The sequence below is a fragment of the Adiantum capillus-veneris genome, chromosome 3 (assembly GCF_014529385.1).
Source record: "Adiantum capillus-veneris isolate H3 chromosome 3, ASM1452938v2, whole genome shotgun sequence".
NCBI lineage: Eukaryota > Viridiplantae > Streptophyta > Polypodiopsida > Polypodiales > Pteridaceae > Adiantum > Adiantum capillus-veneris.
Window position 1 is genome coordinate 117,011,685 of NC_140933.1, and position 61,631 is coordinate 117,073,315.

The following is a 61,631-nucleotide window of genomic DNA, read 5'->3' on the forward strand; positions in this document are numbered from 1 at the left end:
TGAGCAACCCATTTCTGAACCAAAGAAGATTGAACTGTCCTCAGACGACGAGGAAACGAACAGTCAAACGATTTCCAATGACCTGAAAAGGAATGCCACTGTAGAGGAAGCTGGCAGTTCAAAGAAACCAAGAATCACACTGACAAAAAGCAGTGAATTCTTGAAGAAAATGGAAAGCCAGGTTAAGGCAGCGAGCACTGAGAAAACTGTACCTGATGAGTCAGTTGTCAAACATACAGTTGCTACTGGATCTGGGAAAGATCAGGTAAAGCCAGTCACTGAGGCGAAGGTACCAGACCAGTCAGGAGACAAAGGCAAGAATCAACTGGATAAGGGGAAAGGTCCAGCGACCTCAACGTTGTCTGAAATAGTTCCTGCCACTTCTGGAAACCCTTTGCAACTGGTTAAAAAGGATAAGCTGCAGCAAATGCAAACTCAACAATTGAGAGGGCATCTCTTGCTCACCAAAACGGATTATGCAACTCTACCTTATGTGGCTCTTGTGGCAATATATGAACCTGTCAATTCTGATCCAACCACGGTCAAAGACAGATGTTCAGTACTGATACAGTCTTATTGGAATACCATTGTCAGCTGTATGGGACAATTGGTGGAGGCTGCTGGATCAGAAGACGAGATCAATAAGCTCAAGGCTGACTTTGCAGAAGCACAGCCTCAGATTGCAACACTCCAGAAAGCCCAAGAAATGCAGAACATAAAACACAGGGTATTGGAAGCTCAATCAGAAAGAGCTCAGGAGTTGTTGAACAAAAAGCTAGCCAAGGTTGAGTCTGAAATTATGATCATGAAGAGTCAAAGGAATGAGGCACTGAGAGCTGCCGAGCGAGCTGAAACAGGGCTCAGAATGAAGCGGGCAGAATTCAGGAAGCTGCTAGTGCACCATACAGCTCTGAAGCGTTCGCTGACTGACAGATACATCTACAATAGCTTGTTTGAAATTTTAAGCCCCGCAGGCAATGTTGTTTTTGACTTAGAAAATTTAAAGTCCTTAATGGAAAGTTTGCAGAGTGATTTGCAGGACAAGATGGGTGAGTTCAATAATGCTCTGATGAACCAAGCCATAATGGATTATATTGAGCAACAAACTTCCCCGGATGAGGAAGGAGAAGATAAAGAAGATGAAGCTGATCAGGAGGAGGATGATGAAGAGGCTGGGCATACAAAGGATGATGATGATGCCCCACCACCATCTCCACCCCCAGGACCTGGTACTGGTGGGACAGGGGCAGATGAAGGCGGCCAGTCTCACAGCCAGACCGACCAGACCAGACCGAGGGACAGCAAGAAGGACAGGGAACAGAACACCAGTCGGGTCATCAGCACGCTGAAGAGTAACAGCCCAGTAACACTGAGAATCAGCCCACGGATCAGTCCCATCACAACAGAGAGGCTAAAGGAAAAATGAAGGTTCAGGATGAAGGACCAGTGAATGATCACCAGCATTCACTACAGCTCATTACCTTGAATAAGCAACTGAGACATCAACATGCCTCCATCACCATGCAGTATCTAGAGGATGATGCTCTCTGGACTGATTTAGAAAGGTTCTTAAGACTATATGTGGGAGCCAGGGAAATGGTAGAACATTGGAAATCTGCTGCTTTCCATGATAAAGAAGCTTGTGGACTACCTGCGCATCTTAGTACAGTTCAGCTGTTGGAACGAGTTTCGGAATGGATACTCAATGCTGATGAGAAAGTGGTAAACCCGCACTGGCAAAGACAGTCTACTGCAGATTGGAATTTTGGACCAGAGAGTGAAAGCCATCCTGGAGGACCAGACAGTCACTAGCAGAGGACCTCCAACGCGAATGTCAGTGGGAGCACAGGCAACTTCTCTCCGAACTCTATTCCAACTAGTAAGAATTACTAGGAAGATGATGCAACAAGAAAACCAGGCAGTCCTGAATTTCCTGGAATTTGTGTCTGATTCTCCAATTCTCTTGTGTGTTGTTCCAGCAAGAGAAACTCAGTTGCCAAGATTCTTTCCAACGCTGTATCCCCAACATCAAGAACCAGTTGATCGACTCACATATTTCAAAATAACTGATGAGCTTCGGGATTGGTATGAGCGATCAACTGTGGAATGGAAGACTTGGCAGACATTGCTCAATGATGCTCTTCAAATCAATGACATCAAGGCAATGAAGGAAGAGCTACACAGGATTCAGCTGTGTATGGGCCAGTGGAAGATTCAGGTCAGAGGATTGGCTAGGATTACTAATCAGTTACTACAGCTCACGGTCGAATCTTCCAAACTGCCTGAGAAAGACATTGCAGCAAAGCCGGGTCTGGCACCGCAGTACAGGGAGATGGCTGAGATTCTTTTCGAAGCTCGCGTCAAAACAAATCAGCCTCTTCCAGAAGGATGGATCCATACTGCTTCGTATTGTCATAAACTGGCCAGAACCAGAGTGAGCAAGGGCAAGCGTACACTCTATGATCCTGACACCAAAACCTATCATTCTCTCACACCTTATGAGGTAGAGATGACCACAGACCGGCGGGATCAGCTTGAGCAGGAGACCATTTACCGACTGATTCAGAAGGAGAATGCTGATGCTGGAACTTCTCAGGCACCAACCCGGTCAAAGAGCAAAGGCAAAAGGAAGACGGTCCAATGGAAGGATACTGGGTAGTTCTATCTCAGAATTCAGGGGCGACTTTTCTTCTCAGCAGGCTGGGAGAGGTGACAGCTCCACCTTGGCCTTTTCAGCTACCTCTCGCAATCTGTGATCTTGCTAGAGCTCTGCATCCTTCACCATCTTCTCAATGTCAGACTCTGACAATACACCAGAAGATTGAATAGTTACCTGCATCCCAACATCAGAACCAGACAATGGATTTTTCAGTCTCACATCAGAATCAGACAGGAGAATTTTTCAAAAATTTTGGAATCTTGCCAAAATTCAAAAAAGAAGGGAAGGATGTAGACGGTTGGATAGTCACCATGTGGGAATGTGTTCTTAGAAGATGGGCAGCGAATCACTCAGTAATTACTACAGTAAATCCGAAGTATATAAATAGGGCCCATTACATTGATATCGGGTTGGCAATTGTAATCACTGGTATTAGCGCTTTGGACTATAATTGCACTTGAGCATCAGTGGCAATATTATTGGCTATCCTTTTTCTCTGTAATCATATTCACTGTAATCTCAAATCATGGTATATATTTCAGTGATACTTACTTCTCAATAGTCTTCTGAATCTGAACTTTATTCCAGTCTACAAGTCTGATTCTTATTTCAGTATCCACAATTCAGTTTAGTCTCTGATTTCTGTCTAGTCTGTTGTCTGAAATCTTTCCACACTAGTAGCTGAAATCCTTCAACACTGGAATTAGCTATCTCAAGAGATCAGCTCCAATTCCAGTTCTATGAGGTGCTTCTGAAAGCACCATCTGCAAATCAGCTGCACAATTTGTGGTAAGCGCAACAACATTTGATGAGTTTCCTTTTCCAAGACTGCTTTAATTGCAAGATATGCTGCTTGAGAGTGTGTTAGCTACTTTTTCTCCCTTGCATTTTAGTTTAGTTTTGTTGCATCTCTTTTAGTGCTTCCAAGAAAAATTTTAGTAGCCGATGTCTGAACAAGTGTGAAGAGTGAAAGTTCTTTAGCATACAATTCTATAAAGCTCTATTTGGTAGTCAAGAAACATAAGAGACACTATTTTATCTTTTACATTGAGCTAATTCCTTCACAATTTAAATAATCTCTTTTTATAAAAAATTGTAAAGTGTTTAGTTATTTTCTTGTTCATAGAACTTTAGGATTAACTTAAAATGTTGGTATGCACAAGATACTTCATAGTTAATAAAACTTTACCATAGCTTTCTACCCTTGCATCTTTTAGATATAAAGCATTATTGCTCTTATTTCATGGCCTAATGAAAATTAATTAGCATGTTTCACTTTTTTAAATTAGATACTGATAGGGCTTAAGCACAATGTACATTAACAACCATTGTCAACAACTAGTTCCAATTGCACTCAAATAGTGCATTCCAAAACACGGCCTACATTCACTGCCTATCATACATGATCAACTAGGTCTCCCAATCTTAGAAAATTAGAAATCCTTTCAAAACATCTTGAGTGCATAAGTGAAGGGTGAGTTTAGGGAATGAAAAGACCATGGAGCTAAAAAGTCAAAAGACTTTTTGTGTGCATATAAATAGAGAGGTGGCCTCAATAATACGATCAAATATATGCCATCTTTTCAATGATCAAATATTTAAATGGCATTAACAATACAAAAATGTATGGCATGTTTTGAATAAAAAGTATTGATCTAATAAGAAGCTTACACATGCTTATTCAATGTCTTTTTTAACTCCTATTGAACATAAAATGGTACTATTCCTACTATTAAGACTAAGAGGCTTTAGATAAATTTCTAAAACTTTGCCTTATTAGCACCTAATAAAAAAAACTAAAATGTCCAAAATATCCTATTTTTGAAGATAAGTCAAAGCAGGAGGGCATTTTCTACTTTTCCATTACTCGTGAGGGCACTTTGTGGTCTTGTTTGATCCAATTATTTCTCTTATTTGATGCAAATTAATACAATGCTATCAAGCATTACAAATTATCTAGAGAAATGCTAATGTTGTTTGTACATCCCTCTTTGTTCATTTATGCAAGGTCCAAGAAAGGTTCATTCTTTCACATTTTCACAAACTGTGTGTACGTTACCTTCCCCAAACAGACCCTAGTTTTCAAAAAATCAATTTCATAAATATAATGTCTAGTACAAATATAGGATAAAAAAATGAATACCTACCTGCATATAGTGAGTTTTTAGCTTAAACAAAGAAGTCATTACATAAAAAAGCGTTCTCTACTCAAGATTGTGATTTTCTTTCCGTCTAACGCATAAGCATATTCTTGCTACACACTTTTAAGCATCTGATAAATCTCAAAATTTACCATATGAGACTTAAAAAATTTTCTTTTTTTCTCTTGACATATTCTACCTTCTTGGTAACTTCATCAACCGCAACTGCAATACCGGAAATGTAGTTATATACGTTATTGCTTTCTCCACTTCATGACAAAAAAATCAAGCTGATCCATAGAAAGATCCTCCCAACACCAGGTTTAGCATATTTACGTGTTTCCTTAGTGAAACCGTCAGTCTTGGACATGTGAAATTGAAGATTTTAATGTTTTTGATAGCATTGTTTCAACTGTTTACTAGACTCAAAAGTGTAAGGGAAAGCATCCCATGTGTTTATGTTGTAGTGTTACCCCACTAAAGTTTGATCCCTTTTGATAGTTTGGAGATTTTTCATTATGATGCAAGTACAGCCTTTTAACACAATGAATGAGACACTTTTACTAATTAAAATTCATCATTTTTCTCTTATGCAAAGTTGTAGATTGGAAACTTGAATGTGAAAAATTGAGTTTATTGGAATTCAGATTGTTCCTTCATTATTCATAAACATTTCACAATTGCATTTTTCACATAGCACAATTACTCAACCAATTTTTGTAATGTGGTTGACTTTGTCTGTCTTCTTTGTAGGGGGTTTGTCAAACTTTCATGGACGTACTTGGCCAAATTCATGAGCGTAATCAAACTTTCATGAACATACTCGGCCTTGGTGATTTTTCTTTGAACCTCCTTCTCTGGATGAGGCCAATTATGGTTACCTAGAAGCCGGCAGTAAATTATTGGCCATCTCGAGTGCATGATAAGCAAGTTTGATAAAGGATTCACCTCCTCTGCAATACATTTGTTAGATCTTAGCACAATGACCTCATCCAGAGTTTTTGTGCATCCTTGACCTAGTGCTTTTGAGCCCTATAGTAGACAACAAAAAAGCACCATAAACCAACATGTGAGAGACAATTTGGTAGCCAATTTGAGAGCGCATGGAATGTCATCGGATCATCTAGCTCTAGGTTGTTCTTGTCAAATGCTAAGTGAGGGCATCTCTCTGAACCCAATTGGCTCTACTTGCCTATTGAAGGCATCACAAAACCATGTGCTAAGAAGAAGGATTTGTACCAACACTAGTGGCTCCATGCCTATATTTGTGAGAGCGGGTTACTTGAGAAGGACACATACAAAAGCAAGATGTTGGGCATTGTATTCAAAGTGTGGTGCACTTCCCTAGCCAGTGGCTTAAAACATCTAGTTCATCACATGCCTTTATTCTATGCTTTTTATTTCTTTGTATTTTACCATATGCTCTATTTGGCCAGTCCCTCAATCCTTGGCAATCAAGAATCAAAGAAAGATTGTGGTTTACACGTTCTATTATTACTAATACGCACATCATTATTTTACACCAAAATTAGTCAATTTAAGCTAGTACTTCTCAAGTACTCCAAGGCCATGGAAGGATGGACTATGTTTCTAGCGTAATGTCGTAATGTTAATCCTCGTAAGGCAAGCAAAGAGCCTCGCCATGGTTGAGCTATCCATCCTCAAGTCTCAACCAACAAATATTGAATTAACATAGGGGATTTTCACCCATGATGTGATTATGGACCTTGTCTAGAAATAGCTCCTCACCAATGTTTTCTCATTCGTAACCCATTCTCTATGACATCTAAGAATTGCTTTGCTTTATGCAAACAAGGTTTGCAAGCAGCTACATATAGGCAGGTTCAAACAACTCCATGGTAGAGTGCATGTGATCAGTAAAACACTTTATGCTTAAGCCAAAAGGAGAGAGTGCCAATTTTACCAAAACTTGTGCCTTTAATGTATTTTTCATTGGATAAAACTACAAAATTTTGATCTTTACTTCAAGAAAACTAGCAAAATTTTGCGAGTTCTTATATAAAAATTGGCAAATCCTTCAGATTTTGACCTAGAAATTGGCAGGCTTTTAAGTGTGCCATTTTCCTCTCGCTAGAAAAAGTGTTTTTGGTAAACCATGAGCTACAACCAACCAACCAACCAAGCCCCCCCCCCCCCGGGCGCCTTCGCCTCGCGCCAAAAAGTCTCCACTAGTGTGGCCTTTTCTAGCATGAAATGCTACCAATGCAATTTGATTTCAACTTAACTATAGCTAAATGACACGTGCTTTGGTATTTGACTAAGCTGATTTGTTGATGGCATATATGTCAAAAAAGAAATTCTAGCCCTATATCTTTTGAACAATAATAGTGGAGGAAGAAGAGCTCACTCTCCTTGCCAAAGGGCTCAACGATAGATAAGGTCTAGGTGGATGGCTGAGATCCTTGTATGCTTATTTTATAGGACTATCATCTTCAAATTTCTCTTGGCGAAAAAAAAAAAAAAGCCTTGTGCATACATATAAACACATAAAATTAAGCTTATGATCAAAGCATAGCCTCAAGATTGAGCCAAAAGACCAAAAAAAATCCTCAAGCATTCCTTTTTTTGTGCACAAAATTGCATAAGGTTGCACTTATTTTTGGCATTACAAAATACAAAACGTCACCTTTATACACAAATTTTCTCATAAGAAAGGTTTATATCCTTCCTTGAACTAGCTTTCCTCCATGGGAACTCGAAGAGTGACAAGGTGCTCAATGATGCTATGATGTTTTTGGAGACCCGCTTGTCCATATGCATTTTTTCCATTCTTTTTAGTCCATTCACTTATTTTCATTTCCATGAACATCCAAAAAACTTTGCGATAAGACATCTAACCATAATAGATACGTAGTTGTTTACATTGTTCAGAACTCCATCTTTATGTGAAGGAATGATCAAATTTGAACTCCAATTATGAGGCATGCCATGCTGAAGTGCAAGGTTAGACATATTATGTATCCAACAATGTATTTCCACATTTTTCCATTTCAATGGTGGACTTGATACCTAGAAGGTCTTTTGCCTTGGGAGTGGCCAATTTTTTAAGCACTCCACATGTATCTTTGAGGGTAAAGAAGGAAGGCATGCATGAAAGAGAACCATGGGATGACATCTCTCTTGTGTTTAGCTACACTCGCATAAATTCTTGCAATGCATATAATGTATATAAGAGTTGTCACAAAAAATCTCAACACGCTTGTCCTTTATAGTTCTTAGAATTTTTTCACATGCTTGTGCCTTCTTTTGAGATTGAAAAATTTGTCGATTGACTACCCACCATCTTCTCTTTTTAGAATTAATGCTTTGTATGCACATAGATACTTTTGATAGTTTTCTTGACCGTGTTTGCACCTAAAATTGTAAAGAACTTTTGTTCTTCTTTAGATTTTGTATCAAACTATTTCTTCTTTGAGAAACCTCTCTTGATGCTGTTGCGAAACATGTACTTCACTAGAAAGCATTCCTTCGCACAAGAGAAAATGATTTGCTTGAAATTTTTTGACTTGCATTATAGTGTTGAATCATTTGGGAGCTTTGTCTTCCATAACATCCGATCAACCATATCCATATACATAGGTGTTTGTTTGAAGCTTATGCACAAAGATGATTGCCCCACACTATGGTTGAAATTCACATGCTTGGGTCTATCCATACATTAAGTCATGTGATTCAAATGTAAATTCCATTAGTCAAAGTGAAATATTTTATATGCAATTTAAGATGTATTAAAAATATAATAGATAGTCAATCACACTACCACCATTGTGCTCTACATATAAATTCATTAGTGCCATTCCATAAAGATACACGATTTTCAAGTTAATGCTATGATGCCATGGGGACTTTGGGAACTAGACACTCCACCCATTCTGCCTTTGACCCTCTTTGTAGGCTCAAGCCTCCGTGCTTAGTTCCCACAAGGGCCATGCCTGGCTACCCTTGGCCTTACATTACTCCCCCTTGGAGAAGTGTTTTCATCCTCGAAAACAAAAGTGAGGTATTTCTTCGTTAAGGACATTAATGTTTTCCCAAGTGGCCTCTTCTTCAGGTCAATCTTTCCATAACTAATGCCTAGCGATGCACATGATGACGAGTCTGTAAATCATGATAGTTGAGAATACGCTTGGGTTCATGTGATGGGTTTGGAGGTTCAATAAAATCAACCAAAATTTGATGATCGGTTATATTGTTGTCCCTATGCAAGCATTTATGAAACGACTTACATGAAAAACTGGATGAATACTAGAATGAGCAAGTATAGAAAGTTTGTAGACCATATCACCAACTCGGTTGAGTATCTTAAATGGACTACAATATCTAGGAGATAGCTTAGGTGTACACCTAGTTTTTAGACTTTTTGAATGCTCTAGAAAATGTAAGAATATCTCTTCTCCTTTGATGAAGGTTATTTACTGATGTTTTTTGTCAGCATACTTCTTGTATCAGTCTTGTGCTTGTTAAACATTTTGACGAGGGAAATTTTTAGCATGTTCATTGGCTTGTTGAATTTTCTCATTAGCCAATCCCGCCGTAATTGATGATCTAGGGTGAAAACCATACATAAGCATGAAAGGACTAAAGCATGTTGTAACATGCTTATCACTATTATAAGCAAACTCCAAAATAGGGAGATAATCTTCCCAATCCGATTGCTTCTTACTAACGTATGCTCGTAGCATATCCTATAGCACTTGGTTAACTCGTTCAGTGTCCATCTATCCCTCGATGATCTCCTGATCGCAAATCTATTTTGGTAAAAATATGGGCATAGTTGAGCTTGTCAAACAAATCATCCACTCATGGTAATGGATACTTTTTCTTAATGGTAACCGTATTCAAACCACAATAATTGACACACATGCACATACTATCATCTTTTCTCTTCATTAGCAAATGGGAGATGCCCATGCTGAAGAACTAGGCTGAATAAACCCTCTACTAAGGTAGTTAGCATGCTGAAGTTCTGCCTCAATCTCCTCATAATGACTCATTTTCTAGGACGGCTTACTAATGATCTTACTACCTACAACCACATCTATGTCGTGCTGCATAGAATGCGTTCATGATAACCTAGGATGTAAATATTTGGGGAGTACATCTTTGTATTCCATTAAAACTTCCTATAATTTGTTAACGACATTTTCTTATTGTGGTGACAAAGAAGTATCAAGAGAAGGAAGAGACAGAAAAGCATGCGGCGTTCAGGAATTGTCTTCCATAATTGAAGTATAATCAACATTTGAAAAAAAATGACACAAAGCCTGTAACACAAAAAGAGTTCTTCTATTTCATTTTATCATAAGAGAGCTTCATAAGCTTGATTGTACAAATAAGTGGTGAGGAAGGCACATCCTCCCCCCCCCCCCCCCCCCCCCCCAACAAAATCACATCTACACCATTGGATTCAAACATTAGACTATTATGCTCATAGCTATGATGTATTCAGGAACCTAACCCATGCAGCCGCCCCCAACTTAACACCACATATTCATATTCATGGCTTAAAAATCCAAGGTTGTTTGATACCCCTGAATATCAAGTGGTTCCCCCTTTACCTATGTATCCCACACTTTAGCATCATGGCCATTTTTCATAGCTACTTTGTAGCGGTAGGCACTAGGGGTCTGTGGTGGATTCAAAGGTTTCACCAACTTATAGTTAATGAAATTGTGTGAGGAATCGCCATCTACTAGAATTCTCACCTTGTGACCTTTACTAGACCCATGCATTCTCACAAGTGTGGTCCAAAAGTCGGTTGTCACATTGAGGCCGCAATACAGCAATCATGCATTGCTTCGGTATGTGTCACTTCCACCTTGGAGTAGCAAGAAGAGGATTCTAGGGGAAGTAATGGCACCATGTGCACATCGTTCTCCTTGCCCTTGATAGTAGATTTCCCCTTGGGACAATCCCTTTTGCCATGACCACTCCCAAGTAGTTGAAATATAACTTATTCTTTTTTTCTTTTTCAAAATCCTTATTTGACTTATGCATGTGTGTGCTATGCAATGTTTTTTCATCTAGATCATCATGGATATAAGCCTCAAGCGTTTTGGGATCCTAGGTTTTAACGTACTTAACCCACAAATGAACCCTCTCACCTCTACTGGAAGGCATCTAGACACTCTAGCTTAAGGATAACATCTCTATAATGGGAGATGTACTCAAGCAGTGTCTTATGCTGATGCATAGAACATTTATCTCATGCAGTCTAGTTTTTGTGCTTCTCATTAGTGGGTAAATTCCTTTCTAAACACATCCTCGAAGGTTGTTTAAATTCTTTTTGGCAAAGCCTTTTTTTTCCTGGAGTGATTGTTGACGAGAAACTGCAACTAGAGACATTGATTGGCCATCCCAAATCAAATCCCCACACCAAGATGAGTTGCCACAATCAAAGCTAAATGTGATAACAAACATCACAAATTCTTTGAAGGGCCCTTCTACCAAATTACATTGTCAGATAACCCTTAGAAATTGGAGTAGTTTCAATCTTTTGAGTACACTCAAAACTGTGTCGAAAGTCGTGTTGTAAAAAAAAACCGTGTCTTGATTATTGCCAAGCCGAACTTTGATAGCTTGAAAAACTTGGTGTGACTATTTGGGTATAAACCCGAAAGACTTGAAGACTACCGCCAATATAAGCAACCTTCTTTGCTAGAAATTTTTGTATATGTTCTACTTTTGTTGAATTGGGCCCAAAGATTTCTAAATACAAGATCTAGCCTCCCTATGTAGTGCAAGGGAGGAGAAAGAACAAGCACCACATATGGTGGTTGGTTTACCACCATGTAGAAATAAGAAGTGAAGCTCTCCTCAACACGAATTCGCCGAGAACCAGAGATAGAGAAGTTTTATGCAGGTCAATCTGAGTAGGTGTGTGTGTTGGGGAGCCTTCCCACAGGTTTTACCCTGCTCGACCTTCCCTCTTCGCCATGGCCTCCTTCTCCTATTGCATGCATGCAGCAACCCCCCCCCCCCCCCCCCCCCCTACCACCGCCAAAAAAAAAAAGAGCCTACGCTCTAATACCAATATAATACCAAGGGGACTTTGGGAACTGGACACTCTAGCCATCCTGCCTTGAGTCTCTTTATAGGGTCGAGTCCCCCATGCTTAATTCCCACAAGGGCTCCACTCGGCTACCCTTGGCCTTAAAATTGCACATATGTAGAGGTGACTTTCCATATTGATGGGGCTCTTTTTTATCACTAGAGGTTTGGCTATATGTGTGAACATCCTCTAGTCTCCTTAAAACATGCGATATATCAAATTATTGTATGTCATGAATTGGAAAGTTTTTATGTTTACATTCAGATCACCAAAGACAATAACCTCACCATTTTCCATGGAGTGAACAATGTTTTCCTGTAGGTTGACAATCCAAGCAAGTATAAAGTTGGAGTCCGATGATGAACGTAACAACTTACTACAAAAGTAGGTGTGCTAGTTGGCATTAGCCATATATAACATTCATGCTTGTCATATTTGAACATAATCTTCTAATGCCTTCTTAATCATACGTACCATACCTCATTCTTCTCTTTGTAATCTTTGTCCATATCAAAGAATGTATGTTGTATTTGCCCAATCCAACTTTCAAAAGCACACACAACCATGAGTTGATCTAATAGGCCATGCAGTCCCTACTTGTTGGTCTTCCTCCTTGGGTGTCTTTCCTTCATGGGATTAATCCTTAACCTTCTTGCTTCTCTTTAATGGGGTAAAGGCCTTGTGGCCACCTAAACATCCCCTACCCTCACTAACTCACTAACCTTGTATTCTTACCATATACATAAAAATAAAGGACACACACACAACTCCTTCTAGACTATGTGTTCCCCCCAATAGGCTTGCTCTCTCTCCTTTCCTCTTCTCCTTCCCCCTTCTTGCATGCACACGCATGCGATTCTCTAGCCCCACAATGGGTATCAAAACCTTGCCGAGATCTCGAGATGGCTTCCCGCTCCCCACCCACGTGCAGGTCTTGCAAGTTGGAGCTTGGAGGTGAATCTCTACGATGAAGTGCAAAGTAGCCAATGAGTTTGCATGAGAATAGGCAACGATGTTGTGTGTGAGAAGTGGGATTTGCAAGATTGATTGAGTGAGCGTAGTTATGTGTGTATACAAACACACACACACACACAATGAGCATCTGCAGGTGAAGGACAAGTTTGATGCAGTAGGAAACTGGGTAGCCTAGAGTTGGTTGGGGACAATAGCACATCAACACACTTTTTCTCTAGTGTTGTGTGTGGTGGTGTGTGCACACACAACAAGCAGAGAAACCAAGCAGTTGAAGGGATTAACATAGCAAGGCCTTGAGAGAAATCGTGAGCGGAGAATCCGATTGCATCAACAGGTAATCAAGACACCCAAGCAAGCAAACACAACCAAATCGGGCATTGGAGCATTCTGGTTGTGTGTGGGCATCGAGCGGGAAACACTAAACATTGCAATTGAAGGTAGATCTTTTATGCATTTTATACGTCACTTGGGTTGATTTTTCACTCCCCCAACAAAAGAGACTCTACTAAATTATTTTTGCAAGTATGTCTATGCGTTTTATGAGTCTTTTTATTTTGGCTTGAGATTTTACCCTCGTTATTACAAAGAAGGTTTTGTCAAAATCTCGCCAGGCTTTCTCGCCATAACTTTTGGCCTTATTTCCATGGTGCTCAAGTCTTGTAAACATGGAATCTTTTACTGAGAAAGATATTTACAATATCAAAAAGCTCGACAACACAAATTTCTTCATGTGGAAACAAAAAATCCAGGATGTGATGACCCAAAAAGGTCAATTAGAGCCGATCTATGAGCATGCAGATGGAGATGGCTATAGAGAAGTGCATTGGAAGATGTTTGATGCAAAAGTTAGGTCCACTATTCGCTTACCCTTAGCCAAGTATATGTCTTCTACCATAGTGGGTGAAGCTACTGATAAATCCTTGTAGGACAAGCTATGCAACACATGTGAGACCAAAAGTGCAAGTAACAAAGTGTACTTGATGAAGAAGCTTTTTGAACTTTGCATGAAAGAAGGTGAAACAATTTTCGAGTGAATGCGTTCAATGTACTTTTTTGTCAATTGACATCATAGGGAATGGAATTTGATGACGAAGTGTCGTCCATATTCTTATTGTGCTCTTTACCCTCTTCATGGGACATATTTTGTACAATGATTAGCAACTCTGCCCTTGAGAGCAAGTTGGCCTATGATGTTGTGGTTTCCAGCCTACTCAATGAAGAGATATGCAGGAAGTCAATGGAGCTTGCAAATTAAGGTGATGCATATGTTGTTAGTAGCAAAGGTCAAAGAGGTCGCACTTATAATCGTGACAAAAATAAGGATTTCAATAATTCTTGAAGCAAATCAAGAGTTTCTTCCTGCAATGTCAAGTGCTACCATTGCCATAAGAAAGGACACTTGAAGAAGGATTGTCGCACAAGGCAGAGAGAGAAGAAAAAGGTCCAAGATAATAGGAAGTTTGACAATGATGGCAACAGCAAAGCTAATATTGAGGAGCTCAATGTGATAGAGTCTCCTAAGATTGCAAATGTGCAGGAGGTCCATAGTTCTTAAGATGTTCTCGTCTTTACATCAAATCTTAGTCCAGATGCTCTTATTGCATAAGATGGTAGCTTTGGTCAAAATTGGGTCATACATCTTGGAGTCAGTTTCCATGTGACAGATCATAGAGAATGGTTCTCTATGTATGCTACATATGCACTTACTCATGGCAAAGTCAAGCTAGTCATGCAAAATGGCACGGAATTCATAGTGAAGAATGTCAGACATGTTCCCAAGTTAGCAAAAAGTTTGATATCTACTAGTTAGTTTGACGACTTGGGTTACACCACCACCTTTGGGAATGGTTCATGGTCGATTCGGAAGGGAAATCTTGTGATTTTGAGGGGTCAAAAGCATGGAACGCTTTACTCTATGTTTGTTTTGTTTGTAAAAGAGGATTGTATACCCATAGTCAAGCTTCTGTCTACTGAGTTGTGGCATAGCTGGCTAGGCCATATGAGCCAAAAGGGAATGAAACCACTAGATTGTTTTGGTTACTTGCTCTGATTTTTCTATGTGTGAGTAGTGCATTTATATGGCAAACAAACTAGGACCACCTCATTGCTAGTTTAAATAGGACGTGTTTGCAGTCACTAGAGCTTGTCCATAGTGATGCTTGTGGTCCTATGATGACCAAGTCTTTAGGGGGAGCTAGCTATTTTGTGACTTTCATAGACGATTCCACTAAGAAGGTATGAGTTTATTTTACGATATAAGGATCAAGGCTTCTCTACTTTCCAAAAATTCTTAGCATTGGTAGAAAATCAATCTTGCAAGAAGATTAAAAGCTTGAGTACTGATATGGTGGTGAATACGTTCAAGAATTTTTGTAACAATAGAGTATTAAGAGTTAGCTTACTGCACCTTACACACCTAATTAAAATGGAATTACAGAAAGGATGAATCGTACAATTTAAGAGTGAGTCACAACCATGCTTATTAAGGTGAATCTAATCTAACTCAAGGCTTTTGGGCACAGGAAGTATTGATAGAAGTACATATCATCATTCGCTCACGTAGTACGCCATTGAATTACTAGATTCTAGAGAAGCTGTGGTTTGGAAAGAAACCACATTATGATCATTTGTGTGTCTGTGGATGCAAGGCATATGCACATGTGCCCAAGGAGCTTTGGAAAAAGCTAGACCCAAAGCCACACAAGTGCTTTTTCCTTGGTTATGGTGTAGATGGAGAATGGGATATCATCTCTGGCACCCGAAATCTCGGAAAGTAATTCGTAGTTCACATGTTATCTTCAATGAGTCAAAGATGCACAAGAAACCTATAAAAGAGGTTGAGTATAGAAAAGTCACATTCAAGGACATTCCCATAGAATTTGTGAAAACGCAAAAGCCTACAATACCTTTCACTAGCAATGCTCTAATTGACAAGATAGAGAGCAGTGATCAAGCTTTAAAATGATCTACTAGATCCTCACATCTACATGAGTGATTCAACTAGGGTTTGACTATGTCATGTTGACTGACTATGGTGAGCCACTTTGTTACAAGAAGCCATGCAAATGGATGACATGGTCAAGTGGGAGGAGGCCAAGCAATCGAAATACAACTTGATTGTCAATAATGAGACATGGGATGGTTGAATTTCGAGGAGGCCAACATGCCTTACCTTGCAAATTTATGGGTGTACAAGAAAAAGTTTACATCCAATGATCCACGACCTAAGTACAAGGCTAAGGAATTCAAGCGGTAGAAGGGAGTTGATCTTGATGAAATCTTCTCGCTCGTTGTCAAGATGACTACACTGTGTATATTTCTTGGTCTAGTATCCATTGAGGACATGGAACTTGTCCAAATGGATGTGAAGATAGCTTTTCTTCATGAGGATCTAGAAGAGGATGTTTTCATGAAGCAACCTGAAGGTTTTGAATAGCCTAGCAAGGAGGAGCTTGTATGCAAGCTCAAGAAAGCACTCTATGGCTTAAAGAAGGGTTCAAGGCAGTGGTATCAAAATTTTGAGGTTTTGATGTGGTCCATGGGTTTAGAAGGAGTCAAGAGGATCATTGCTTGTATACAAAGAAACTTAGTGATGGTTCTTTGCTCATTCTCATTCTATATGTAGATGACATGGTTACTGTAGGAAAGTCCATTGAGGAGATTGCCAAATTAAAGAAAATGTTGAGCAAAAACTTTGCTATGAAGGATTTGGGTGAAGCAAATAATTTTCTTGGTATGCATATCAAGAGACATAGGAAAAGAGGCATTCTTGAGTTATCTCAGGAATCCTATATCCACAAGGTCTTGCATCATTTCAATATGCAAGGGGAAAGGCAATGAGTATCCTGCTACCGTCATACTTGAAACTTAGCAAGGAAGATTTTCCCAAATCAGAAACTGAGAGAGCAGAAATGGCAACTGTGCCATATTCTTCAACTGGCGGGAAATCTTATGTATGCTATGGTATCTACGAGGCCAAACATTGCATTTGCAGTGGGTGTGGTTAGTCAGTATATGGCTAATCTTGGCAAGCAACAATGGATAGTGGTGAACCACATCCTCAAATACTTGAAGGGTACAACAAGTAGGTGTTTATGCTCTCTTTATGCTTCGATATTAGTGATGCATCTATTGTTGGTTACACGGATGCAGATTGTGGGGGGTTGCAGAGACAGCAACAGATCTACTTCTAATGGCTACATTTTTATATTTGCAAGAGAAGCCATTTTGTGGAGGTCATCTCTCCAAGATTGTACGTCTTCTTTCGCTATAGAAACTGAGTACATTGTAGCGTCCGATGCCAACAAGGAAGCTATATGGTAGGCACATTTAGTGGGAGATTTAGACATTTAGCATGTTACAATTTTGCACTATGATAGTCAGAGTAACATTGCTTTGGCAAGGAATCCCGTGGTTCACTCCAAATCGAAACACATTGAGGTGAGGTATCATCTCATTTGATATGCATTGACGGATAAGCACTTAGAGCTTGTCAAGGTCCACATTGATGACAACCCAGTAGATGCTCTTATGAAGAGCCTAGCTACGGAGCAGTTTGCACATTGCATCGAGTTATTGGGTGTCGGGTGAACAGAGTTGCACAAGGGTGAAGCTATCATGCTTCACGGTTGTACATACTAGCTTTAGTTTCCACTTACGACCACATTGGCCTTTAAGTGGGAGATTGTTGCAGTAAATGTTACCATATACATGTGGTAGTGATGTGTGTGAACACACTAGGACCACTAGGGCATTTTTTCCCTCTTTATGAAGTTTTTTCCCCCGTGCATTGTATATACGCCCATCACTCTAGGGCTATCTATCTTTCCATTGCACACTAAGTAATACACTCTCTATTGTGTGCCTTGAGCTTCCTTTGTCTTCTCCAAGTTGTGTGCATTTCCTTGCAACCCTATTTCCAACAATTGGTATCAGAGCAGGTTGCATCCTCCCGAGCTTAGTTGCCAGCAGCTCCAGCACACGCCTGCTCATTTTCTCCGAATTCAGTGAGCTTTGGCAAGCGTTCTTTGCAGGTCGACAAAAATTTTGGGATGCTCATAGAGCTTAGTCTGCTCAGAGTTTATTCGGGCTCATTTTGGCCTCCGTTTCCACTACAGGCACAGTACTGCACATGCTATTTTGTCATTTTGTGCAAAATTTTTTGTCAGTCCCATTTTTTGCATAACAGGCGCCTTACAATCTTCTACGGTTTGTGCTATATAGCACGTGTTATACCCACTTCATTTCTCCTCTTTTCGGGCAGTTTTCACATCAGGTGCAACATTTACCATGGCTAACAACAACACATATGTGTTCAAGATGTTTGTTGTCTGCTGAGGACAGATTGGATAGGGACATGTATCCTATGTGGGCTTACATGATGCAACATGTTTTTGTGTCAAAGGGCGTCTGGAATATTGTGCAAGGCATTGATGTATGTCCTGGTTCTGAGGATGTAGGTGATGTTGAGGATGTGGCAGGTCTTGTTGCAAGGATTGCTGCTATTAGAGTTGTTTTGCCTACGGCAGAACAATCTCATTGGGATATAAAGGATGCACAGGATCATGCATTGATTGTGTTGTCTGTGAAGCGCACCATTGTTCCCCACATTCGTCCAACAAAATCTGCAAAACAGGCTTGGGATATTTCGGCTGGTCTTTATGCAAGTCGCAATGAGGCTAAAATTGCTTTGCTGCGTAAAGAGATGGAGTCAAAGATTATGCATGAGGAAGATGATATGGACACTTTCCTTGCTGATGTCAAGGATATCAATGAGCAACTTCTTTCTGCAGGTGAAGTCATTTTCAGACAGTTCCCTTGTGCAGACTGTTCTTGATGCCTTATCAGATTCTTACCAGACTTTTGCTAGTACTTGGAGACTTATGACCCAAGGAAATCCTGAAGTTGTCAAATTTGATGAATTATGCACATTGCTGTTGCAAGAGTCATTTTCTAGAAAAAACACGACTAGACAACGTGCAGTTGAACAGGCTTTTATTGCTTCTCAAAGAACGGGTGGTAACAACAATGCAGCCACTTCTTATGGTTCTGCTGCGAGTATTAAAACTTCTATTCCCAATGCTTCTGTTGGCAGCACTTCGTCTGGCAATTCTGGTGATAAGGGCAAAATGTAAAGCTAATGATCACTTGATCAAGCAGCGTCCTAAGTTGAAGGCCAAAGAGGCTAAGAAGAAAGAGGGTGGTTCCACTGCAAATGCTGGTTCCACTACAAATGCAGCCATTGTTGAGTCTTCTATGAAAGGAGACTATGATGTTGATGTTGATGTAGAATGGGCTTTTAGTGCAGAGTGCACTTACAATCCTGTTGTCCATGATGCATGCATGTCAGTTGTTGCAGATTCACATGTGTGGTATTTTGACAGTGGTGCTACAAAGCACATTACCTCACATCGTGAATTGTTCACCTCTCTCTCGTCTGTCCCTCATGGGAATTCAGTCACTTATGCCAACAATGCCTCTTATCTGGTTTAGGGATTTGGAAAGATTGTGCTTACTGCTGCAAATGGCAGTTCTTTCATACTTATTGATTCACTTTATGTACCTGGGATCAAGAAGAATCTTTTGTCTGTATCTCCACTTGCTAGACTTGGACTTGTAGTCAAATTTGTGGATGACAGATGTACAGTTCATGATCTCAGTTTTGGTGATGAAATTGTTGCATCTCGGCTTTTCTGCCGTGGGGGGTATAAGCTCACTTTGTGTGACAAGTGTGGACAAAATTTTGCAAATGCAGTTGCAGATTCAAGGGCTATTTCATATGCAAAACTTTGGCATGCACGTTTTGGTCATCTCAATTTTGCCAGTTTGTTGCGTTTGCAGAAATCTGATATGGTTGCTTCTTTGCCGCTTCTTGAAGCACTTGTCAAACATGTTTGTGAAGGCTGTATTTTAAGTAAGATGCAACGTTCGAAGTTTCCAAAGGATGGTTTAGTTAGGGCCACATGCAAGTTGCAGCTTGTGCATATTGATGTTTGTGGGCCCATGCAAACCCCGTCCTTGGGCAATTACCTTTACTTCATGACTTTCATTGATGATTACTCCAAGCATGCATGGATATTTATGCTTAAAGTGAAGTTCGAAGTTTTTATGTGCTTCAAACAATTTCTGGCTATGGCTGAAAATGTCTCGAAATGTAATATGGGCACCCTCCGTTGTTCCGATCGAGGGAGGGAGTATATGTCTCATGAATTTAATGCATTTATGGCTAGTCGTGGGATAAAACACCAATGTACATTGCCTTATACACCTCAGAAAAATGGTGTTGCTGAGAGGAAAAACAGGTCACTTACGGAAATGGCACGATGTATGGTCAAAAGTCAAGCTTTGCCGCATTCTTTTTGGCTTGAGGCCATCATGTGTGCCACATATGTACTAGACACGTGTCCTATGAAAGCTTTGCAGTCTATTACTCCATATGAAGCATGGCATGATAGAAAGCCTTCTATTGAGCACATGCATGTTTTTGGCCGTTTGGCATATGCTTTGGTGCCAGAAACACAGCGCAGAAAATTGGATGATAAGGATGTCAAATGTATTTTTGTTGGTTATAGTGTTGAAAGCAAAGGTTATAGGTTGTATCATCCGCAAACAAAGCGTATTTTGGTTTCATGGGATGTAGTGTTTGTGGAAGATTCTATTCAACCCTTGTTGTCATGTACTAGAGACAATAGTGTAAACTCACATGACATTTATGACACTTTGTTGCCTCTTTTCAGTGGTGGAAATACGAATGTAAATTCCAATGAGGCAAATGTACAGCCTATGGGGGTTTCTGAAAATGTTACAGATCAGCCTATCACACTGATGCAGATGTGCATGATGTACTTGATGAGGAAAGGGATGAAAATGAGCAGGCTAGATGTATGCCAAAATGGCTGGTGCATACATTGCGTGTCAGTAAATTGGATACACCTTTGTCTAGTCGTACTCGTTCAGGCTCTCGCCATGCATCTTATGCATCAGATTGTTATGCTTTGGCTGTGTCTAGCTCACATGATGTTGAGGAACCTCTGTCTTTTGATGAAGCACAAAATTCAGAAAATTGGATGGCTACCATGCAATCAGAATATGATGCACTTATAGAAAATGACACATGGACTTTATGTGATTTGCCTCCTGGCAAAAAGGCCATTGGTATGAAGTGGGTTTACAAGCCGAATGGTGAGATCGATCGCCATAAGGCTCGACTTGTTGCAAAGGGTTATGCACAACAAAAAGGCATAGATTATGAAGAGACTTTTGCTCCCACTTGTCGTATGAATGCTGTGCGTTTTCTATGTGCATTGGCAACTCATTTTGGTTGGGATGTACATCAATCAGACATTGTTACTGCTTTCTTAAATGGTGACATATTTGATGAAGTTTATGTAACGCAACCTCACGGTTTTGTCAAGAAAGGACAAGAGGACAAAGTGTGCAGATGTAAGAAGGCTTTGTCTGGGTTGAAGTAATCTCCTTGTGCTTGGTATGAGAAAGCTAAGACTCATATGGTCAAACAAGGCTTTCTAACAGTCCAACAGAAAGCACATTGTATGTAAAGCGTGAGGGTGATGTACTTCTCATGGTGGTTCTTTATGTAGATGATTTGCTAATCACTAGACCAAATGAGAGACATATTGTTGAATTCAAGGCTGATTTGAATGCTACTTTCAAGATGAAAGATTTGGGATTGTTGCATCATTACTTGGGTATACAGTTTAAGTAGTGTGATGGTAGTATTGCATAGAGACATTGCTTTGTAAGTTTGGACTTGAGGATTGCAAACCTATTGCCACTCCTATGGAAACAGGTTTGAAGTCGAGTCTACATGATGCTGGCAATCTTGCTGATGTCACTCTTTACCAAACTACTGTTGGATGCCTCATTTATGTATGCAACACGAGGCCGGATATTCAGTTTGCAGTCTCACAGGTCAGCAGATTTATGCATAGCCCAGGATCTAAGCATTGGCAGGCTATCAATAGGATTTTTTGCTACCTTAGTGGCACTTTACATCTTGGCTTGTTTTATCCCAAGGGGGATCATTGCTGCCAGACTTACATGATTTTTTGAACTCATATTGGGCTGGTTGTTTTGACACGCGAGTGTCCACAAGTGGTTTTTGTTTCATGCTTGGCAGTTCATGTATATCATGATTGAGCAAGAAGCAACCTACTGTGGCCACTTTGAGTTGTGGGGCTGAGTACAGGGCAGTCTTCACAACTACAGTTGAGTGTGTACGGCTCAGATGCCTTATGGCTGATTTGGGTGTTGGACAGGACACTGCCAACACTATCTACACTGATAGTCAAAGAGCATTGGTAGTTGCAAGGAACCCAGTTTTTCATGCTCGCACAAAGCACATTGAGGTGCATTACCACTATGTCAGGGAGAGGCTCTGAGTAGGAGAGATCATCTTGGCTTATGTGCCAACACAGGACAACCTTGCAAATATTTTCACAAAGGCATTCTCTCGCGAGAAGCTCGAAGCTTTCCGCAAAGCTATTGGCTCACTCCCCTTTGTGTACTGATCATGTCCTCAGGGCATGACACTTCCCTTTACTCATGTTCCAGCTCTCGTTCATCGCATCACTGCAGGGGGGGATTCGTTACCAGTGGTAGTGATGCGTGTGAACACACTAGGACCGTCGGGGCATTTTTTCCCTCTTAGGAGGTTTTTTCCCCCGTGCATTGTATATACGCCCATCACTCTAGTGCTATCTATCTTCCATTGCACACTAAGTAATACACTCTCTATTGTGTACCTTGAGCTTCCTTTGTCTTCTCGAAGCTGTGTATGTTTCCTTGCAACCCTAATTCCAACAGTAAAGGCCTTGTGGCCTCTGAGACATCACCTACCCTCATTAACTCACTAACCTTTGTATCCTTTCCATATACATAAAAATAAAGGACACACACAACTCCTTCTAGACTTTGTGTTTCCCCCAAAAGGATTGCTTTCTCTCTCCTCTCCTCTATTCCTTCCCCCTTCCTGCACGCACATGCACGGGCTTCTCCAAACCCACACTCTTTTCATATAATTTGTGATGAGTGTCTTGTTGCATAAAGGTGCGATCTTCATGCCCAAAACATCCAGTCCCCTTGAGGTATATCCAACTATTGTCAAGGATAATCTTTTGATTCGTTTCACCAACCATAGTGCATACAATAGGTCTTTCTCTCAAGCAACATTCTCCTTATTTGCTAACTCTATGTGCAACATAATTATGATTCCAAACATGCCAACTAGGTGCTTATATATATATATATATATATATATATATAGATAGATAGAGAGAGAGAGAGAGAGAGAGAGAGAGAGAGAGAGAGAGAGAGAGAGAGAGAGAGAGAGAGAGAGAGAGAGTTATTGAAGATAACAAAAATTGTATTAATAAAAAGGAGAAGTTACAAGGCCTCAAAGGTGGGGAAAGAGGCATCCCACGATAACAAAAATTGTATTAATGAAAAGGAGAAGTTACAAGGCCTCAAAGGTGGGGAAAGAGGCATCCCACAACAGTGAACAAAAATTTAGCTAATCTCTCCCTAAAGAAGAATTGAAGCATGATGGGCCTCCATAATTGCCATATGTGTTCTCTTTGCAACATATACAAGAGGGCTTTTGAAGTATCCTTCATTTGGCTAAGACAGAATGTAGTAGTTTCTTAAAGCTCAAATAACAACTGATAGCTTGCTACTCATCTTTGCCTATAAATATGGCTCCATTTCTTTGAAGCTAGCAGTGCTAGAAGTAGCTAGCCCTCCACAGATTCTAAGGAATGTCTAAATGGTTGCATTCTCCCAAAAGTAGTTCCTCAATAGTTAGAGCTTTAGGATGAAAAGAGGATATGCATTTCTACAATATGACCACCTTTGCATCCAGGAAAGATACGAGGAACGTCTTTTTCCTTCTTGCACCTAACACAGAGACCATCTCCAATTTTGGATTTTAAAGCTCGTGTAGGAGTCCAATAATGCTTGAATGTAGAATTAGCGACATTAGAAAATTGTGCTTAATGCGAATGGGAAAAGACCATATGCACTTGAACCTATATATTTATTGATTACTATTCCACTACAGCTTCCACCTGTGGTTCAACTTGTTCTTTAACTCCTCCCCAAAAGGTCCTAGCTTAGAGAAGGATGATTAAAATGATTTGGCCATAGTGAAGAGGTTGATCCTTTACTATGGGCAACTCGTGAATGTTTGACTATATCTAGCATGAAGATGGACCTGTCTTTAAGTTCTTGTAAACAACCAATAGAGATATTATAAGTTCTAGTTATGATTTCCATAGTCATCCACTGGCCATTGTTGATTAGATCTGCACATCTCCTAATTCCTACTTCGTAGCATTTATGTGCTTTAATCGAAGGTGCTTTTTTTTGAAGTACAAGCATATAGCTAGTCCAGATAACATCCTCTAGAAGAAATTGCTAATTAGAATATAGTGTGGGCACTCTCCAAGCTTTCTTCATTTTATCCCAAGCTGACCAAAATTGTACAGACAGTGTAGATCCAAAAGATTTGATGCTAAGTGGGGAATTGACTATGTCCCACAATGGCATTCCTTTCCCACTCTTATACTCCTGCAAAACAAAAAGGTGACATAATATTTTAAGAAGAAAGGACCAAAAGTCATCACTAGTTAATGACAAGGATCCGTTTTGCTGAAAGTTTGACTGCCAGTTTTGATATGTCCAAGATACCTAGCCCCCCTTTGCTTTTTGTGCTAACAACATATTTCCCATGCCACGTTGGGTACTTTTTTGATCTCATCAATACCTTCCCACAATAATCTTCTGGCGAGGGCTATGATTTAGGGCTATGATTTGATTCATTTGCAACAAAGTGGGCCTCTGACAAGACAAAAAAAAGATAAGGGAGGGCAAAAGATAGTGATTAAGAACAAATACTCTAGAAGAGAGGTTAGGCTGGTATGATTGCCAAAAAAACCCCTTCTTCCTGAATCTATCCACTACCCATTGCTTGAACCATTGAGACTTTAAACCCCATTGGTATACCTAGGAGTCGGAATATTTTTCCATCTTCCAAGATGTGACAACCTGCTGCCTCAACAGTAGGTGGAACGAGCCCTACTTTACCAAATTAAACATGAACAAACTTGATAATTTTTTTCCCAATGCCCAAATCTTGCAAAGATTGAAGAATAAACTCCCACTCTATTCTATCATAAGACTTGTCGAAATCAATTTTGAAGAAGAAAAAGTCCTGTCCTTTTTCAATGGCACGCTCAATCCCTTCTCACAAAGAAATGATGGCATCAAGAATGAACCTTCCTTTGATGAAGCCTTTCTGCTCTTGTAAGATGAAATTGTGCATATGAGGGCTGAGTCTCCTCCCAGCCAGGATAATAGCAAACACTTTATAAACGGAACTTAGACATGTAATAGGTATCCACTTGCTTAGCTCCTCTTTTGTGTCTCTTTTATGAATAATAAATTTGATTACACGTGTTTATACTAACAGGAAGAGCTTCTTTGCTAAGAGCTTCTATCCAGACCCTAAGTTCAAACTGGCGATTGAATCCATGCGAAGTGGCAACCTTTGTGTGTAATGTACGTGTGAAATGCTCTTTGCAAAAGAGTACAAGTAAAGTATTACTTTTGTTGCGACTTGGACAAAAGTTATGCGCTTTTCGAATTTGTTCTTTCCGAAAGTTCTTCCGTTGAATGTTCCGTTGTCTGGGGACGAAGACCGGGGGGGCACAGCTCTTTTAATAGCAGCCTTGTTCCGCTGATATTGGAGAAGCTCACAAACGCAAGGTAAGAGATTGCTCCTGTGTATGTGTGTTCATGTGCCCATTTGCGTTTTTTTTTTCAGAAACAGCAATGGCCTCCGTGTAAGTACATCACTATTCAATTGGTAGATATGCATCGCTGTGTCTGTAGAACGCATATAGCACCCTTTCAAAATCTTCTTAGAGTTAATTGGCACGGCCCAAATGTGGCGTATTCTTTTTACAGTCAGCGGGGTATAGGCAGCAAGGTGAAACTATCTACCTGTTTGCTACTCTGCCGAAGCGGCAGAGTGGAGGGGGAAGTCATGGCATCGGGCAGCTTTAGTTGACAACAAAACTTGAATTTTTTGATGCCAGGAAGGAGCTCAGTTCTAATAGTGGCTAACCAGCGGCTGGGAATAACTTTAGCCCTGCAAATGAAAGGAAACTAGCAGTGTTGAGCTACGAAATTTGGTTGACTTACGTGGGTATGTATTGTAGATGTATGATTCTATCCAAGGTGTACTTAGAATTTGGCATATAAAATTATTTTGAGATGGAGTAAAGGACCTCCTACCATATGCATATCCACAACCAACCTTGCCAGATCTATTTTGCCTCTGAGATTTTTAAAGACCCAGATTCATAGTGCAAGTGACATACTTCGATGATCCTTTTTTTGTTTTTGGGTATTGTAAGAGTTTTGAGGGTAAGTTGTTCATAACATTGACTCATTGGTAGGCGGTTTAATCAGTGTGAAGAAGTTCAAAGGAGATAATACGAGGCAAAATCGAGTCTCCGTGTGTCATGTTTATCTCTTGTCGGGACTCCTCGGGAGAGCCCTCGATGTTAACCAGGCTTGTTGGACAAGGGTTTTGTCTAGGACGGTGGTCGTTTATATGGCTAAAGTGACACTATAGCCTGCCTTCTTTGGCCTATAGCTATTCTGCCTTGTGCATGAGCACATTTACGGCATTATTGATCGGGAGATGCAAAGTCTTGCTTAGCTTTCCAAGTCACAGTTTGAGGTTTTTTCCCAGGGATGGGCCTTCTTGCGATCTGCACTGACTAATTGTAGGCCTAGAAATGGTAGGGACTGGCAACCCTCTTATTTGTATATGCTCCTCTTTGCCTTCTTTCCCCTTCTATGTTTTCCTTAGTTCTCCATGGTTGATCCAGAAGGCGCATTTTTTGAGGGGGGTTGAGTGTCAATCGTTCATTTGGAGTGTTTTTTGAGATGAGCAGGTTGCAACTTAGAGAGCAATCAGGCATTGATGGTGCTGATTGGGATTGTGAACCTGTTTCCTCCGTGCTTCAGTGGGTAGCTCATAGATATATCGATGCAGATTTCTACCCAAGAGTTTGATTATTTAGGCCATCACAGGTCATTTTGATGTTGCTGCCCTCATTTGGTTTACTGCGTTGGACGGTGAGGGCTACAAATTGTGTTTTTACAATAGCTCTCCTTCTTTGAATCCTATAGTTTGGACTGCATTTGAGTCGTGGGAACTCACAAGGTAAGAAACTTGTCACAAAATGGGCACCACGTGCCAATAGAAAAGAACAGACTGAACAGGCTTTTAGCACTTCAATACAACTGAAACTGAAAGAGAGAGAGAGCACATGCGCCACGGAGTGGCGGAATTCCACCCCAGAGAGTATTGGCCCTAAACCTTGGCGTCCCTTTCGGTATTTCTTTATATTACTTGAACTCAGCACAATGCTGGTACTCGCGCTTTGCACCTTCATTGAGAAGAGTGCCAGAGAATGAGCCCTCTGCACATATTTAAAGGCCCTTGGCCTATGAAAAGGAGTTTACATAAAAAGCCTTCAAACTTAAAAGCAATTGGCCCAAAAGCAGATGGCCAAAAGCTGCCAGCACAAATGCAGAATTTCGTACATCTCTGCCACGTCAGCAGTGAACAAAAAATGCGGAAATCCATATAGGCTGTCAACGCGAATTTCGGGAATCCGTACAGCTGTCACGTACTTGGGCCCCATAGGACGGGGTCCCATAAGTTGGTAGGACTTCTTCTTCAATTGCTTCTTCTTAGGGTTTAGGCCCCTCGGCCGGGATCTGCAGGCTGGCTCCGTTCTTCAGTGGCTTGACACATCAGCAATCTTGACACATCAGCAATTTGTGACATCCCCCATTCTTGAAAGAAAGTAATTGTCCGTGATTACAACATATCTGCAAAACAACTCAAGTTAGCTCAAAAAAATTTCCGAGGGTTATTCCGAGGGATAATCGGTTTGCTCTTTTTTTTTTGTTAAGGAGTTAGCTTCTCCTTTCGTCCAGATCGGAACTCTTGATATTCCGGCGTAGTAAACTTAGCCATCACACCGAGACCGCACTGATCTTCGACGGTGTCTTGATGCACTAAAATTACATACTTAAGCAAACCTCATTCAAGTAGGAATATTTAGTGGTTGACACATCACAATGCAACACAAATGCTCACATATGCATGTTACAAGACACAACGAATAGCGCCGTTGAGCACTCTCCCGAAACAAATGGTCTACGGTATGAAGCTACTCAATGACTACCTTGTCACTCCCCCCGCAAATAACCTAAAAAGGTTCGGGCCATGAGCTTAGAGAATTGTACAACCAAACGCTCCCCAGACCGCAGCCTGCGTCGCTTCGAGGTTCAAGTATACAACGAAACGCTCCCTAAAGATCCTGTCTGTGTCGTTCGGAGGTTTTCTAGCATACAACGAAACGCTCCCCAGACATCCCATCTGCGTCGTTTTGAGGTTTTCAAGCATAGAACAAAACGCTCCTCAGACATCCCGTCTGCGTCATTCCGAGGTTTTCAAGCATACAACGAAACGCATCCCGTCTCCGTCGTTCCGAGGTTCAAACAATACTAAAACAACATTTCTCACTATCCCACTCTGCCAGAACTTGCACTCCGAAGGAAGATGTCAGAAATCATATAACTTCGGGCAAAATTTTTCTTGAAAGCTTGCCAAGTCCTTGTAGTGTGCGGCTTGGTAGCTATAGATATGAACATCTATATGGCACTGATTTTGAGAAAAACAGTGACTTGAAACAAATCTTGGATCCTTCTCTTGCAAGTGATCTTTTTGGCTTATGCCCTGTAAGACATGAGCATTGAAGACATGAGCGTGCCCGATGTGCGATGAAGTAAGGGTAATAAGTCCATGGTCGGGACGCGAAGATACTTCAAATAAGATTTCAATAGACTTTGGAAGCGCCAGTTTGCTCTATCTGCTCTTTTGTAGGACCGGTATGCTTTCAGAAAAGCACACGTCTGATGCAAACAGGGCACCACGTGCCAGTAGAAAATAACAGAGCGAACAGGCTTTAAGCACTTCAATAACAAGTGAAACTGAAAGAGAGAGAGAGAGCACACGCGATACGGAGTGGCGGAATTCCACTCTAGAGAGTATTGGCCCCAAACCTTGGCGCCCCTTTCGGTATTTCTTTTTTTTACTTGAACTCAGAGCAATGCCGGTACTGGCGCTCTGCACCTTCACCTAGAAGAGTGCCAGAGAATGAGCCCTCTGTACATATTTAAAGGCCCTTGGCCTATGAAAAGCAGTCTACATGAAAAGCCTGCAAACTTAAAAGCAATTGGCCCAAAAGCAGATGGCCAAGAGCTGCCAGCGCAAAAACATAATTCCGTACAGCTCTGCCACGTTAGCAGTCAGTGTAAAACGTGGAAACCCGTACAACTATGCCATGTCAACGTAAAATCCGAAAATCCGTACAGGTTGTTAGCGTGAATTTCGAAAATCCGTATAACTGCCATGTCATCTTCTCCACGCGCGCGCGTGTGTGTGTGTGGGCTTCCTTTATTTTAATGTCTTTATGTCACTTGGGCCCCTGTAACAGACTTGGACACTCCAAGTCAAGAATCAATCATGACAGCACCAAATAACCACTTCAAAACAGTTCACAATTCACAATATATTTGCACTGGCCCGGCGGAGTTCCGTGCCTAGAGATATTGGCCCCAAAGACTGGCGCCCCTTTCGGTATTTCTTTATGTATTAATCAATGTTCAAAGTACAAGAGAGAGGTTAGGGTTTCACTCTTAGACTCTGCGTCCAGATGCTCTGCAGAGTATGAGCCCTCACCGCTTATTTAAATTACATGGGATGCCAAAAGCAGAGCCCCAAAAGCTTCAAAATAAAAGCAACTCCTTTTCCTCTCACAAGCTCTCTCTAGAGCTGTTAATAAAATAAAGCAAAAGTTTTCTCTCTCTCTCTCTCCAACTCAAATTGCGTCGCCCAAAAGATGAAAATCAGTGCCGCAATTTCCGGAGGACTCCGTACGATGCCATGTCATCATGCCAGCGCATTTCACGGAAATCTGTTCCTGCTGCCATGGTTAGGGTTAGGGTTTAGGACAGGTTTTAGGGTTAGGGTTAGGGTTTTTGGCAGATTTTAGGGTTTGCAGGTTTTAGGGTTAGGGTTTTCAGAACTAGGGTTTTCAGCAGCTCGGCTCTCGGGCACCCGTCATTACTTTGTGACATACCCCCCTCTTGAAAGCATTGTAATCGCCCTCGATTACGGCTGCAAAATAGACAAAGGCCATAAACCGTCTTAGCAGACACTAACTGTTAGTACCTACGTACTAGGAACACACATCTAGCACATGTACCAATCGACAGTCACATCACACGACATGACAGGACATCACTAGACATCGCAGGACATCACATGACATTAAACATTCATTCAGATCTTAGACCATGCTTTATCGGCAATGTAGCTAGCAATCGCATCTAGATCCAATCGGGACCTCATCGATGTCCAATTTACTAACCCCTATTGCAACCATCTCTATTCGAGATCAATCAGACCAAAATGCTGCAATCATTTCGTCTATCAATTCCTGCACTTAAAAGAAGCCAAGAACAAATCAGTATCATAATCAGAAATTTCATTTCATAAAGTCATACAGCAGAATACTATCAGCTTTCAGTATCCTTGAAGCTCAAAGAGACATCAGTGACTCTAGTATCTAAATCAAGGCATCCGTTGACAAAGGAGCGGAGTAACTCCCCTCTTGTACATCCCACTGCACCAGATCTCCGGCCAAGCTGAATTCTGGGTTCCATTTGGAGTAGACTATGCTAAACCAAAAGCCTCGAGGTAAAGTTTCACAATCTGAGGAGTATCTGCTAGGTCCTCCTCCTCCATCCACTTCGCATCCAATGCAGGATAGTTCTTGAACTTAACCAAGAACCGCCTTCGGACTTTACCTTTATTCTTCGTATCCTTAAGTGCCAAAATCTATTCAGGAACAAGAATCTCTCGTTCTCTTCCACTTCGGGTTGCTCATCAGGTTCCCCATCATCAGGCACATCACTTTTAAAAGGTTTCAAGGGACTCACATGAAATGCATTGTGAATCCTCCAACTATTTGGCAGTTTCAGTCGGAAGGAGACATCATTTATCTTTTCAGTGATCTGGAAAGGTCCGTAGTATCGCATACTAAGCTTTGGAAAAAGCCTCTCTTTTCCCTTTTTCTTTCTCAGGCGTGCCTTCTCAAAACGTAAGAGCACCCAATCATCCTCCTACAATTTCAAGTCGCGATGATGGTGATCCGTTGCCTTTTTCTTTCGTTCTTGAGACTTCTGCAAAGTCTCGCGAACCTTGGCAAAAGCCGTATCCAAGTCTCGCGTATATTCATCCACTTCAAAATTCTTATCTTTCGTCCTTAGGAAGGGTGGAACCTTCGCAGCACTTCAACAATCTCAAATGGCGCCTTCCCCGTCGAAGAGTGTATCGTGTTGTTGTAGGCAAATTCCACCAAAGGTAGGTACTTTTCCCATTGAGTCTTCTGATCCGAGATATAAGACTTCAATAAATCTAGAACCACTGAATTTGCAATCTCAGATTGCCCATCAGTCTCCGGGTGGAACGATGACGAGAACTGCAACCGCGTGCCAATTGCCTTCCAAAACAAACTCGTAAATCTGGGGTCTCTGTCGGAGACAATCGTCTCAACCATGCCATGTAATAGGAAGATATGGGCCACAAATAGTCTCGCTAAGTGATCCGGCTTGACTGTTTTCTTTACTGGAATGAAATGAGCCTGCTTGCTAAATCTATCAATAACAATCCAGATATCATCGTGACCACTCTGTGTTCTCGGGAGATAAAAAATGAAATCCATTGCAATACTTTTCCAGGGGCGGGTGGGTATGGGTAAAGGCTATAACAATCCCTGTGCTTTATGCCTTTCAAACTTGACCTTCTGGTATACTAAGCAACTGCACACAAACTCTTCCACATTTTTTTTGAGTCTCGGCCAAAAGAAGTATCTCTCTACCCCTTCATGGTGGTAGCAATGCCGCAGTGATCCGTAAAAGGTGGACACTAGCATTCAGTCATAACCTTTTCCCTCAACGGCTGTGTAACGCACAACATGGTTTTTCTCATCAAGTAGCCATCCCGAATGGAATATCCCGCTACTGTCTCCCCATCCCGTATCCGTGTGAAAACGTCTGCAATATCTGCTTCTGTGGCATACTGGTCGACCATATCCTCGAAGCTCCTATGATGTAATGCGGAAATAGCTAGAACCAATGGCTTCTGAGACAAAGCATCTGCCACCACATTCTTCTGTCCTTGCACATGGACAATCTGGAGGTGAAACTGTGACAAGATGTTCGCCCACCGTATGTGCTTTTCCAAAAGCTGCTTCTGTGACAAGAAGTAGCGCAAACTCTAATGGTCTGTAAAGACAGTAAAATCCGCTCCGAGTAGGTAATGCCGCCACTGAGTAAGAGCATGGATAACCGCCAAAAGCTCTTTCTCATAAATCTGTTCTGTCATCTCCTTCCTTGAGAACAATCGGCTCTCGTAAGCAATGACATGGCCTTCTTGCATTAAGACCGCACCTAGACTACGACCACAAGCATCACAATATACTTTAAATGACTTCTACATGACTTCTACAAGTCCGGCAAAGTCAAAACTGGTCCCATAGTCAATTTCTCTTTCAATGTCTGAAAGGCAGTCACCTCTGTGGATCCCCACGAGAAAGGGACTCCTTTCTGTGTCAAGATATGCAAAGGAGAAGCAACCTCTGCAAACTTTCGAATGAACCGCCTGTAGTATGAACACAGTCCCAATAAGCTTCTAACTTCATGGACATTCTTCAAATTGGGCCAATCACGGATAGTCTCTATCTTGGCCGGATCCATTTGCACTCCTGCTGCTGAGACAATGTGTCCCAAAAAGTGTATCTCTGGTAGGAAAAATTCACTTTTCTTTGCATTAATCACTAACTTGTGATCTCGTAATGCCTGAAAGACCTGAAGCAGATGATCTCTGTGTTCTGCCTCATTCTTGGAGAAAACAATGATGTCGTCAAAGAAAGTGCCAACAAATAGCCTGTACTCTCGAAAAATCCTGTCCATCATCCGATTAAATGTCGCAGGAGCATTGGTTAAGCCAAAAGGCATCACCAAAAACTCAAATAACCCAAAAGTCGTTCGAAAAGCTGTCTTGTAGACGTCTTCCGGCGTGATCCCGATCTGATGATATCTACTCTTTAGATTAATCCTGCTAAAGCACGAGGATCCCTGTAATCTGTCGAGTATATCATCGATCCTAGGAATCGAAAATCTGTTATTGATGGTGATTTTCTTGAGAGCTCTATAATCGATGCACATTCTCCAAGATCCGTCTTTCTTCAAAACCAATAACACTGGAGAGCAATACGGTGAAGTACTAGGCTGGACAAGACCCTTTTCCAAGAGGTCTTTCACTTTTTTCATAATCTCTTCATTTGGTGCTCGACTCACACAGTAAGGTGGCCGGTTCGGTGGTGTGCTTCCAGGTATCAGATCAATGGTATGATCTTCAAGACGAGCTGGTGGTAACTCGCCTGGTAGGCCTTCTGAGAAGCAATCGGCGTGAGGAGAAAATCTTGGCGTTCTTTATCAAGTTTAGACATATTTGTCCTATCATTATCGCTCAATTCTTTCATAAAGATCGAGTAAACAAACAGACTGGATTTCATTAATTTAGAAATGGCCGAAGCCGATACAATAGGGACAGACTTGCCCTTCAGTTTAGTATCAAGTACAATGGTTTTGCCCTTCTCTGTAGTCAATGTCGCTTTCCTCGCCCAATAACCGACCACGGCGTTGTTCTTGTGGTACCAGGGAATCCCTAAGAGAACATCACAACCTTCCAAAGGCATTATGAAAAAGTCCTCATGCCCCAAATACCCCTGACAATGCAACCGAAGTTTGCCAATGACAGGTGTAATGGCTACGTCCCTGCCGGGTGCCGCTAGAACAGCCTCCGCAAGTGGTCCCATCCGATCGGGAGTGATCTCGAGCCGCGCCGCCAATGCCGGTGAAATGAAGTTGGCCTTGGCTCCTCCATCAAAGAAGATCAGGGCCTCTTGGTCTTTCACTTTGCCCCAAGCTCGACAAAGTTCTGTACTCTCGTCCATGGTGTTGGGATCGGTACCCACACAATCTAGAACCAGTCCTGTTTTCATCTTGCCTTTTCTTCCACGTTCCTCAGCTGCTCTCGAACTCTCAGGCCTGTCGTCGTCCTTATCATTCTGTCCTTTCTGTGCCTTCTTAGGGCACTTTGCGGAGATATGTCCATGTTCCCCGCATCCAAAGCACTTCCCCTCCCTAATGAAGCGAGCTCGCTCCTGAGGAGTAAGCTTGGGTCGTGCATCCTTCTTCTCTGGGTTGCTCTTTCTCTTTCTACTTTCATTCCTAGAAGTCTGTTCGGCTCGTTGTGTCATGGCCTCATCGGTGGGGTAGGTCAGACTACCAGAGTGAATGGCAAAGCCCCGCTTCGCATGACTCATCAACTCCTGAATAGAAGCTGACTTTTGTTCCAAGCAGTGATCTCAGATCTCCGTGGGTATACCCAAGGTGAACCGCTCAATCTGTTCTCTGAACGAGATCTTCTTGAATGAAGAGGCGGGTAGAAAAGCGCCCCAGAATCTCTCACAGTAAGCATTCACTGTATCTCTCTTGGTCATCCGAAGATGGTTCCAAGCAGCTCGTATATCGCGTTCATACTCTTGGTTAACCAAGAAGAAATAAAAAGCTTCTTAAATTTCAGCCATTTAACTGGCGCAGTCTTGTTTAAAAGAAGTGTGGACCACCAAGTTCGAGAATTCCCCTTAAAATAAGAGGCAGCTCTCCGAATCTTGGAGTGCTTTGAGTAGCGTCCTCCCGCGAAAGCGATGTCAAATTACTGTATAAAAGACAAAGCCTTTGAAGCATCTTTGGATCCTGAAAAAGTGTCAAATTTGATCGACTGTCCACCTTCCTTAAACTCTCAGACTTTCTTGCTTTTATCTTCCAGAAAGTCATATGGTTGGCTTTATAAAAATTCTTCTTGTTCACATGAAATTTTCCGTCATCAGACTCTGAACTATCCGTAGACGAGTCCTCCATAGTTACATGGGACGGCGGGTCGGGGTCGGGAACGGGGTTGGGATGGCAAAAGTGAGGAAACGGGGACGGGGTCGGAACGGCAAAAGAAAAAGAGAGTTTTTTTGGCATTTTTTGACCTACACACATGCCACACACATAGAGCATCACTTTGACCATAAATTTACACTAAATAGACCAAAGAACACGAGTCATATAGGCTGAAATGTGCTAATAAATTATAAAACATCGATGATCGATGGATACAAAATGAGAAGTGCATGCCACAAGGGCTCAAGAGTCAAAAAGCCTAAAGGACTTAGGACAAGCCTGAGGCCTCAAGGATAACAAAAAGTACAAAGGGCTATGTAGTAGGTAGAGTCGTAGACTCAAGAGTCTAGACTTGAGAGTCGAGTGATCAATGATCATCAAACTCAAGAAGTGCTCGCCTGCTGAATCTCCACATCGTCGTCGTAGTTGAGGTCGTCAGCGACGTATGAGGGCTCGGGAGGCTCGCATTGAGGCTCGAAATCCTCCTCTAGCTCCTCCAAAAGAGTATCGGCCATAGATGGATTCTCTTGTGCCATCTCCCACTCAGTGAAAGGATCTGCCTTGTGTGTGACGCTCTTGGCAAGCATGCGCAAGTTAGCGCTCACAAACACCAAATCATTGGCCCTCTGAACCCCAAGGCGATTCCTCTTCTTAGAGGCAATGTGGCTGTACACACTCCATAGTTGCTCCAAGCAACTAGTGGTACATGCTTGGCTAAGGACACGAACAACCAAGCGCTGCAAATGTGGGCCATCTCCTCCATAGTCCTCCCACCACAAAACCGAGCCAATCTTGTTGCGATCAAGCTGTGCATCTACACATCCATAGGAGCCCTTCTTTTGCCTGTAGTTGAGTAGCTCGTCTCTAATCTTGCGCCTAATGTCACTGCTAGGCTCAAGGCGCTCCAATGCAAGCCGCCATCGTTTGCTCACCTCCTTGTCGGTCTCTTGACGCCTTCCTTGAAACTCAGGGTCAAGCACATAAGCTGCCTCATGAAGTGGAGAGTAGTATCCATTCCACCTCGACTCACACAAGCCATGAATCTCTGCATATTGAACAGGGTCAGGCACAAGCTTCTCAAGTGCCTCTATCATCCGATCCATGGCTTTGTAGACTTTGCCAATGCATGGCTGCAAGCCATTCACCACTCGAAGTAGGTGTAGAATAGGCTTGACCATGGCGTCAAGAGTCTTCACCTCCTCCCACCAAGCGGCGTCGTCGGCCCATTCTCGGCATTTCAATCCTACTGCTGATGTAGACTCCGGCATGGCCTGGAACTCATCACTGAGAAAGAGGCCCCTTAAGGCTCCGCCACATGTAGACAAGCGGCCTAGCATAAGCCAATTAAATGCAAATCTTGTCTCTGAATATTTGAGCAAGGACAAGTGGCTCCTCTTTGAGAATTCATGGCGCACTTTTTGATGGTTGAGCACAAAGGAGACAATTCGAGAGGCGTCACCAATGGTGGGTGAAATCCATGACAAGTTCCCTATGTCCTTGAGGAGGTTATTGAGACAATGCGCCATGCAAAATGTGACATGGATGCTGGGATACATGCCCTCAATGATAGCTCCGGTTGCCCTATTTGACGCCTCTTCATCTGCAACCATACAAAGGACATTCTCGGGGCCGGTGATCTCTATGGTGCTTGTCCACTCCGCAGCAAGCATCTTGGCGGCCTTGCCACTATCAGATGCATCATGTGACTCCACAAAGTACATCTCCCCCCGAGAGTAGGCCACCACCCCATGGATGGACCGCTTGCGGGTGTCGCTCCATCCATCTACAAGAAGAGAGACGCCATTGGTCTCCCACAAATCCTTTGTTGCTTGGGCCGCTTGCTCCACGGCAAGCTTCTCTTTGTCAAGGAGGGTGGTGCGAAGCCTCTCCGATGAAGGTGGCACATAAGAGGAGCCATATTCCCCTATTTTCGTAACCATGGTTCGAAAGTATGGAGACCTATCCACACAAAATAGAGCATGTTGTGCTAGTATGGAGAGTCGAGAGTCGAGAGTCGAGAAGTTATAACCCATTATGAATACAAAATGGAAGATTGCAATGTGCATATGCCAAGGGAAACTCACCGCGAAGCATGGAAGGCAATGTGGTCGTGGAAGAAGAATCGGGCAACCGACCTATCCACCTCTTCCTTCAATTTAGGATTCCAATTTTCGTTGAGAGTGGTTTGGCGATGCGGAACGGAAGAGGACGGTGTAGATCCATGGCTCTTGAAGGTTCGAGAGATGTCGTCAAGGTTGGCTTCCCTTTGCTCTCGCGGTGTCGCCGTGGTGGAGGGATCAACAGCAACAAAACGGCCCCTCTTGGCCGCTTCCGCAACCTCATACACCGTGAGCTTCTCAAGAAGATCCAACCTCTTCTCGGGAGCTACATGAGGGCAAAACTTCACCTCGTGACCGGGTTCATGAAGAAGATGGGCTCGCACTTTGTTTGAACCACCCGATCTCTTGTCTGGACATAGCTTGCACGTCCATGGTCTTGCACCGCCACCTTTGCCACGCGAGCTAAAGTCGACTTCATCCCACCACGACCACGTTTGCACGGCGGGCCTCCTTCGAAAAGAAGCGGTTTGAGAAGTGGAGTTGTCTTGAGATGACATGATGGTGGAGAGACTCGAGAGAGTAGAGCTTAGAAGTTAGAAGAGTTAGAGGAGAGCTTGTGTGGAGAGAGAGTAAAGGAGAGCTTCAAAGTGGGTAGAAGAGGGAGAGGAGATCTTCAAAGTGGGTAGAAGAGGGAGAGGAGATCTTCAAAGTTCAAACTTATATGGCAGTTGGGGCTGCACAGATCCGTTGCAAATGGTCAAAAACGGGCAAAAATTTGAATCTGTTCCGTCCGACCCCGGTCCGTCCCCCCTGCGACCCGCCTGTCCGGCCCGATTTCCGTCTGTCCCCCGGCGTTCCCTTCCGTTCCCGGCCCGGTTACGGCCGTCCCCCGGCCCTAGGGCCCGTCCCCCCCGTCCCCTGTAACTATGGAGTCCTCTGTAGAACTGTCACTCACTGGGCAAGATTTAGACTTTTTTGCCTTTTTCTTGCCCTTTCCGAAGCGTTGTTTCTTGCTTCGCTTTTTACCTTTTTTGTCTTCTTCGCTCGAATCTGAAGAGCTAGAAGAAGAAGAAGAAGAAGAAGAAGAAGAAGGACTGGGTACTCCTTCAAAGCGAACACGCTTCTTTTGTTTCTTTGCTTTGTCAAATGTCGATTGACGACCTAAATAACCCGGGAAGTTAGTGCCTTTCTTCTGCTTTTTGCCGTGCTTTTTGGCTTTCTTCTGCGCGTCAAAAAGCTGAGCAATCCGTGCATCAACCACCTCTTCTAATTCCTCCCCTGAATATTGCTTGTGATCAGAAGGTTTCTTGAGAGTGGGTTTCGGGGGTGGTGTTGTGGTTTTCTGCCACTGCGCATGCACTTCCTGAAAAGAAGTCTCGCTCATATATTTTGCCAATTTCGGGTCCTTCGCAAAACTGAGCATCATGTTTGTTGCATTGCCGATCAATTGACGACGCTTCATCTCTCGTTGCTCTGCCTGAGTAGGCCGAGGCGGGCCATACTCTTTGCCGGAATCTTCATTGTGATCTCTGCCCGCATCTCTGGATGCAAAGGGAGTCGACTGATCCTTGCATGAAGCCATAGGTGCTGCGGAAAAAGATTGGGATTTGATTTCCCGTAGAAGAGAAATCGGCCGTGCTCTGATACCACTGTAACAGACTTGGACACTCCAAGTCAAGAATCAATCACGACAACACCAAATAACCACTTCAAACCAGTTTACAGTTCACAATAGATTTGCACTGGTTCGGCGGAGTTCCATGCCTAGAGATATTGGCCCCAAAGACTGGCGCCCCTTTCGGTATTTTTTTATGTATTAATCAATGTTCAAAGTACAAGAGAAGGGTTAGGGTTTCACTCTCAGACTCTGCGTCTAGATGCTCTGCAGAGTGTGAGCCCTCACCGCTTATTTAAATTACAAGGGATGCCAAAAGCAGAGCCCCAAAAGCTTCAGAATAAAAGCAACTCCTTTTTCTCTCACAAGCTCTCTCTAGAGCTGTTAATAAAATAAAGCAAAAGTTCTCTCTCTCTCTCTCTCTCTCTCTCTCTCTCTCTCTCTCTCTCTCCAACTCAAATTGCGTCGCCCAAAAGATGAAAATTAGCGCCGCAATTTTCGGATGATTCCGTACGATGCCACGTCATCATGCCAGTGCATTTCACGGAAATCTGTTCCTCCTGCTAGGGTTAGAATTAGGGTTTAGGACAAGTTTTTTGGCGATCTCCCTCGACGCCATACAATTCGGTACGAGTACCTCACTTTGAAAAGGAGGGGATGTCATGTGACACATCCAATCCTATATGTCCGTGGACAAGCTACAGCATGACGAAAGTTCAGTTCAGTCAAGTTAGTTTAGATTAGGAAGTGATCTGGCACTTTTGTGAGTTTGTTCGCAGACCGTGCATGTCCAGACACTTAGATTAGATGCATATCCTCTGGTTGCACACAGCATGACCATCAGATTCTAGTCAGATCCCATCAGTAGCATTTTTACAATGCATAGACCTATTTTCCCTATTTTTGACATTTTTCACTTATTATTTTTAAGTGACTTTTGTTGGAAAGTAGGTAGGGCAATTTTGCTAAGTTTGTATATAAGCAAACGAGAGTTTCACTTTCTGGCAGAAGAGGCAATAGGAGCACTTGCTCAACAGGCAACTTCTCAGCAGAAGCCAAGAGGCCTAGCGTTTTCTGCATCAGCAAGACAACCCTAGCATTTTTCATCTACAAGACCAGCCTTGGCGATTTGCGCACAGCAGACCAGCCCGGCGTCATCACAACACAGTAGATCAGCCTAGCGTTTTGCATTTGCAGAACATCCGGCGATAGCAGAACCATTTTCAGCCCTAGCGTTTTTGATTTGCAGATCAGCCCCAGCGTTTTGCAGATTCACCGCGATGGAACACCAAGAAGCATCAGCGTTTTCAGTTTTCAGCCCTTAGACACCGCAGATCAAGTTCCGAACCTCGCAGATCTCACCTTCTCGCAGCAGATCCTCGCCGCACGGTCAGTTTCCGCAAGGTTTACAGTTTCAGCATCTGCGTTTTCGGCGCGTCGTCGTTGCATTGTCGTCATCGACATCGTCCCCAACATAGTCAGAATTCGGCAGATAAATATTTGCAGATTTCAGCCCTCAAAGTTTTCAGATTTCAGCCCGTCTCGTCGTCGTCCTCATCGTCGTCGACATTGTCGGCAAGTCCAAGCATTGTAGAGATTTGTGCAATCATAAGTAGATCGCTCTCGCCATAGAGAGTGGGGCCTTCGGAGGAGGGTTTTACAACGTCTCGGGTGTCGTATTCTCTTCTCTCTCTATCTCTCAATCTCATGCACTTCCATTCACAGTGTCCATTCACTTTGTTTTTGTCCATTGCACTCTCTCACTAAAGGAACGGAAGGCTCTCCCTTTCGTAAGTAAAAGGAACCCTTGAGCACAATTCAGAGCACTCATCTTGAGCAAAGTTCAACATTCATTTCGCTGCACCTTACAGGAGTCTATTGGTGTGACTACACTGGCAAGGACTCCAGCCTTCTAGTGAAGTGCTGCCACTAGCTTCAGCCAGGGAGAGGCTTGTGAGTGGCAGAGAGGGGCAAATAGTGCTCCCTACAAATGATCTGGACCCATGTGCTAGAGTTCAAGTTATCGGTGTTTGAACCCGTGGGTCGGAGTTCAATGCACATGCATCTGGCAAGGAACCAATGCGACGTATCCAAAACACTATGGATATGCGTGCGAATTTATTCTTGTTGATTGGATTACGGTGTTTCAAAGTTCATTATCTAGGAAAGTTTGGACGTGATGTGCTCACAGTTCACGAATAGGGATTCTTGGACGAAGTGTGGCCTACAGTTCAATTTTCCACGAGGCAACTGGTGCTCAAGATGGCATTCTTCTCAGGTGACATGTTGATAACAACAAACTGAGGTGTATCCAGCATGACAGCTGTTGTTGGAGCATCCATGGTAGCTTCTTCATCGACTTGGTCTCACCATTCGTGTCCACTATGAGCTGTAGAGAGGGTGTTAAAGTTTATAGCATCTCAAGTGAATAGCCCATTGTGATGACAAGATTTATTTTGGCTTTTAGGTATTTATTTTACTTATTTGTCAAATCTTGGGTAGGGCAATTTCTTAAGGTGAGTATATAAACACACCTAGCCCCCATTGTAAAGATATACTAATTCATTGCCAAGGTTGGTTGTTCAAAAGTCTCTCTCTCTCTCTCTCTCTCTCTCTCTCTCTCTCTCTCTCTCTCTCTCTCTCTCTATCCAGACAATTAGCTTTACAGGGGGACACATCATACTGGTATGCACATATGTCATCATGGTTCCATATACATGGCTTCAACATGGACATCTTGCCTCCCTTCTAGTACTCCCTTGATGCACCATCGTTGTCTCTTACACGGGTGTCACAAAGTCAAGGTGGTACCAAACGTACTGTACGTGGCGTATATGTACGTACTGTACGTTGTTCCATACAGGAAAGTTTTTTACGTACGTAAAAATACGTACTCTTGTAAAAAAACCGCAAAGTACTAAATTTTCTAGGACATTTCCAATAAAAAACAAGAGAGAAGCCAACAACTTATAGAGACATTCAAAGACACGTTTTACAAGACAACCATATACTGTGTAACTATTGCAAGAGATTTGGATTTTTATTTAAAATCAGCATTGTACGGGCTTCCCACACCCCCCCCCCCCAAAAAAAAAAAAAAGGGGGTACGGATCGTTTCGTACGGTACTGATCCGTACATAACGTCCGTAGGGTACGGAACGGATCAGTACGTACGTTTTGATCCAACCTTGCACAAAGTGATGACGTGGCGGAAAGCAGAAACCCTAATTTTTGCCAAAAACCCTTAAAAAAAACTTGCAAACCCTAATTTTTGCCACAAACCCTAATTTTCGGAAATCGCAGAGGCAGTTTTTTTTTGGATATTTTTGAGTGACGCAAATCTCAGCTTTTTGCTATGATTTGGGAGAAAGAGAGAGAAAAAGAGAACTTGCTTTTTACTGACTCTCATTGAGAGAGAGAGAATCTGCTTTTGCTTTCAAGCTTTTGGGGCTCTGCTTTTGGGCATCCCTTGTAAATTAGTGGTGAGGGCCTCACTTCTCAGAGCATCTAGACGCAGAGTTTGAGAGTGAAACCCTAACCGCTCTCTTGTACTTTGATGATTGATTAATACAAAAAGAAATACCGAAAGGGGTGCCAGTCTTTGGGGCCAATATCTCTAGGCACGGAACTCCGCCGGGCCAGTGCAAATCTATTGTGATCCGTGAATTGTTTGAAGTGGTTATTTGGTGCTGTCGTGATTGATTCTTGACTTGGAGTGTCCAAGTCTGTTACAGTGGTATCAAAGCACGGCCGATTTCTCTTCTACGGGAAATCCGATCCCAATTTTTTTTCCGCGGCACCTATGGCTTCACGCAAGGATTAGTCGACTCCCCCTGCATCTGGAGATGCGGTTTGGGATCACAACGAAGATTCAGACAGAGTATGGCCCGCCTCAGCCTACTCAAGCGGAGCGAAGAGAGATGAAGCGTCGTCAATTGATCGGCGATGCAACAAAGATGATGCTCACTGTTGCGAAGGATCCGAAATTGGCAAAATATACGAGCGAGACTTCTTTTCAGGAAGTGCATGCACAGTGGCAGAAAACCACTACACCACCACTGAAACCCGCTCTCAAGAAACCTTCTGATCACAAACAGTATACAGAGAAGGAATTACAAGAGGTGGTTGATGCACGGATTGCTCAACTTTTTGGCGCGCAAAAGAAAGCCAAAAAGCACGGCAAAAAGCAGAAGAAAAGCACCGACTTCCCGGGATATTCGGGTTGTCAGTCGACTTTTGACAAAGCAAAGAAACAGAAGAAGCGTGTTCGATTTGAAGGAGTACCCAGTTCTTCTTCTTCTTCTGACAGTTCTTCTAGCTCTTCAGATTCGAGCCAAGAAGACAGAAAAGGTAAAAAGCGAAGCAAGAAGCAACGCTTCGGAAAGGGCAAGAGAAAGACAAAGAAGGCTAAATCTCGCCGAGAGACTGACAGTTCTACTGAGGACTCGTCTAGAGACAGCTCAGATTCCGATGACGAAAACTTTTATGCGAACAAGAAGAATTTTTACAAAGCCAACCAGTATGACTTTCTCGAAGATAAAAGCAAGAAAGTCCGAGAGTTTAAGGAAGGTGACCACTCGATCAAGTTTGATACTTTCTCAGGATACTCATATGCTTCGAAGGCTTTCGCGAGAGGACGCTATTCAAAGCACTCCAAGATTCGGAGAGCTACCTCTTACTTTAAGGGGAATGCTCGTACTTGGTGGTCCACTCTTCTTTTAAACAAGACTGCGCCAGTTAAATGGCTGAAATTTAAGAAGCTTTTTATTTCTTCTTGGTTGACGCAAGAATATGAACGAGATGTACGAGCTGCTTGGAACCATCTTCGGATGACCAAGAAAGATACAATCAATGCTCATTGTGAAAGATTCTGGAGCTCTTTTCTACCCGCCTCTTCATTCAAGAAGATCTCGTTCAGAGAACAGATTGAGCGGTTTACCTTGGGTCTATCTTCAGAGATCCGAGATCACTGCTTGGAACAGAAGTCAGCTTCTATTTAGGAGTTGATGAGTCAGGCGAAGCGGGGCTTTGCCATTCACTCTGGCAGTCTGACCTACCCCACAGATGAGGCCATGACACAACGAGCCGAATAGACTTCTGGGAATGAAAGTAGAAGGAAAAAGAGCAACTCAGAGAAGAAGGATGCACGACCCAAGCTTACTCCTCAAGAGAAAGCTCGCTTCATTAGAGAGGGGAAGTGCTTTGGATGCGGGGAACATGGACATATCTCCGCGAAGTGCCCTAAAAAGGCACAGAAAGAACAGAATGATAAGAACGACGACAGGCCTGAGAGTTCGAGAGCAGCTGAGGAGCGTGGCAGAAAAGGCAGATAGAAAAGCAGAACTGGTACCACATGGCGTGGGACTTGCACCAAATTAAATGAATGAAAGTACAAACTCATATATAACCGGCCTGTAAAATGTAGAGGGCGGTACTATTTCAATCACCTGTTAACTTTACACAGAGCACTGAGAAGGGAAGAGAACACAGTTGCGTCCAGCGACTAGAATGTCACTCCGCACACGAGACCGACACCCTGTAGGCCCCAAAGACTGGCGCCCCTTTTGGTATTTATTTATTCAAATTAAGGTAGACGATTCGACCACTTCGCACAAGCTTTCACAAAGCTGTCCAAACCTGGCGAGGGCTGAAAACGCAGGTTTTCGACCTGATTTTGGCAGCATAACGGTGCAAAAACTCCTGTAGGTCAAAAGCACCTGTCTAAGATGGATTCCCTCGCTATCTGGAATCTTTCTGGTGAGCTGTCACAGAATTTCAGCGGGCTGTAATTCCCTGTTTTTCACTGCCGGGTGCCCAAAAGCCTGTACATGCATCCCAACGCTCTCACGAGGCTCCCCCGGGGTTCCCTTGCAGTTTAGGTGCGAAACCCTAAACCTGCAGAAAAACACAGCAGGCTGTAATTCGCTGTTTCGGATCGTTTTTAGCGGAGCGAACACGCCTACGCGTGTCCCAAGGGCTCCCGCATGCAATGGGACAGTTCCCCTGTGAATTGGACGAGTTTTCACGTGAGAAAACTCTCCGAACTCGCAATCTTTCGCGATGGAACTGTGCATACATGTGGGGGATTAGCAATTAGCTAATCCGGTTCCTGTTCAGAAGGCTCTTGCCTTGGCAAACGTGCATGAACCCCCAGAACTGTACATGTTCAACTGAGTAGCCCAACTAGTGGGGCATTACCATATGTGCCAAAGAGGAGAGAGAGATGCACGAGAGCAAGTCATCGCGCTACATGAGACAGAGGAGAAGGCAAGCTTTCCATTAAAGCTGTAGACCTGCACCCACTACTCACACACACACTGTAGGTCACTTATGAGTCAAATCAGCCTCCTCTCTCAAATTGGGCGCCCCCTCTTGCTGATGGAAGTGGAAAACTTCACCAGGAGCCGCCATGTGTTCAGTTTGCCCCTTTGAGTTAATTCTCTAGTTCCCACTGACTTATAAAATTACAAGTGACTTTCCGAGTGGCCCAGACTTCATTTGGTGCACACAGGCTTCCATACTCATCAGAATTCAGTGCTAACTGGCTCGACCAGTCCCAGACTGACCGACCCATACTCCCGATGTGAGAAACCTATTCGGCCGCAGCCGTTTCACATTGGCCATGCAATGTCCACTTGCACCTTTTCAAGGGTTCCGGGGAAAACAGGTAAAAATAAAAATAAATAAAAATATATAGTACTTATTTACGGAAGGCAACAGGAAAAATACACCTCCTGGTGACAGCATCCCTTGTAATCTTTAAATTAGTGGTGAGGGCCTCACTTCTCAGAGCATCTGGACGCAGAGTCCGAGAGTGAAACCCTAACCACTCTCTTGTACTTTGATGATTGATTAATACAAAAAGAAATACCGAAAGGGGCGCCAGTCTTTGGGGCCAAGATCTCTAGGCACGGAACTCCTCCGGGCCAGTGCAAATCTATTGTGATCTGTGAATTATTTGAAGTGGTTATTTGGTGCTGTCGTGATTGATTCTTGACTTGGAGTGTCCAAGTCTGTTACAACGGGTGGAGATTAGTAGAATCATTCTCATGGACCTGACCCAGTTGGACACCAGGAGGACATGGATAGAGCCGACACAAGAGTTGGGCACGAGATGGCTTCCGCATCATCAACTTTGACAGCAACCTTAAGACTCAAGCATCATTGCAAAGCATGCCTAAATAGGATTCTACTTGGACTAATGGGTGTGTGTGGCTCTCTACTAATGAATCCAGCTTATTTTAAGTTTACCGTTCCGGCACCTGTTCCCATTCCGCTTTTTAGCGGTCCCCAATTCCGGAAACGTTCTGGAGCCCCCCGTTCCCTGTTCCTGTTCCATATAACTTTGATACAAAATTTAAATAATAAGAGATTACAATTATGGCACATCTTGACTTTGAAGTGGAACATGGTTCACCTAATTGATTCCTGTTTTTTTCTTATGATCTCTCTTTTTCTATTAGGATAATAAATTCTGTTTTTTGTTATCTTCTTTACTTGAGTAAGTTTATCGAGTACATAATTGGTTTCTGTTAACTTTTTGCACTAGGTATTCACTGCATTAAGTACTATCAACACTCTCTAAGCTATAGCCTTCAAAGTAGCCGTCAAACAGTTCAACCATGCATCGACTGAGTGCGCAAAGCTTAACTCAAACTTCAGCATTAAGGGTGCATCTGGTGCGAAACCCAAGACCTTTTGGGGTTCCATCTTTTCATTCACAGGCTCTAACAAAACAGCTAATCCAAAATATAAGAGGCTTATCTCAGCATCAAGAGCAGTTGCAGGATAGGATGTTAGTTGGTGCAAGTATAACGACCTTGGAATTACCCTTTATGCGGGGAAGCACAAAAGCAGGAAATTTGTTATTTCAACAAGGGGCATGGTGAGTGTATGCCATTCTGTCCATGGGTTATGTGTGAGTACAAGCCCCCTGCATTTATTCATAAAGATGCAATGCAGAATGATGTAAGGGTTGAATTATGAGTATGCACACAAATTTGAATAAATTGAAGCTGCATACATATAGGAAACCCTTGAATTTTTGTCGGTGAGATGATTTGATTAGGAAAGTTTTACCTTTGTCTAGTAATAAATTTTCAGGAGGAATTTCTAAACGTTCTGGTTATTTTTTGGTAGTTTCTCGAGCTTAGTTTGCAAGGAAGGTGCCATGGATATTTCCTTCCCAGCAGCAACGGCTCTCCAAGCTGTACTATTTGATATTGATGGGACCCTCTGTGATTCTGATCCATTACACTACTACTCATTTCGTGAGATGCTGCAGGAGGTTTTCTTATCATTCATTTGTGCAATTATAACACAAACTCATTTATTTCTCTTTTTAATTAGATTTTGTTGACTAGCTAACTTGGAGAGGTGATACTGTGTCATTGTGCTGGAAGGAATGGATTTGTGACAATATCAAACATACAATTTGGTGATTATCAAAACAAATTAGTGTTGATCTATACAAAGGCACCAAAAAAATTAGCCAAAATAAACCATGTAGGTCTACTACATCTGTTCTGTGATAATCTTAGAGCATGTGGAGGAGTGGCCCAAGTCTGGCAGAAACATGCTATGCATCTTGAATTGCCCTTGTTGAGCGGAGGCAACTTTGCAATGTAGGTAGGGGCTCTGTCCAAGAAGCTTAATGTTGGAGGAAGGTTTGTTTCTGAGGATGTAAGAGTGTGGGACTTACGAAAGAACTGCCTTGAACTACGAGCAACAGTGGTGAAGAGCTTAATATATGTGGGATCTTTACATAAGCACTAGAATATAGTATCATTTACAGAAAACCAGTTGAGAGATTATCAGGAAAGCACGATCAGAGTCCCTGCCCTTAATCCACAGGTGCTGACCTATAGCCATGGAGAGACCACCAAGTGACAAAATGTAGAGGAAAATTTCAATCCAGCTCTGAAAACCAAATAGGACTACAGACAGTGCTTCTGGTCTCCAAAGTGTACAAGCTGCATTGCACACATCTACCATCAAGTCTAGTTGGAGCATACCAACTGCACCTGAGGTTTTTGAGGATGTGCCATCATCTACGTACTGAAATGGATCCATGTGGAGCATAGTCACAGGGGACGGGGCCTAGGGGCGCCAACCCTGGATCAGGGATTTGCGGAACCAGTAGGGGGGAATGGTGAATGGGACAGGAAGACAGTGGAGTCCCAAGGGGACATCGCGGGGACGAAAGGCTGTTGGGGTTGCTAATAAGTGTCAAAAACATTTGCAAAACGACAGTTTTGATAAATTTTTGGTCTCTCTTGGCAAGCGGTCGAGAGCCACATTGTGGCCACCCCTCACTTGCTTCAAAAGGGAGCAGGCTCAAGTTGAAGCTCCCTCTCCAGCTATCTGCGCAATTTCCCTCTTAAGTCTTTTCATGTTCTTATGTCAGGTTTAAAAAGGTTTCAAAAATTTTCTTTGTTACCAAGAGTGTTAATTGCTTCGTAATGTCAAAAGTGATGTGTGCAAGAGACCATACATGAATGCTCATGCAATGATAATGGTACCTTTTGAAGAAGACAAGTCGACAGATGTCTTGGTAGTGGTTGCCTGCTCTCTCTGAGACTATCGGCTTCTACAAAATGCTGCGGAGTAACTACTTTGTTCAGGCTTGTGACAGCTTAGGATTTTTGCATCTATGAAGTGATCATTGCGTCGTTATGGCTGCTTACAGATTCTCTATCTCTAGAAAGGTAGTCCATGCCAAACACGTAGTTGAGGCCAGAATTCTCCCATTGAGAGAGAGAGAGAGAGAGAGAGAGAGAGAGAGAGAGAGAGAGAGGAGCAACTTCAGAGAGAAAAAAAACTAATCTTTTAAAGACAAAATCTGGCAAATTTTAGAGAGAAATTCAACACTCTATAGTTTTATGTGTGGTGCTTTCTTTTTGCATCTTGGTGGGTGCATGTATTTTTAAAAGAAAGCATTTTCTCTTTCTCTACTATCAAGGGTTCTATTCTGCATGACTATTTTGGAAGGGTGTGCTTCAGCCTGTTCATTTAGTTGTGTTTTTTTTCAGGTTGGATTTCAAGGAGGAGTTCCCATAACCGAAGAATTTTTCATAGAAAACATATCAGGCAGAGAGAATTTTTATATTGGTCTTTCGCTTTTTCCAGACTGGGAACAAGATAGACGTGACAAATTTTTATTTGACAAAGAAGCACGATTTCGCAGGTAGCTATCCATGTTTCTTTCTTGCTCCATTAGAAAAAGCCTCACTGGAACTTATCGAGCAACTAAATGCCGGTTGCTTATCAAGCATTGCAGCACAACAATTGAAACCTGTAGAGGGCTTGGATACTCTTTGCAAGTGGATAGAGAAGCGAGGGCTTAAGCGTGCTGCTGTCACGAATGCACCTCGTGCAAATGCAGAGCTCATGACATCTTTGCTAGGTCTTTCGAGCTTTTTCGAAGTAGTTGTAGTAGGCGGTGAATGCGAAAGGGCGAAACCATATCCCGACCCTTATCAGAAGGCTCTCAAGCACTTTGGGCTTCAACCTGATCAAGCATTTGTGCTTGAGGTGAGTAACCAATAGCAATGTATGTGCATTTGGTAACGTGTAAAATTCGATGGTTTAATGCATGTTATGTCTTCTGCATGTGTTTGTGAGGTTATGGATTTTGACATGACCAATCTCTTTGGTTTGCGGCAAGCAGGATTCGGAAACAGGCATAAGAGCAGCAGTGGCGGCAGGAGTTGCAGCTGTAGGAGTTGCTACTAGAAATCCTGAACAATCTCTAATTGAAGCAGGCGCCACCTTTGTTATACATGATTTCAATGATGAGAAGCTGTGGAAAGCTTTAGGCACCCAGCCTGACAAGGCCCTAAACTAAAACGAGATTAAGCGGATTTACAGATTATCTGATTAAGCAGCTTTGCACAACAATTTTGCAAAGTAAGAATGCTGAATTCTACGTCATTCATTAAGTCTGTTGATGTGTGTTAGAGACGATCTGACCACTCAACAGCATTGTAGGGAAGGCAACATTGCCTCTTACCTTTTATATACAGATTAACAATTATTTATACAGCCTTTGATTGCACATCAAACTTATGATTACGGTTCTCATATTCTTTGCAATCACTCTGAATTTGCTGTCCAAGGCCTTCGTTTGCTGCCATAGATGGCTTCTTCAATGTGTAGAGGCTGTTATTATGGATTTTATTTTTTCACGATACTAAAATGAAAAGCTTTGCAAATGGACAAGATGTAAAGTGTTCTGTTCTTGCTTATGCTAGTCTTTTGCAAATGGAGAAGAAAATCTGTACAGGTGTTCATGTTCTTGCTTATGCTACTTTTTTGGACTGGGAGTGACTAGATGTCTACTAACAGTTTTTTCATAGGAGAATTCTCTCTGAATGGTGTATTACAGATTTAATTAATTAGATTGTAGAATGTAAACCGTCACATGATATCATCCAGTCTTCTTGAGTTCAAAGCCTCCATAACGTGAACTAAGCTTTGGTTGAAACTTTGTACAGAGTATAACGGTCTAAGGCTAAGGCTGAGTTCAGACGGGCCAGAGGGGAGAAGGGGTGTGTAGAAAACATGGTGTTGTCGGGGGATGTGTTCGAAACATGAGCCGGACAGACGTCGGGCCTCTTGCTGTGAGAGGTGTGAGAGAGAACAAGAAAAACAGATGCATATGGCTTTAGCAATCACCGTAGTCTTCAATTAATTAATTCAAGCTTTCAGTACAATGTAATGGGTAGCCAAGGCGGGTTGTTAGCAGCACCGTTACTCGGATCAGTTGAAAATTAGGAGTTTAAGCTCTCTTTTTACAAAATTAACCGGGCCGTTAACGACATCGGGGCTTAATAAGATGATTAATCAACCTTCAGACTCATATCGATGAAGAAGATTTCTCGCATGCCGCTTTATTTGCTTCAAATGCCTTAAAGAGCTCTTTGCACTGCTCCTTTTCCTTGCTTAACCTCATTTTCTCCTTGCCCTTTTAATCACGGCCGCCCACCTTATGCTAGACAAGAGAGAGAAACTTCATGCTTGCTTAGATCCGAGAATAGGAGAGAGAGTCTTCCTTTCGTTATGCTCCCCACTTTGATCCTTCTCATGCCACAACCAACACCTCCTTCAAGCAAAACACCTTGCTTCTATGCTTATCTCCGAGAGCAAGAGAGTGAGTTGCTTTCCCTCCTCTCCGGCTCTTTGCTTATGCATGAGAGCGAGAAAAAGAGCGGCTTCTTGCTCCCCTCTTCCTCTTGCTTATGCTCGAGAGCGAGAGCCTTCGCTTTCTTCTTCAACACGAAAGAGAGAGACCTTCCTTCGCTTATGCAACCCTCCTTGCCCCTTGCTTTGCCTTGTTACACCATTTGAGTCCTCCCTTTGTTCATTCTCCTCGCTTGCTGCTTATGGCCGAGAGAGGGAGAGAGAGAGCCTTTGCTTCACCTTGTGTTGCTAGCCGAGGACGGGAGGACGAGAGAGAGCTTTGCCTTGGTCCCTTCCCCTTCTGCCGTCACACTCCAACAAGAAACTTACGTTCTCAACTCTTTCTCCCCTTGCATGCCCTAAAAACCCCCTGTATTAATAGCCCGTTCCTCCCTTAGCAACGACGGCGCAGTCGTTGCTAGGGAGGCAAAAAAATCACCTCTTGTGACGTGACAATCGGCATGGGGAGCAACACCGAATCCGCCGATTCTGGTGCCAAAAAGTAGCGCAACACTGAGCTGCACGATTTTTCCTTCTTGGCCAACCTCATCCGAGCCTTGTGCAGGCCAGTGCGAGCATAACTTCATCCCCCTGCGTTCGTGCTTGCTGTCTGCAGCTCCACGCCATGCTTTTTTGCCCTTGGCTTCACACCCCATAGGATTTAATTGGACGGCCTTTTAACTGATGGCCTTGGGCGGCCCTTCCCATTGAGCTCTTGGGCGGCCGTTTGGCCCCTTCGTGAATATGGGCGGCCTCTCGGCCCTTAAGCTTCATAAAGGCAGCACATTTGGCATGCATATCAAGCAAGGCATGGTTAGCCAAGCTTGCCAACTAGCACGAAATATTCCTCCAACAGCCCTCGACTAACAATATCATCTCGTGAATTTTACTGCTATTTCAATTTCTCGGATAGTGCCACAAGCCTTTAACATGCAGGTATAGGTGATTGCATTTTGGGAGAGGCCTTCGACTTTGCTACTACTTAAGCCATAGCTGTGTTGGCATTTCCTGCTATCAATAATTTTCAATAAATAATATTCTTGTCAGGCACAACATATCAACCAAAGCATTGCCTATCACAACACATTTGGCATTCATATCGGCCAAGGTACTGCCAAGCACGACATGTTCCCTTTTAGCTGAAATTTCATCAAGCACTTACTGCATGGTATTTCAAAACGTGGTTGAAGGCTGTGAAATTCCCAAATGGCACTCCGACCGAGCCGACCAAATCGGTGTGAAATCGACCCCCGATAAATCTTTAACTGCCAATACCTTGGCAATCGAAACTCTTATCACTCATCTGAAAAGATTGACGCGCTCCACAAAATGAGCACTTCAAGCCTATGCATTCATTTCAATTCTGTCCCCTCATCTGTAGTTGCCCAATCCAATACGGATCTGCAATCGACTTAAACTTCAAACTGCCATAACTTCTTCAGCGTAGCTCCAATCGACGAGCCGTAAAGACAAGCAGGTAGAGCACTTCCATCACTATAGTTCTAGATCATACATACTCTTTTTTAGCACCATTAAGGCATCTAAAGCCGCATCTGGCATACATTAACTGTAAAAATAGCTTGTTACCAAGCCCTGAACACTTATCATTGATCAGGTAAGCTTCAATTAAGCTTGATGTGCATCTTCCTAGTATATTTATTAGCATGGTAGCGGAGCTGCACAACATCGTTGCTTGATTGGTTCATTTACAAGTCTGAGCTTGCAAACACACTTGTAGTCCCTCTGCCTGTTGGGAATTGATAGAGTGGAGGCAATAGAGAGAGAGATGGTTACCGGCGCCTTCGCCATTGTAGGATAGCAAAATCTTTGATGGCAGTGGCTCTTTAGAAGGAAGCATTTAGCTTAAGGAGCTGGTGATGTAGATGGTGACAAGTGCTCTGCCTTGGTCTAGCTACAATCCCCCTTGCTCCTTGTAAAGCATATTCTTATTCATATTATTATTTAATCATTTACCTTGACAAGTCTATCCTTGGGAAAGGTTTTTGGGGTATGTTAATGGACCAATGATATTAGCGCCTTAATTAGGTATGCAAATCGAAAGGGTGGAAGGCACAACAAAAATTTGAGGATGGGTTCCATTTCCTAGTTTCCAATTTTGGTTCAATGGTGCTAGACCAAGACACCGGAAGCTTGATCAGAGGATTAAGGTTTTCTACGGACTTTGTGTAAAGACCTCACTGGAATCTCAAGGGCTTAAGTCCGGGTCATATGTCAATCTGGGTCCAAGGGTAGAATCTGGGTCCAAGGGTAGTGACACAAGTCTAAAATTTATTGAGACCTCTTTAATAAGAGTTTTTATCTTGATTTCAAGCATATTAAAGTAAGCTTAGTCATAGTGGTCTCATACGGTCCCATACTCTGTGTAAAGACCTCACTGGAATCTCAAGGGCTTAACTCCAGGTCATATGTCAATCTGGGTCCAAGGGTAGTGACACAAGTCTACAATTTATTGGGACCTCTTTAATAAGCTTTTTTATCTTGCTTTCAAGCATATTAAAGTAAGCTTAGTCATAGTGGTCTCATACTGTCCCATACATTCTGTACCTGTACGAAGATGTGCGGTACTAAACGAACTATAATAAATTGAGATGTACGATCACGTGACATACATTCAAAATGAAAAACACAAATAATTCTTAAGTCTAAGGCTTAGGCCCTTGGGTTTAAACTTTACTCTTAAAGAGACCTGACAATTGTACAAATTACAATTTACAATACTACAATGTAAAGAGTCGAGACTCACGACTCAAGAGAATGAGCATTACATAAACCAAAATGATAAGTAGAGAATCAAAATGATACAAAAAAGTGGGGAGACCAAGGTGTTGGGGTATAAAGCCCAATGTGGTCGCCCAGGTAAGTGGGCGGGCCGCCAGGTATGTACACATATTCTTTTGTAAAAACCTAATAAGAACTCACTATGCTCTACACATTACAGTAGAGCGAGTTCACCATATCGTCGTGCTCTTCTTCTCGCACTCTCTCTCGCGTCGCACTTCCGGTCATACTCCTTCAACTGGTATCAGAGCTCAGATCGAGGCTCGGGGCATCACTGCAGGAGGCTAGAGTCACCAGCTCAGATTGGAGTGAAATTCGACAGGCGAAGACCCAGCCCCAAATCCTGTGGGCAAGCCCGAAGGGCTTGGTGTTCTCAGAATTTCATTCTGAGGTTATCTCGGCCACCGTTTGGCTTCGACAAAGGTCTGCGCAGGCCATTTTCGACTACGTGGTCTCGGCGGGTGCAGATCCGACTCTGCAAATTTGGGGTTTTCGGCCTACGACTACTGGTGCTGAGGATATCGACACTCCCAGAGTGTTGATTTGTGGCTGTCTACACATCGAAGGACGGCTCACCGTTCTTGGAGGCGTGTCACATACGACACGAGAGCATCTACACACAGACTGTAGGCGACATCCACTAGTTCATCAGGTAGCTTGTGTTTGGTGCTTGAGATTCCACATTTCATCCTGACATTGCAGGTACTTCCACATGGGATGTATTGTCAGAGATGATGTATGTTTGTTGAGGGTTTGCTGGCTGTGAGTCACGCAGCAAACAACCGCCGCAGTGGTTACAACATATAGTGGGAAATTTGTGGATGTATGACTTTGTGGGAAGTCTATGTATTGTCAGATTTACTGCAGCCTTTGTTGAGGGTCGAGTGAGGTTTTATTGAGCTGGGGGATTCTCGAATGTTGAGATCCTTTCGGTGATACAAGTCTTGGAGCGATCCCTCGAGCACCCTTAGATAGGTAGCTAGGATGTATTGACTGTGAGTTAGACAGTTGGGATTGCATCTTTGCTTTACTTCCGTTGAGGCATTGTCGCAGTCTATGCTTACAGGACAATGACAGGACAGTCAGAGACAATACAGGTGCAGGACAGGTTTACCCACAGCTTACAGTGTTAGAGAGACAATGGTTTTTTGAGCTGTTTTTTGGTCTGTTTTTAGTACACCAGAGCCATTTTACAAAGGAGACTCTGCCAAAATTTCTGCAGAATCTGAAGCTTTCTTGGTTCATTTGACAGGTTGATATTGGTTCAGAGGCCAGTTTACAGGGGAAACTCTGCCGAATTTTTCCCAGGAAAGTAAACTACTGTGAAGCGTAGCTATGGCTGGATCACAGGACACTGCTCTTTACAATATCAAGAAGCTGGATGGAACCAATTTCCCATTGTGGAAGAAGCAGATTTGGCACGTGTTGGTACAAAAGAAGCAGATAAAACCTATAAAGCTCAAGGGGATAAAACCAGAAGATATGAACGAAGATAAATGGATCGAAATGGATGAATTGGCACTTTCTACCATTATGCTGACTTTGGCAGAAAGCGTTTACTTCAATGTAGCAGACGAGATGTCGGCTTATCAAGCATGGTTAAAGCTGAGTGATCTTTATGAGAAGCAGAGTGCAGCTTCACAGGTATACTGGCTTAAGAAGCTTGTTGACTTGAAGATGAAAGAAGGGACACCTATGTCCAATCATTTGAATGAATTCAACACAATCTATAGTCAGTTGTCAGCTCAAGGTGTCAAGTTTGATGAACCTGTTAGAGCTATGTTCCTGTTGATCACATTGCCGGAAAGTTGGGACACTTTTCGCACAGCTTTGAGTAATTCTGCACCTCCAGATGGTTTGAACATAGCAGGTGTAGAAGGAAGTCTGCTTACTGAAGAGACCAATAGAAAGACAATGGACAAAGGCAAAGGAACAGCCTTAGTTGTCAGGGAAAGGACCAAAGAAAAGTACAAAGGTGGAAAGAGGAATCAGTCTCGTAGCAAGGCCCGCAGTGCTAAAGGCAAGAGTGACATAGAATGCTACCATTGTGGCAAGAAGGGTCACATGAAAAGAGACTGCAAAGAATGGAAAGCAGAAAAAGGCAAAGAGAAAGCTGAAGACCATGGTGAGAAGAACAAGTCCTCAGTGAAGATTCAAGAAATAAATGTGACAAACACTGTTGCAGAGGATGACAGTCTAGTGTCAGGAGACATCTACTTCTTGAAGAATACAATGGACTCAGCTCTTCTTACAACATCTAATGGAAATGCACTAAGTGACTGGATTATAGACTCACGGGCATCACTTCATGTGTCTCCAAACAAGGAGTGGTTTATCTCTTATGTGACCACTAAAGATCATGCTCGGCTAGGCAATGGGCAGACATGTGAGATCTTAGGTGTTGGAGATGTTCAATTGAAGTTTTAGAATGGCTCTTCTTTCACGCTGAAGAATGTGAGACATGTTCCCGCAATTACAAAGAGCTTGATCAACACAGGTTTACTTGATGATGCTGGCTACGTCACCACTTTTGGACAGAACATGTGGAAGATATCCAAGGGTTCTATGACAGTAGCACATGGAGTAAAGTCTGGAGGACTTTACATGATTTATGTATCAAATGTCTCTAAAAATTTAATCAATGTAACCGAGCAGCCGAACGTTTCTTTGTGGCATAGCCGGTTAGGACATACGTCCAAGAAGGGAACGGAAATCTTGTCTCGTTCTGGTTATTTGCCTGGCTTTTCATTTAATGATTTTGAATTCTTTGAACATTGTCTGTATGGTAAGCAAACACAGCAGCAACATAAGCATAGAAGCAGTAGAAGAGATACACAGTTGGCACTTGTTCATAGTGATTTGTGTGGACCTATGCCTAACCTATCTCTAGGGGGAGCTTCTTACTTTATGACATTTATAGATGATTACTCGAGGAAAGTATGGGTTTACTTTCTCAAGGACAAGGATGAAGCGTTTAGTGTTTTCAAAACGTTTGTGACACTTGTGGAGAATCAGAGTGGCAAGAAGCTTAAATGCTTACGCACTGACAATGGTGGAGAGTATGTTTCAAAGGCCTTTCAGGACTTTTGTGAGTCAAAAGGTATAAAACGTGAACTTACTGCTCCTTACAATCCTCCTCAAAATGGTGTTGCTGAGAGGATGAATAGGACCATACAAGAGAAGGTCAGAAGTATGTTGTCTAATGCACAGCTGCCAAATGGGTTTTGGGCTGAAGCTGTATCAACAGCCGTTCATCTTGTAAATAGATCTCCTAGCAAGGTTTTGCAGAAGGATTCAGTGCCAGAGATGGTATGGTCGGGCAAAATGCCCTCATACAAGCATCTCAGAGTCTTTGGCTGTGAGGCATATACTCACGTTCCAAAGGAATTTAGGAACAAACTTGAGCCAAAGAGTAGAAAGTGCATCTTTCTAGGCTATGGTAATTCTCGTGAGATGGGGTACAGACTTTGGGATCCCGAATCCAGAAAGGTTGTCCGCAGCAATGATGTTCACTTTAATGAATCCAAATATCATTCTAAACCAGAGAGGGTTGAGGACATTAGAAGAGTTGTCTTCCAAGTTGATGGACATGCACGTGCAAGACATAATGTCAGGGCTCAAGAGGAGCAAGGACAGGATAGAGTGGAACCACAGGTTGTGGCTGAGCCTGAGCCACCTATTGTGCGTAGATCTGGACGTGTCACGCGACCTCCTGATAGGTTTGTTCCATCTATGAACTATGTCATGTTGACTGATTGCAATGAGCCTTCATGTTACAAGGAAGCAGTGCAAATGAAGGACTCCGGGAATTGGCAATTGGCCATGCAGTCAGAGATGACAGCTCTGCATAAAAACAAGACATGGAAGCTAGTTAAATTACCACAGGGCAAAAAGGCTCTACCTTGTAAATGGGTTTACAGGTATAAGATCACCGCTCATGATAGTCAGCCAAAGTACAAAGCAAGGCTTGTTGCCAAGGGCTTTAAGCAAGAACAAGGCATTGAATTTGATGAAGTCTTCTCTCCGGTGGTCAAGATGACTACATTGAGATGCTTTCTTGCATTGGTTGCCATATTAGATTTGGTGTTGCACCAAATGGATGTCAAGACAGCGTTCTTGCATGGTGATTTAGATGTTGAAATTTACATGCAGCAGCCAGAAGGGTTTGTTGAGAAAGGCAAGGAAGATTGGGTATGCCAGTTGTTAAAGAGTCTTTATGGCTTAAAACAATCACCGAGGGCATGGTACCATAAATTCCACAAGTTTATGCTTTCTCAAGGCTACAAACGTAGTGAGTTCGATCACTGTCTATATACAAAGAAGGCTAAGGATGGTAGTTGGCTGATCCTTATTTTGTATGTGGATGACATGTTGATTGCTGGCAAGCACTTGGAAGAAATTTCAGCTTTGAAGTCAAAGATGGAAAAATATTTTGACATGAAAGACATGGGTGACGCAAGTCATATACTTGGTATGCGCATTGAGAGAGACAGATCAAAGAAGTTGATTTGGTTATCTCAAACAGAGTATATTGACAAGGTTTTGCAACGTTTCAATATGGAGAAGGGAAAGGCACTGAGTGTTCCATTGCCACCATATGTGAAACTTAGCAAACAAGATTGTTCTGTGTCTGAGGAAGAACAGGCTGAAATGGATAAGATTCCATATGCGTCTATAGTGGGTAGTTTGATGTATGCAATGATTGCTACTCGCCCAGACATTGCATTTGCAGTGGGAGTAGTAAGTCGATACATGTCAAACCCAGGCAAGAAACATTGGGAGGCAGTGAAAGGAATATTGAGATACCTGAAAGCTACAAAGAGTACGCGTATATGCTATGGGAGTCAGGAGCTAAGTGTAAAGGGTTTTACAGACTCAGATTATGCAGGTGACTTAGACAACCGAAGGTCTACGTCAGGGTATGTCTTTACATTGGCTGGTGGAGCAGTATCATGGCGTTCTAGATTACAAGATTGTGTTACTCAGTCTACTACAGAGGCTGAATATGTTGCAGCATCAGAGGCATGGAAAGAATCAATTTGGCTTAATCGACTAGTAACAGATTTGGGAATCAAAGAAGAGATGCCTGTGTTATATTGTGATAGTCAAAGTGCTATACAATTGGCTCGCAATCCAGTTTATCACTCAAAGACAAAGCATGTGGATGTGAAGTATCATTTCATCAGGGAAATGCTCGAGGATAAGCAACTTCAGCTTGTCAAAGTTCACACCACAGACAATCCTGCTGATCTACTTACAAAAGGACTTCCCTCAGAGAGCTTTGCGCATTTTTGCAAGCAGTTAGGTGTAGGGTAGTACATCACTTCTCTACATCTCTTGTATATTAGCTTGTATAGTAGCTTCTCTCACACTTAAAGCACCACATTGGACTTTAAGTGGGAGGTTGTTAGGGTATAAAGCCCAATGTGGTCGCCCAGGTAAGTGGGCGGGCCGCCAGGTATGTACACATATTCTTTTGTAAAAACCTAATAAGAACTCACTATGCTCTACACATTACAGTAGAGCGAGTTCACCATATCATCGTGCTCTTCTTCTCGCACTCTCTCTCGCGTCGCACTTCCGCTCGTACTCCTTCACAAGGGGGTTTCAAAGTACTCAAAAAGTGGCACACCAAAATGGAGAGACTAAAGACTAAAGCAACAAGTCTAAAAGCTTCTAGTCACTAGTGCTCTCATCATCTTCCTCTTGTGAGCCATGCTCATCAACATCATTGTCTTCCTCACAAGAGTCGAAGGATGATAGCTCATCATCTCCATCACTAATGAGATTGCCTTCATCATCATACTTTGGCTCTCTAGGCCGCATAATGATGGGCCTACGATTAGGAACATCATCCATAGTGATGGCCACCACACACTAGAGCTGCATAATGATGAGCCTACGATTAGGAACATCCTCCATAGTGATGGCCGCCACACTAGAGCCGCTTCCGGAGCCTCGCTGCACATAGGTCCTAGGAGCCTCAATGGGTGTTGTTGATGCTCTACCTCTACCACCACTCGGGGAGTGGAAGCCCTTGCACCTCTACCTCTACCACCACTCGGGGAGTGGAAGCCCTTGCACCTCTACCTCTTGTAGTTGTAGCCGATGTAACTCCATGGATGACGACCTTCTTGCGTGATCGTGCGAAAAACCCAGCATGCGAGAGGGAGAGCATAGGAGAGAGGGAGAGTATGAGAGAAGTGGCACCTAATGTATTATGTCATTATGTCACATGGGTTGCATGTCGCATGTGGAAGGGGGAGCATCCAAAGCTCAAGGAGCCCTACCACATAGAATCCAATGTCCCTAAACTACTTGAATTTGCACCCCAAAACGGCCCCAAAAGGTGTGCTCAACGGTCCCTAGTCAACAGTCAAACCGTATGGTACGGGATGGGTCCGGCCGAACAAAACAAAACGTTCTGTACGTCGTACGAAAACTACCTTGAGCTTAGTATTCCAATGATCTAGACTTGAACAGAAGTTCAAGGGGCAGCCAATCCTTATATGGAAATTATAAAAATTCGGATTTGACCTCACGGTTTAGCCCAATTTGAATGGCTATCTTATCTAACGAAAGCAAAGCTTATTATTCCAATGAGCTTTAACACTAGTTCTGTAATTGGACACTTAAGTGTCTTGAGACACTAAAGTGTCCTGTTTTTCTACCAAGTTTTGGCAATTTATTTGTCAAGCTAGAAAGAAGTTTTTTACACCTTGCTTCTACCATAAATTGGTTATGAGGGAAAGAAAACACTGGATTTTTCTCCATATCAAAATGCAATCTGTATGGATAGAATTTTGGTAAGTTCTAAGACATAAATTTTAGTACAATTTCAAGCTGTTTTTCCAAAAAAAAAACATAAAGTTATTATATCTTTTTGTAGAGATGGCCTTTTTTATGTTTATAAAAACCATGTGGGTTACAAAACAATGGAATGCACTTCAAAGATAATTTTTCAACTCACATGCAAGCTATAGACATAATTTCATACATGAGCACGTGCTGAATAAGAGCATAATTTTGGTGTTCCAAAGGTCCCCTCATGAAATTGGTACTATTTCTAGTGCAATTTGACAAGTACAAATAACTTTATATGCTTAAACCAAGAAACTACGTATTTTTTGGGCTCCCTAACTCAATTAAATCTCGTTGCTTGAACTCTATCTTGAACTTTTTATTGTGCAAAAACTCTTGAAAATCTTGAGTTCAAGGTTTAGGCACCCCAATTGTGTATGTACCACGTAATTTGATACATTTAGTTGATTTACATGAAATTTGATATTACTTGAGGTTTTGAATGCTTATGTCTCAAGAATGAAAATATGAAAGTTTTCGCTTATGCAGTTTTGAATATTTAAAATGATCTAATAATTTTTGCATACCAAAGCCCTTCTACTTGCCACCTTGAGTGCTCAATGGAAAGGGCAAGCAATGCATCACTTTTTAAAACTCACAAATACATCAAAAACATATTTTTCTTTGTATACAACGATATGCTTTAAATAACCATATCAAACACATGGAACTTTCCATTATTTCATATACTCCAAAGTCAATTTTTTTGCACATGAAACTTTCAATTATCCATGGCAAAATTGAGGAAGAGTCACCTAAAATTTTCTACAAGGTCGCTTCATTTTTTCTTGAGCTTATAAAGGTGATTTTCTTCAAAGCATCAATTGCAGTCTTGCGAGGATCAACTTGATGAGTATAGTTCTTGATCATGATAGATTCTAAAATGCAAAGTTATATTTTTAAAAGACCCTCTAACTAACATATTTAAGCATATCAAGAGGGTTTTCTTAAATAAACCGTTTAATGCAAGTAGCATTTAATTTAAATTTGTTAAAGAAGGACACTTAAAGTGTCTTGTTTTGGTACCAAACTAGTGTTAATGACCTTATTCATTGTGTAATGAAATTCTTTTCATAAATAACCA

At 42.5% G+C, this 61,631-nt stretch overlaps 1 protein-coding gene across 4 annotated transcripts; it reads left to right on the top strand.

The window, feature by feature from the left end:
- The first annotated feature begins 25,483 nt into the window (after window positions 1–25,483).
- On the top strand, window positions 25,484–49,791 carry LOC147461557 (Haloacid dehalogenase-like hydrolase (HAD) superfamily protein). Of its 4 annotated transcripts, XM_086509061.1 has the most exons (7): window positions 25,504–25,630; window positions 25,963–26,072; window positions 46,257–46,592; window positions 46,847–46,994; window positions 48,739–48,893; window positions 48,979–49,240; window positions 49,377–49,791. In XM_086509061.1, exons 3-7 carry the CDS (start codon window positions 46,330–46,332, stop codon window positions 49,551–49,553), a joined length of 1,005 nt encoding a protein of 334 aa, XP_086365187.1. In that variant the 5' UTR covers window positions 25,504–25,630; window positions 25,963–26,072; window positions 46,257–46,329; the 3' UTR covers window positions 49,554–49,791. The 4 variants fall into 4 exon arrangements, with proteins under 4 accessions (XP_086365189.1, XP_086365188.1, XP_086365187.1 ...); XM_086509062.1 differs by lacking the exon at window positions 25,963–26,072 and having other exon boundaries at window positions 25,485–25,630; XM_086509064.1 differs by lacking the exon at window positions 46,257–46,592 and having other exon boundaries at window positions 25,511–25,630.
- Window positions 49,792–61,631: the final 11,840 nt, after the last annotated feature.

What these genes read in the sequence shown, in the direction of transcription:
- LOC147461557 (XM_086509062.1), top strand. Translation starts at nt 46,330, where the DNA reads ATGCATCGACTGAGTGCGCAAAGCTTAACTCAAACTTCAGCATTAAGG. An exon ending in TTCGTGAGATGCTGCAGGAG is followed by an intron (nt 46,995 to 48,738) that starts GTTTTCTTATCA and finishes GTTTTTTTTCAG; the next exon opens with GTTGGATTTCAAGGAGGAGT. An exon ending in ATCAAGCATTTGTGCTTGAG is followed by an intron (nt 49,241 to 49,376) that starts GTGAGTAACCAA and finishes TGCGGCAAGCAG; the next exon opens with GATTCGGAAACAGGCATAAG.